Below are 69,784 nucleotides of genomic sequence, written 5' to 3' on the forward strand. Positions count from 1 at the left end.
ATTCATTCGAGATTTTTGGTGTTGTGAAGAGTGAATTTAGGATACTTTGGGATGCCATTATCATATTTTCAACTGAACTAAATTTGCTCCAAGGATAACTCACTCATTACTTAATTTACTCTGCAACGCTGATGTGAAACATATTAATTCCAAGTTCAAACTGCTGGAACAACGGAGTGGTGATAGGAATCCAATTCTAATGTGTTAGGTATTTAGGCAGCATATGATTAAATGGAATTTCACCATTTTTGACACAAATAACACATAATTTGGAGGATTCAGTATATTTCCAAATTAAATGCATCAAGCCTATACATGCCACTAGATAATCCAAAGGATAGCCCATGATTAGCTGAATTAGTAGCTAACAAAGATTCGGACAACAAACTTTCCAAAAAGAAAAGTTGCATCAAGAATTTGTTTGTCCACGGAACTGCCACCACTAGTTGTCATATGTTTTGCAATTAAAGACAAAATGTTAGTTAAACAAAAAAGCATTCTCATAAATAAACAAGTGCTAATCTGAACTATCACTAGCCACAAGGCTTCCATTTATAATATGAATCATCACAGAAAACAATACGAGACAAAGCATAAACAATGAACAGATTCCCATTGTTCTGTCCCCCAAGCCTGTACCCTATTAACTGCATGATCATCACATTTTTTTATCCCTCCAAATCATTAGCCTGACGAAAACATAAACACAATCAACTTCACTCAGTACCATGCTAATTAACCTGCATTACTTGCTCCTTTCTAGTATGATCACTGATCAGAATAAACAAATTAGTAAGCCAAGATTAATCATTAAACTATGACATGAGCTAATATGAACAAATCACTTCTTGCTTTTCTTGGCCTTTCCAACACGTAAAAAAGAACCCAACCCAAAGAGACGAGCACTCCCTTTAGAAATACAAGGAGTTGGTAGGTTCAAAACAGGACTAATCCTAAGATCATTGGCATAAGATCCTCCATAACCCTTACCTGAATGAGACCTTTGCACAGGATACAAATTTAAGGTAGAGGAACTTGAAGATGATAATGGCTTAGCTCTAGTTGAACTCACTCTCTTTGGATGTGGCACTGAGCCAGTTGAGTTGCTCCTTGACAAAGGAGGTGAATTACACATCAAGCTTTTCTTTGCATCACAATTGAGACTTCTGCTTCTATTGAACCCCCAGAAGGAGGTGGAGTGAGTTCTCTTATCACAATAACCACCATTCATATCTAGACCTTCTCTAATGCTCTCTCTCTTCAGTTTGTCAACGCTAGGGGCACTTGGAAGTGGAGGAAGTCTCATATATGGAGCCTCACCACAAAGGGTGTGTTTCCTAGTGGTGTTTCTCTTTTGTTGCATCTGAATGGGAAGTATCACCCCATTAGAGAAAAGCTCATCTGCTGAAGAAGATTCAAACTCAAGGGTTGTGCTAGTGCTGAACTCAAAGTCATGATTTGACTTAACAAGCATTGAGTCTTTGCGTGGTTGTTTCTTTAGTAGCTCAGAGACATCATGGGAAAAAGAGAAACGAGGGCGAACTGTTTCAGAACACATAATCACACTGTTCCCGCCAAGGAAAATTGAAGAAGTGGGAAACAAAAACCAAAGTGGACTTCAAGGTCTAATGATGTGAAAAGAAAAGAATTCAAATGTGAAAAGCAAAACAAGGGAAGAGAGATTTAAGGGTTGAAAATAAGGGGTTGCTTTTGATTTACAAGTCAGAAATACACGGAAACAGAAGGCATCCAGATACAGTGTACAAAAGGAAGAGCGTGTGTGACCATTTTATTTTTAAGGACCAGAGATATTCTGTGAAAATCAGAAGATCAAAGGAGGCACAAGGGATTTTTTTTGTCTATTATTGTTGAGAATAGGAACAAAACACGAAGACAGAGAATAGACTTAAAAAAGAGAAAATGTTGTATGCGACAAATTGGAAATTGTAAAAAAGGATGTGAACTACAAAGTCAGTAAAAGGTTAGAGGTATGTGACTGAATTGTTGGAATAATAATGTTTGGGGTGTTGGCATGTAAAACAGAAAGCCAGCAAAACTTGTTTCATAAGATATAGACTTCGGAAGTTCTCATCTCAACCATTCATGAAGCTCTATATTCTTCTCCACCGTCATATTTATATATAATTTTAAGGTGGAAACAACAATCACCATCTATTATATTGTTAAAAAAAATAAATCACAATTTAGATGGTGAAGCACTGTCAAATAAATATTTATAAATTAGGTTAGCTCCAGGTGTGCAATGATCTCTTGTTCCTTGTATTTGAGGATGATTAATTTCTTGAGGATATCTATAACAGATTTAATGAAATCAAATAATTATAAGCCAGTATATTAATTCAAGTATCATAACTCGCTAGTTAGAGGTTCTTACAGACAACAATTATGGTTCTTACCACTAACTTGTCATCAATAGATACAATAATAAGTATACCATTATTAAAGCGCAGTCAAATTAGAGTTTCTATAGAAATAGAAATTTCAAAAAAAGAAAAGAAAAAGAAGTTTCGTTGCTTCAATATCTTTGAAATTTGAAAGTTAGATCTTCTATAATTGCGTTATTAAAAAATGAAGGTGATGAAATGAAGGAACGTTCTACCTGCCAATTAAATTTAAGTACTCTCTCTTCATTAAGTATTTTTTTTTTATTATTTTATTTCTGTTCACAAAACTTCAACAAGATGAAGTTAGAAAGGAGCAACTCTCCGTTAAACAGACGGAGGCTAATTCAACATCGTGTTGAGGACCAAATTTCTAAAAGCATAATCTAATTAAGTTGCAAGTACAATCGTTATTTATTTATCTAATAATTACACTCTATTTTCCATAGATAAAAACTTATTAAAATATCAATGTTGTACCTATATTCTAAAGAAGTCGTCACGTATTGTAATTTGACGCGAAAACGGTCTTATCCAACTATCTGCTATTACTTGGTCAAATTAATGGATGATACTAACTGAATAATTCTTTACACTGTAATAGGTGGGTTGATGAAGAAATTGTAGCATGACCCATTTTTTGACAAGTTGTGATGTGAGCAAGGAGTAATGAATGAAGGTGATGAGAAAAGTGAGGAACTGTTTGAAGGAGCCCACAAAGCATCAATCAGTTGATAACAGTAAGATTTGTTTGGGGCAGGAAAAGATGTTACCAAAATCATAATCTGCCCCGGAAATGCCGTGCGCTTTGATCGAGACCAATCTCCATTCTATTAATAAATTATGTAATAGAGAGTAGAGACTTGCTTCAGTGGACCCAAACAGAAAGCAAAATGTCATCACTCTACCAAATAAATCACTCACAGATTCATCCAATTATATACCTGCTGCTGCCCCTAAACTTGTCTCCATGTGTCAACAAATTATGGGAAACTTTTTCATATAAAATGATAGTCAAAAACAAATTAAAGTTATCTAATAAATTACATTTTACAAAATTAAGATGAACATTTTGTATTAGAAAGATTAAAGCAGATGACTCTTTCAATATCCAAACCAAATTAAGAATTTAGTTATGGAGATTGGAGAAGTAGGTTTTCAATGAAGAACAATATCTCTTTACTGATGATATTCCCACAATTTGATGAGTAATTTCAAAAATATTTGGTGTACAAAATTAAGGACCAGTTACCATTTATTTATTTTTAATTTAAGGAACAAATTAAAAATATTCAAATAATTTAAAGATGTTGATATATTAAACCTTTAATTTCAAGTTCTTCCACGTGAAATTCAGAAATTGAAGATGAAGATGATAGTAATTTTTTATTTTATACTAATATCTTAAAATTTTATCTTTAGACTGATCTGATTTAATCCAGAAAAAAAAAATGATAATAATGCTTTATGCATAAATAAAAAAATGAAAGGAAATGAATAACAAATTATTTCTTCGTTGTACCATCGTACCAAACTTAATTCATTATCATATCTCGTAAGTTCGTACTACATCAGCAAACTAATGTAACAATCACCGTTTACAGGTTATGATAAAATTTCTCTATTAATTTCAATTGAATGATTGAGTTGAGTAGAACAGAATTCTTTATTTGTCAAGTCACAAATTTAAAATTTAAACCTTTACAAGTATTTTTGTTTAGGATGAGATAATAAGTGGGTTTGAAGAACAGCCAAAAAAATTTATCCTTGTGGTAATATCGTGAAAAAGTAAAAACAAATATTTGATGTCTGTCTTCACTATATATGATTTTTGTTTTTGACTATTCTCAACATGAAGTTATCCAGATACACTACAAGTCTTCTATAAATGGTTTTTAAGTTAAGAGACACTTTCTTAATTAAAAGGTCATTTTCAAAAACACGGTAAAAAATCTCCATTACAAACGAAACGATACAGTAGAAGCACTTGAATAAGCAATTTTTAAGATCTTTATAATAAATAGTTGAATTGAAATGTTGACACATATCACGCTACTTCTTTAATTTAAGAGTAGCTTCACCTACTTCCATGGAAGTGACCAATTTTGTCGCTTCCATCACCGGAAGTTATTGCAATTATCAAACATCTTTGTCCACGTTTTATTATTATATATTCTATTCATCGCAAGAGAATGACCTTTTCAACAAAATATGAACCTAAGTCCAACATTATGTAACGATTCTGATTATTTAAGACTTAATGTCACTTGAAAAATTTAGCAAATGCTCATTTCTAAACTTTTATGAAGCGGTAACTTCTCAGCATTTCTCCGGTGATCATGAAAAAGGAACGTACTAAACATTGTCAACCGATTATGATTTGCTACCAACAAAGAACACATTTATTTGTTATCAATTGTTAATAATGGAATCTCACGTTAAGTGTATGATCTTATTAAGTAATACAAAATAAATTACTATCAATTTAATACTATTTGAACTAATCAAGAACTTTGGAATAGTTATGAATTAAACTTTTTAAAAAGCAGCAAACTAAAGTGACAACTAATCAGAACACAAACAACTTTGAAATTTTTATAGGATTCAGTAAGGCACAAATCCCTTTCCACTATGCAATTTAGTTCACGTTCAATATAAGTTATAACATAAAATTGAAGTTTAAATCAGCAAAAATAAGCTAAGTTTAATTCCTTGGTTCATAATCCTATAACTTTAAGTCATACTTTTTGATCTATTAGATAATTTCCATTTTGATTAAGCACTAGAAGAAATGTTTCATATGAACACGAAATCATGAATATTTATTCCTAAAATCATCATAATCATGGCAATCAATCCCGATTCCAACATTACACCTAATTTTTCAATCGCAATATAAACACAAAAATAAATTCAACAATGGATAATTTTAGAAATATATTAAGCAAATAGATGATAGCGCAATTATCATATAATAAGTTCATGTAGAGTTAAAAAAGTACATAAGAATTCAATTCAATTTCAGCTACCCGAATATAACATGAGGGAATCTAGCTATTCGTGCTTAAACACAAAGAACTAAGAGTTGGAAGTGCATGAATGGTGCATTGAACTAGCTAGATCCTTTCCAAAACCTTCAAACACTTTCAACAATGGTGAAAGTCTCTTATTCTCTTTGCTCTACTCTAGTCCAAATATGTTTTCTTTCTCTAAAAAGTTCATTTATATCATTATGATTCCCATGTTGGAGTCCTAACTTACATGTTAGCGTTTGACGCTTGAGAAGTATGTTTAGTGCTTTGAAATCTTATAACAATGAAATTATATGTTTTCTACTATTTAATGTAGTATAGACACCTCGCGTTTCCAAGGAAATTGATATGCAAAAGTCTAAACACTATATGGTAATATTTAATATCAAGATTTTAAATTACAATTACAATTTTGTTCTGCTCTTTGATATAATAAGAAAATTTGAATAAATATAATTGATGGAATAAAAATTGTAGTCATATTATGATCACAAACACTCCCAAAAATCTTAATATTATAGTTAAATCCCAATCATAAATAATTTTAACAAAATCGTAGCTAACACCCACCAAACTGAGGCAAATTGACATCTTAATTCTTAGGCTTTTACATTCAAGAATCTAGAGCTACTAGTTTGTTGGATCTTGCATAAATATGTGAATGTAGCGATTGAATATTGCATGCTAATGATAAGTGCTTAATGTAAAACTTCAATTCTATGCATGAATTAAATATATAAAAAATCAATAAAAAAATCTTCTTAAAATATGCAATGTCAAAAGTATGCAATAAATTTCCTGGTGCTTAATGTACAACTTGAATTCTATACAGAATTAAGTATATAAAAAATTAATCAAAAACCTTCTTAAACTATATTATATCAAAACTATACAATTAATTTCTAAAAAATATTAAGAAATTTAAACTTTTCTGCATGTTTTTCTCAAAAGTGTTACACGAATATATATTTATTAGAGTTAATTATCCATATACTCTCAGTGTAAAGTTTTTTATACCGACAACTAATCATATCTTTTAAATTATTTTATTTTATTTTTATTTAATTAAATAAGCAAATGACATGATACTATTAAAAGATATAACTATTGTTAGTATAAATTTTTTTTACACTGACAGTGTACAAGTCATTAACTCTATTTATTATAGATTTATCACATGTCTATATATAGAATAGAATTTTGCTTTTCTTCAAGCAAACATTAAAGATCAAAATCAAAAGGCAAAATAAAATTTGTAAATAAGATCTTATCCTACAACATTCACTAAAAAACAAGTCTTTTATTTGAAAACATAGAAGCATAGAGCAAGTCATCATCACTTTCTTTCGTTGTGTTGTTATTGTTACTATATCTATAATTCTTATTAATATTATTGTTATCGATATAGCTATCACTACCTCACCAAAAGTAAGATTAAATCAAATAGTGTTGAGTGAATTGAAAGTTTAGATTTAAAATTTTATCTTCAATTTTGAAAACTTAAAATAAATTGAAAATGATAAACTAAAAACTAGTATTAGCTTTTAAAATTTTAAAATCGGTGACTATATCAATAGGGGGCTCAAGTTTAAAATTATCCATATATTAGATGACAAAAATAATCATTTGATACTGTCGAACAAATGAATGATTAGTAAGACAAAAATATTAAATGCTTTCTTGAATAAGATTTTGAGTCTGAGCCTAAGTATGAAAATTGAAAAAAAAAAATTAATAAAAATTAGTCCCACTTTATATTGTAGATGTTTCCAACTTGAATAACATTATTCCAAGATACCCTCTTAAAAAAAAAAAGTTATCCCTATATATTCGTGTTCTAAAATATATATAACATTTAATATTATGTGGAATTATAAGTTCAACCAAACATGATTTTTCCCCTTTTAACAGTTGTGATCCATTATTGAGCATTGATCTATTTTTTCATCTGATTCGGTTTCACCGTTCCAGGCAACTTATAGGTAATAACTATTATTGCGCTGATATATCTTCTCGAAATCTCTACGAAACAAATTTAGAAAATATTTTCGATTCAATATTTTTTTTATTAAATTTATGCTGTTATACTATATAATGCTATATGTATATAATTTAACGTTACATGTAATTTATAGCATATATTTATCGAATGTTTTTTACATTTTTTTTAATGTAACACTTTTTGTACTCTAATTGCGATCAATTTAATCTATTTATCTTTGCATGAAGCAATTTTTCAGTACTCTTGCCATACTTATTCTGAGAATAATCTTAACTGGAAAGAAAAAAATATACGAGTATAACACAGTAATAGAGTGTAATCTAATAGAAGCTTTTAAGTGTTGCTTGTCTTGTGTGCATTAGATTACACTCTTATATCTGATTCACCCCACAAATTAGAGCTATAAGGTATCTTTAATTGATGCCATTATAATACAGGCTGAACGGTAACAATCATAAATATCTCAGCACAAAATGATCAGGATTTGACCAAGTTTCCTGAATGCAATACAGAACAGAAAAATGACCATGCAGGCAACCATTGGTGAATAGTTCCAATCTTTTTACAAGCACAACCAGACGAGACATGCATTGTGATGCTCCGGCTGGTTTAATGGAAAAACCTATAAATCTTGTATGAAATATGGTAATATGAACAATTGGATGACTGGATTTAGTTTACCCATCAAGAAACAACAAACTCTCATCATCGAAGATCAATGACATCAAATTTTAAATTTGGGTTCATGTAAACATCTGTACATGTATCGTAAATGGGACCACCATCTGGAGGTTGATTATGTGGATGAAAGCCACGTTGCTGGCATTGTCTAATGACCGACATTCCACCAGGGGTTGTCAACCGAAAAATGCCATGGTTTCTGTACATGTAAATCGATACAAGTCATTTCGAAATAGACAATCTTTCGGCACCGAAATTCAGTACCTTTTTTTATGTGTAAAACAAAGATTCTAGCTAGTTTGGTTATAGTGGGGCAAGAATAGTAAACAAGCTGCCGTAGGAGAGGCACAGCCAAGAGGGAAACCCTTATATTAATGTTTTATTTTTATCTTTTTAAATATTTTTCTTAGCAGCTAGAATTTTGAAGAATCATGTTATTAATACAAAGTATCTACTGACTTCACTGATAACTAATCTACATTATAAAACTTGATTGACTATTTTTAATGGAGAAAGACTTCATGAATTATTTGTAATTGCAAAGTACCTACCAAACTCAAAGACAAGTTTTGTCGTACTACTATATGCCCTACTATACTCTATCGTAATGAATATTAGACATTAAAGAGGCGAGAAAAATGAGACCAGTAAAAATGAGAATGTTAAGATGAATGTGGTGACAGAAGAAAAGACAAAACACGAAATTACTATATACATGGAGAGATTGGTGTAACATCAATTAAGAAAAAAATTACAAGAAATTAGTTAAGGTAGTTTGGACACGTACAAAGAAGTCCCCAGGACAGGAGACACCACTGAGAAAAGTAAATTGCATGATTTTTAGTCATATGAAGAAATGAAAAAGGACACCTAGAAGGACAATGGAGAAAGTTGCCAAAAAAAATTTCAAGATAAATAACATCTTTGAAACTTTGGTCTTTAATTGGGCCGAATGGGATTATGTGATCTACGTAATCAACCTCTCCTTGTGGGATAAAACTTTGTTGTTATAGTATATTTTTCTAAGCAACTCTCGTTAGCCGACTTAAAACCCGTCAATATACCTAACATGGGTACTTAGCTAGTATTTTTAAAGGATTGATCTCTCTGAATAAGGATTTTACTGAAAAGGTTAAATTAATTATTTGGTCTCTATAACTGAAATTCATTCAAAAATCAATCCCTGAATGAAAAAAACTTGGTTTTAGTCCCTCTAAAGACGAATAGGGACAAAATCTTCAGGTACTAAAACATGAGAAACATAGTAATGACAAGGACCAATATGTACTAATAAGGGTGTATAGGGACTGAAATTTAAGTATTTTTCATACAGGGGCTACTTCCTAATATGAGTGTCATCTATAGGGACCAAATAATTTGTTTAACCTATTAAAATATTTTAGAACTATCGTGGAATTAGAGTTATATAAACATTTCTCTATGAGATTACATATAAAAAAAAAATTAGGGAGCCTAGGATTTGAAGCCACGTTATGCAGTAATTATGAATAAAATATCAACTTCTTAATTATTTTATGGATATACTTTCTTTGCCATTTTCCCCGTCAAAACACATTTTGAGACACGATGTTACCTTGAACTGTCTGTTGGTGCCATAACTATTGCAACAGCTTCTGGCAGCATAATCTATATAGACAAGCATTTCATAAGATACAAAGAAAAAATATAAAGAAAATGCCAGCACAATAAAATGTACTTAGCTTGATTATTAATTGAAAGCATAACAAATGTGTATGTGAGACAGGCATCCAGTGCACTACAAATAGTTTCATCTTAAACAAAAATGATAAAAGAATAAATTTTAGCAAAATCACCAAATTTCTAAGAGATTGATCACAAAGCAAGGTACAGTAAAAACGGATTTTCAGGTATATGGTAAATTATAAGATGTATATCAAATTATACATTTATACTCTCAACTATATGTTTGATAAATAAAGATCAAAAACTGAATCTAGGACGAGTAGTTGCAAGTCTTCATTTTATAAAATTGTGCAGGAAATTTAATCTGAGTAACACAGATGTTTCCATTCAAAGATCTCTTTTTTCCTATCATTTCCTCATAGAAAATAGCAGAAATATATCTCAAAGACCAAGGCAAACAAAATAAAAATCTCAACTAAAATGGGTGTGTAGATCAATTCACCTGATATGAGTAATGAGTGTGTAGATCAATTGATGACATGAAACAAGATTGTGTAGGATGTGTCTGGCAATGCAGAATTATGTGTTAGTGTTGCAACATGGGAATACTAACAAATTAAAAATACGAAATTTGGATACAATACAAATGAAACTGAGGAACATTAACAACATTCTCCTTTCAACACTCTTTATTAGGCCCACATTTTAATAGTAGAGCTCAGATGGAATTTCACCACAATAAAAAATACAGCATTAAGAAGAGTGTCCAAACATTTTTCAACGAGACTATAGAGTAAGTGACACAAAAAGAAAAATCATTCTTTGGAAGTCAGGAAATAGAAGGAAAAAAAAAATCAAAACCCCAATCTGTTTCCTCCAAACACAAATGAGGCACAAATTAGCAAACTCTGTTTTCTTTTCAAATGTCATATTTTTCACCTTTCTTGGTTGTGGAAGGAAAAAGTGCTTATATACTATTTTGAAGCATTCTCCATCAGCATATCTCTACTTTTATCTAAACCAGCTTGGGAACATAGTGCTCTAAAAGTTTAGGAAAAATGCTCTAGGTGCATTCTCCGTTTGTAGTTCTGTTTAGGGTTTAACATAGAAAGCCTGCTTTCCCAAGTAAATAAATTTAACATAGAAAGCATGGCTGCAAGAGGGCTTTGCACAGTATAATTTTTTATTTTTTTTAAATATAGTGGCCTCCCATGCACTCTCCAAATTATGTGTTATCTCTTCGGTCACGAGTAACATATTGCCATGATGTACATCTCACCCGCCCCAGACTCCAAAATGGTGAGTGCCTTATGCAAATGCTGACCTTTAATTTCTAGTATTAAAATCTCCAGGTTTCCAATATTTTCTGGTATCAGTGCAACATAAATAGAATATCTGGAAATTTGTGGCTACGTGCACTTGCAGCAGGCAAAAGCCAGTAACTAGTCACCTACTTGCAGAAGCAATCTCACCATGCAATGACCAAAAGTTTAAGGTCATTTCTGGGGAACATTTTAATCTACATATTTACGAGTATTGTAATAAAAAACTAGACATTTAATTTCATATGCCAACAATTTGTTCTGTTGCAAAAGAACTAAAAAAACTAATGACATCAGCAATGGAGCAAAGTGCAAACCCTAGCATATACTATTGTAGAATACAGTATATAGATAATTTACTGAAAACATTGTGATAAAGGGTCAATAAGTTCAAGAACAATTTATAACCAGTGCCCACATGCAGAAAACTGAACTCACGTGGATCCACCCAAGGGGGAAAAGAGATTGCTTATCTTGCACTTCAAATATCTCCTCTTCATTTGTAGCTTGACACTGCTCAAGAAGTACAACAAATGTGACAAATTTAGAATAAATAATTGTAAAAGATATTACTCAAGGATTATGATGAATATTTCTTACAGAACTGGATGTTGCCTCCTGCTTTGGGATTATTAGAGCAGTAATATAAAATTTTCTGTTTTTCTGCAGATCAGTTGTATTAGCAAAATAGCAATCAATATCTCATAATTTAAGCTAGGAGATAGATCCAAAGTTAAAACCAACCACACTGGTGAAAATTTTAAGTATGCAGTGTATAAAAATACATTGTGTATAGCAAATTCATGCCCAAACACACATCAACAAAAGACAAAGTCCACAATATTGGGCCCACATTTCTTTTTGGTTACTGGAATCCAGCAGTAGGTTAACTTTGTCTCTAAGATGGTAAATGTACAACTTTTAATACAAGAAGAAAAAATTATGTAGGTGATGTATAAATAAATAAATATATATATATATATATGGGTCCCAACTCCCAAGATAGTCATGGATCTACCCTTGCTTGTTGCTTTAAGTTCAAAAACATGAAAATCACTTACAAGCAAACCTGCAAGGATACCACAAGTCTCTAAATTTTTGTCAGTGTTTGACTTGGCAAGCTTCATAAAACTCTCCATCATAGAAGTTGACTGCAAATAGAATCAAATATCAGGAATAGGGAATACTTCCATACTTTTGTCAACAGTTTTGATTTTGGAAATGGTAAAGTATAGATGTGAAGAAACTATATACTTAAAATGAAAATAGCTATTCCTCCCTATAAATGAACCTAAAAAAAGTGTTGAGAAAGAGAGAAAATGGCATGTGGTGAATTATAAAGAGCATATATTTATATGAAGGGTCATAAATACAAAAATAATTACAAGAATATATAGTTAGTCTAACATAATTGCATAACATATAATCTGCTATTAACATTATTATTATTATTATTATTACTATTACTACATTACTTCTAACACTCCCCCCTTAATCTGGAGCATATAAATCATTTGCACCAAACTTGCTACATATATAACTGACTCAAGGACCTCCCAATGACTTGGTGAAAAGATTCACCCATTAATCATTTGAATTGAAAAAGTTAGTGAATTGATAATGAGCCATGAGTCTATCAAGCCTTCAAATTAGATTATGAGCAAAACACGTAAACCCAAAAACAAAAGGCGTAAAGTGGACAAACTTACTAGTTAGATATTTTTGTTGTAAAGACTAGAAGATTACATCCAATTAATGACATAACAAGCTGTAAGGACAGCATCACCCCCAAAAACAAGGAGAAATACTACCATAAAACCAGCATCCAAATTGTTTTGTCAGATGTCTATTTTTACATTAAGCAACCTCAAACTCATTTTGTTCAGGAGTATAAGCACAAGGTATTTGATGAAGAACGTCATGTGAAGCCATAAAAGATTGAAATTGTTGAGATAGATTTTCACAGGCATTAACACTTTGTACAATGCAAATGGGAACTCCAAATTGAGCCTTAATTTTATGAAAAAAAGAAACAACTCCAAAATGATTTTTCACTAAGAATAACCAAAGAACATTAGGGATAACCATCAATAAAAGTGATAAAATATCTTGATCACTATATCGATATATAAATAGAACCACAAGCATCAAAATGAACTAAAGTAAAAAGATATGTAACACGACATGTGACAGCAACGGTGGTGGCTAGAAACCAGAAAAAAAAAAATTTGAGATTCAACGTGATAGAACCAAAAACTAGAGTGAAGGCAGAATTTTCAAAGGGGATTGGCACCAAGAGGAAATGGATCCACCAGGCAAGCATGGATTAAGGTTACCTCTCTTTTAGGCTCTAGATACCATGTTAAGAAAGAGAGAAAATGAGAGGCATGTGATGAATTCTGTGTGTTTAATTTATGCAGTGCAGCATATATTGATATAAGGGATCATAAATATAAGCACAAATAAAAATATTACAAGAATACAGTTACTCTAAGTAGCATAATTAGATAACATATAACCTACCCTATTTACATTATTACTAGAATGAGAATCACATTAAAGAACAGGAAAACATCAAAATATGTTATTAACTCTTACAATGTGTAGTTGCAGAGGAGACTCAGCACGAACAACACTTTCTGCTGACGGAATCTCTGTCTTACATCCTCCCTCATTAACAAAAGGTGACACAGCCGGAACCAAATCTTGTACTTCCGCAAGTACAGGTGGAGGAGAAGGCTGTCTGGTAACTTCAATTTGAGCAGGGATTTCTGTTGCTTCAAAAGAGATCAGAGAAGGAGCTTCATCAGCATGCTTTGCCTGGCAGTCGTCATTCTGGGTAAGAATTGATTCTAAATCTGATCTATGTTGTTCTGAGATGTTATTATCTTTTTTATTCAGAGATCCATCTTCCAAGGGTTGTTGAAGGCTGTTTGTTCAGACAGAGAATACAAGAGGATGGATTTAGTTAATATTAAAAGTAAATAGATAAACCAGCTCAAGGTGCATTAAGGACAATAGCATCTCTTTTTTTATCCAATGGGTGGGTCAAAGTAGGCTTTGGAGGGGAAGGGGATAAGGGATGGGAAAAGGGTGGATGTTGCATAGCTTGACCAACTGAACAAACTCAAGGGACATCAAGGATGATAACTTGACAAGCCTCAAATTTTATACTATACGTCAAATAAACCCTTTTTGAAATAAATTATATAAATAAAGTATCATTATTTAGAAAGTCCAACAACATAAAAAAGAACTACAGATACATAAAATAGGCCATAACCTTGGAATTTCAACTGGAGACAGATCTATGATGGTTGGATACCTGACCTACATCCACATAGAACATTCAGGATGATCTTTGAACAGAATTGAAAGACAGCTTAAATACTAAGCATACCCCTTTATCACTTGCAGGTGGTCGCCACTGCCCTTTCAGCCCATTGGGACCTAGAATAGAATGCTTGGAGAGAGTTTCCTCCTTTGGACGTGGGAGACTTAGAGATCTAAAGAGAGCAAGCATAATCACAAGGGTAATCAAAAAAAAGTATTCATCTAGCATTATCAACTTTCATAAGCAGAAGTCTATTATGACAATCAAAGTAACCAAACAAATTTTAAAAAAAACAAACATTTGCATAACTTCATGCCTGCAGAGAGAGCAAGTAAAATAATTTATGCAGTACTGATAACCATAAGGAGGCGAATCATACAAGAAGTCGTCCAAATGCTAAATACTTACAGTCTCCTCATATTATCTTCCACAGGCCTCACACTAGAAAACTGCTGGCCCCTTGATCCATGGTAAAAAAACTCTCTAGTGGTTGGTATGACTGCCTGGTCACATATACAATAACATATGGATACAAAAACTTCTTTGGAAGGGGAGGTGGGGAGCATAGAAATAGTTAAAAAGCATTCAAACATAAGAATAAGTGTAATTGTAAGGAATGATTATTATTGATGAGCTACAACCTTCAACACAAATTCTCAGGCAAATTTTACCTTTATTTGATTATAACTAGCCAAATTTTGCTTTTTCATTGGAGGAAAATCCATTAAATTATTTGAATGACATTTTTCCCGCCCATTGTGGAGATATGCTTGCCTGCTGTTGAACTCATTGATCTTCTGCTGCACCTTTGGTTTCAATTGCTCCAGCTCATTCACAGAATTTAACAATTTCTATAGCAAGAACCTTAAAATCAGATTACATCCAAGATTGTGTAACAAGTTATTATTAGATGACGAGATGAAACAAACCTTTCTCAAAGCTTCTTTCTTCCCTTGTGGAGATGATCTATAATCTCGGTGACGAGGTATTGTCTCAGAGACCAAACTAATACCAACCAAGGGGAAAGACCCTCAATTCAGTTTGATGAGCAAAATAAGAAATAGAATATAATATTGTCCACTTATTTTAAAACATTCAGCTGAAGACAGTACAAGCCATTTATGAGTCAACAAATACACAGGCCATTTAGTATTACCTAGAAAATCTTAGGAGCATGATATATAGATCAACAATATTCTTCTCTGCACGAAAGATATCAGCCTGCAACATCAATGTCAGATCATGCAAAGCAATTGCTGAAAAATTATCTTAAAATGAAAACACTACCGCATTAATGTTTCCAAATATAAAAAGACATTATTAAAACAGGATAATAAATTCGGCAGCAGAGAATAAAATATGAAATGTCAGTGCAAGCAATTAGCTGTAGAAGAACAAAATATGTAGAGTCAAAGACTGAATTATCACTGACATGATTCTTTAAAATATAGCATGGAATGATTTTAAGGAAAAACCAAACATAGTAGAATGAAAGTTGGATACTGAAATCCATGCATACAAATTTTTCACATCACTCACACATTTAAGTGCCTAACCTACTATCTGACACTTATACACTCAAAATCATATAAAAGGATAAATATTAATATTTTCAATTTCTCCAACTAACAGAGCTTATCAGCTTAGCTACGCACACATGATGCATCATCGTGCATTCTGGGTAGCTAGTTTTAACCGTGAGAAGATAGGCTTAACTGTATTAGTTCTAGGCTTCTGTTGTAAGTTCCTATCTTTCCTGACCCTAACCTTAAATACATTACGTATTCAACCTCTTGTATCAATCGTCTTTTCATTCAATCAATAACAATGAGTTTCTACTTCTATGAAACCCCCTGCCTCTACTTTGAGCTCTGCGGTTTGTGGCCACATCAAGATGGTGTCACCTTCATCACCTCTCTAAAAATAAATAACAACAAGCACACGATGTTGAGTCTCGTGAATATAACCTAACGTTCTGATAAATTCCAATGTAATAGTTGATTTGATGATATATCATAAAGGACAGTTCAAAATAAGCCATCAAGCAGTGAAAATTGCAATATCCAGCGAACCCTAACTTTGCCTCATCCCCTTTCCGTATACATTCAAAAGCAAAACGAAATGTCACAAAATCTCAAAATTCGTTTGGTGTTCATGGTTATGGAGAAAAGGAGAAAGACCTGTTTGAGGATATTGTCCGCGATCCTGTAGTAGAAGCGGAGAGCAATTCGATTATCGACATCAAGCTTCTGCGTACTCGCAGCGATGTTGATGGTCTCCGAAGAGCACCTCATCTTTTTTTTCTTTTTTATTTTCTTCCGCAGAGCAGGAATATTGGTGCTGATGCTATGCGTTTCCCTGTCGACGCAGCTCCACTCTCGGTTTAGCTTCGCTGAGTCGTCGACGTCAATGGCGGCTTCCGCACTCAGATCAGATCAGAGCATGCCATGTCTGTTTTGGTTTCTCGCGGGGTAAAAATGGTAATTCATAATTATTATTATCTTTTTTCGTCACTTTCGTAATACTGTAGTTAGTTGTTGTTGCATCACCCTCTAATTTTAATCCCAAGTGTTTTTCATTTCTAATGACATTCAAATCAGGAGAATATCCCATTATATTAGACTGAATTATATATTTAATTAAATAACAATTACTACTTATAAATATTTTATTTTTCAGATAGTAGTAATAAAAGCTTCTTATTTTAGGTTTTTAAGCGCTATCATATATTTTTTTATCTAAATATTTTTTTATGTTATTGTGTTTTAAATAATTAATAAACGAGTACTTTAATAAAGTAATAATAACTTACATAACAACCAAACTTATATTTCCTAAAAATGTGTTTTGGTGGTTAGATTTAGTGTGGAATAGAGAGAAAGGAGATGAAATTAAGTTGATTCAAAAAGTAACATTTAATGGAATAGAGAGGAAATATCTATTTTGATTACTTTCTGTGTTATTTGTAAACTACTTTCTCATCATATATGCTTTTGTGAGGTATTGTGCTTTCTTCTATTGTTGTTGATCTCGTGAGTTATTATTGTGTCTCCTCTCTTTCCAACGAGCTTTACAATTCCTCTCACATTTCAACCCATTTTCATTCTCAGCCAACCTTCTAGATAGGGGTCTACAAAAAATTCAAATTGATCTGAACTGATTCATAAATGATCTGATCCGTATTGAAAAATCTGAATCGATATACTTTATAAAACCGGTTCAATTATCCGATCCATTTTTATAAATCAATTCGATTCAGTTTGATTTTCTAAAAAAATCAATCCATATGTGAGTAAAAAATGTATAACTGCATCGCACCGAACCGATTCAATTTCAAAAAAATCGATTCATATTTTAAAAAAATCAAACCAATTCACTTTATAAAAAGTGGATTAGTTAACCAATCTACTTTTATAAAAATGAATCGGTTTAATTCGGTTTGGATTTTTTAAAAAGTCAATCCATGAACATCCCCACTTCTAGAGCTCGAAGTAAGATTTTTGAAATTAATTTGTTGTTAAATGTGTGGTTCACTCATTTGGGTACTCCTCTTTAACTTACTTACCTTCTCAAGTAATTTTAAGTACTTGAAACACTATAATCAACTAATTATGATAAAATCATAATTCATTATAATAGCATGTTATTTGTACATTAGAGATCACTGTGATAAACTATAATCATATCATATAATCTATTCTGCAATATGATTTAACAAAATAATTATATATACTTATATAATTATATATTATATGTCTAAAACATAAACAAGAGATAAAATGGTAATTGTTTAAATTATGTATTTTTATATAAACTCTTAACTATATAAATATATTTTTAAATGTCAATTTCTTTTAATTCTCTCTTAATTTTATCTTATTAAAAAAATAAAAATTTCATTTTATTTCTTACATAATTTTTTACCAAATCATTTTTCCCATTTTCTTTTAATTTCCTATGTATTTCTTCCCCCCTCAGAACATAGCGTAAAAGAAAACTGAATTTAAACATTTGTCTCGGTTATGACGAAAACATATAATGTTATCGATTTGTATTTTTTATTAAAATTAAAATACCACTAAACTTCGAAATTTATTAGCAAAAGATAGAAAAGAGAAACGTTTCGTAGTTGTTGACATTGGCTGCTATGAATCTTGCGTGACTTGAACAGAGCAACATTGAGGTGTCATAAATTTCAAATTTTGATCCAAATCGAACCTCATTCAACTGTCGTGTCATCATCTCCATCAGGAAGATTAACAAAACGAACCCATCGTCTCTTTAATCACTGCATTGTCATTTTGCAGATCCCAAGAAGTTTAAGAATCAACTTCCACTCGTTCTTAAATTTACTTGATGAAACCAAACTGGGAGCTCAACAACTGCTGCAACCACGAGCAGGTGGTGTTTCTGGTCACTGTTGCTGTCTGCACTGTCGTTATACTTGCAGTATGTACTTCTCTGCTCTCCCACTCCGTTTTTCTTTTTCTGCATTGGATCCATAAAGAGGGGAACTTTACTAATGTACTTCTTCTGGGTAAGATCTTTTATTACATTGTACTATCTAGAAGAAGAAGGAAAAAAAATAAAATAAATAAACTTGCAACGTTGCAATGTCATTTTCTAAATGGGTATATACTGGCGGTGTTAACTTGCAAAGTTTAAATTGGTATGTTTAAAGTCAACAAAACCAAACTTCCTAGGAATTTTTTTTTCTTACTTTCCTAATTCTGTAGATTCATTGCTATTGCAATGCCTGAATCTGAATGGTTGGTTGTGTGAATCTATTAATTTGAAGTTGGCTTGAGTTTTATCCATCTATTGGAAGGATTTGTAATCGTATAAAAACTCTTGGCCTGTTAGTGTTATTATAAATGTGGGCTGTTCTGTTTAGTATCTGTGATTTCCCTGTAAATGTTTTGTAATTCCTGCATTTATTGCAGCTATGGAGAACAGTGTTACTCAGACCCTTTAAGCTTGTTACCGTATTTCTTCACGAGGCAAGCCACGCAATTGCTTGCAAACTTGCGTGCGGTCATGTAAGAGCTTAATTTTTGTGCTTTTGTTTATTTGATTAATATTTCTGATGTTGATAAAGTTTTGGAAGAGAACATAATTTTTCTGCTAGTTTATAATTGATTTACTAGATTCTGATTATATATATTGACCAATCTGTCACAATAATATCTCTCCGGTGTCTTTTTCATATTTTTCATTTTTCTTTGCCAGATGTTACCATATGTCATATCTTGACAGTGACCTCTAGTGAACTTGTATTTATTAATCATTACTCTTTCACTTGATTTTGGGATTGGTTATATTCAAATGCATATTAATCATTACTCATGCACTTGATTAAAATTATAGTCTTATTTTTTTTACGTATCTGTTGTGTATTCTCCTCATTTATGGAAGGCGAAATCTGTAAGAATTTTGTGTGAACTGTGAAGGGCTAAACACGTCTGCCTAGTGCCAAAAGTAAATTATTTTTTAAGACTTAGGATCGTGCATTAGTGGCCGACTGGTTTTTGACTTGTTACTCTATGAACATGTTTGGATACAAATTTAGAAAGATTTTTAAGAATTTTTCTTCCAAAAATTACTCTCTATTTTTAATAGAGAAAATTTCAAAAGTCTTTTAAAACTGTATCCAAATAGACTCTATATAATTTTTGTTTTTGTTTTTTTTCCATTTGTAACTTCTCTTTCTATTTTCCTTATTTGCTAATCAAATGAATGTACCATCCACTTTGTGATAATTTTGACTCACATTCCGTAGTGTTCAGTGTTGTTGCGGTACCTAAAATACTAATTATGGATCTTCTATATGGCTAGGTAATCCTCTTTCTGCTTGTAAAGATCAGGAATGTATCTTGTTTTCAATAAAGAATATCTGAGCAATTTCTCCTCTTTATTGACACTTCAGAAGAGAGATGCAAAATTAGAAACTTTTCCAACAAAGATCTATCTGTATAGCCATCTTAGTCAATTTTTTTATGGATCCTATATGTTTGGATATTGCCTAAATAAATGGTCCTTTTTAATTGTCAAACATTAGACGGCCCACATCTATTAGTTAATGGTATTCATTGATCACTTCCTCGACTGGGTCAACCTCATACGCTGAAGCTGTTAGTGCATTCAGGTTGGATGGGACTGAGGACAGAGCACTTGATTTGTTTGTTTAATAATTTCAATTTGTATTTTAATTTTGAGTCTGGATTGAATGCTCATAGATGATATAAGTTTGTACTTAGTTTGGTTATGGTCCTCATACTAGTTTAATTGCAGGTAGAAGGAATCCAGGTTCATGCAGATGAGGGTGGAACAACCCAAACACGTGGAGGCATATACTGGTTTATCTTGCCAGCTGGATGTATTGTCTAAACTACAATTATTGCTTATAAATTTTACTTTTTTTACCTTGACATGTTAATTGCATTTGTAGCTCTCATCATGCTACCGATTGGCATGGAAGAGCATTCAAAATTATCAAATCTATTCTCATGAATGCAATATTTTCTATTCCTATTGCCTGCATCTATCATGTAGCAGTTAATTTGTGTATACTGCTTACAACCTTCATGGAATACTACCATAGTTGCTATTATTTTCTGTAAATGTTTGGGTTTATTTGATCTTATTTGTTTTATCCTTGTATTGGTGATTCAGATCTTGGTTCATCTTTCTGGGGCATGGTATTGATACTCGCATCAACAAATCTTCTTACTGCTAGAATAGCTGCCGGTTGTTTTATTGCTGCTCTACTTATTGTCCTCTTCGTTGCCAAAAATGTAGGTGATGAACACTGCCCATTTTTTTAACCCATAAGCCTTGTTATTGGATGCTACAGTGTCTATTGAGAACATGAAAATTTAGAAACAGGTTGAACAGTTTATAGTATCTTTGTTAGAATGGAGATTGAGACATGATAACATGAAGCATCGTTGTTAAAATTCAGTAATAACTTACATGCTTCCCACCTTGCATCTCTGTGCTAGTGTGTGGGGAACTATGTTATAGGTGGAATATATGTGCATTTTCTGTGATGATATTGATCCATTGATATTCAATTCTTCATGCAGTGGACTCTTCGAGGACTTTGTATTGGTATGTGATGTGCTTTCATGCTTAAGTTCTCTCAGTTATAATGCTTCATGTTTCTCAACATATCATATGTTTGGATGTTGAGGCATCAGGATTCATCATTTTCCTTGGCGTGATATGGATCCTGCAAGAGACAACCAAAGTTCGAATACTACGGTACATTATCTTGTTCTTTGGTAAATACTACACCATTCTCTGTTAAGCATTCTTTGGTCTCTTGTTTATCTTCAGGTGGGAATCCCTGACTAATTCCTAACCCTGGTTAAAGATGATGATGTACTTTGTTCATTTTCATTGAAAATAAATCTTTAACTTCCTTTTTTTTCAAAAATTAAAATGCAGGTGTAATGAATAGCTTGTTTTCAGTGTATGGTATGTCTTTAAAAATATAGAATCAAGTTGATTTGGTGTTACATCTACCTTGTATGAAATAGTAAAATCCCTTTAACATGACAATTCAGATATTTATGATGATCTGATCTCCCGAAGAGTACATTCGAGTGATGCAGAAAAATTTGCAGAAGTGTGCCCTTGTCCTTGTACTGGTGTTGGATGGGGTGTTATTTGGTGAGGACATGTTATTAGAAAGAGTTTACTTTGTTGTTTCTGCCAAAGGACTTTGGTTGTGTTTTTCTACCTTTGTTGAGCCAAAGTAACCTGAAATCACATTTACATTGTGTTGTTTTGTTTGACCAATTCTAATTTCTATTTGCAGGGGTTTGATATCTTTTGTTTTTCTTTGCGGAGCTGTGTATCTGGGTGCTGTGATCTTGTCATAAATCATAAAAGTAGCTTCATTCTTCACCTATATTTGTTAGTTGTTAAGTAACAAATGGCATGCAGTTCATCTTAATCCTTTTTGACTTTTATGTCTAGGTGCAGGAAAGAAGATTCTGCTTCAAGTTCTATGATAACTGAAAAACAATGTCATTCAATTCACCTGGCTTTACTACTTTTGCTGATCAATTCTGAATATTGTCGTATCATTCATTCCTGATCACATTCAGGAGGGAAAAAATAAGATAAAAGTAGTTTCGAGGCTCTCCCCTAGTTGAGTATAAAGGTAACATATTGAAAAGCGTAACATATAAAGTAATATATTAAAAGTTTCACGGTTGACCTTTCATCTAATTACCTCCTTGCATTACAGTTTATTTACAACTTTTTTTTTCCTGGAAAGCATTACAACCTTCTGCGGACGATATCAGGCTGCGTATAGTGCAGATGATATTAGAAAATGAACTTGCAATTATGTTTGGCTTATAAATAACACTATATGAGCATTTTCTAGATTTATTATGTACATCAGTTTACTTCCTTTATATAATATTTTTTTTGGTGAGTAAATAATGATATAAAATATATATAAAAAATAAATGGGGGAGATAATATATGCTTGCTTTTTTTACTAAATTTTAAGAAACTGGAGAAAAGCAGGGAAAGATAAAGCAAAAAGTTACGAAATCAAAAAAACACAGTTGGTGAATAATTTAAATGGGAGAGATAATGAATCGATTTGTTATATATTAAATAATAATTTCCATGCAAAATATTTTTGTAATTAATTATTTGAGATTTAAAAACTAATAGCTGATTTATGTTTATTTATATAATCATAAAAATTACATTATAGAAAAAGTAGTTGATTTTATGATAAGATATTCATAATAAGTTGCAATTTTAATTAGATTTTAGATTATTTCAGTGTATGATTATTTTGAAAACTTAAAACAGACGTAATATTTTTTACAAGTGGTCATTTTTTTGTTAAACGTGATCTTTTAACTTTTTTTTTTCAAAAAAAAAAAGTAATATGATCTAGCACGAAACAATTTGAACAGAAACAAGACAAAGTGGGTACTAAAAACTTACGCTAAAATGTGAAAAAAAAAATAGAGTTAATCATCTGGCCATGTAAAGTTTTTTACACCGACAACCAATCATATCTTTTAAAATTATTTATTTTATTATTATTTTATTAAATAAGTAACTGACATGTCATTATCAAAAGATATAATTAGTTACCATTGTAAAAAATTTTACATTAACAGTGTAAGCAATGTATGGGAGATTAACTCAAAAAAAAAAATAACATCATATAGTAACAATCGATAACATTGTAACCTAACAATCGACATTTTTTTCGCACCATCAAAAGAAAAATAACAATATATATTTTGTAACAATCAATTGGCTTATTTGTAACCTATAACAAATTAGTTTTAATGCTAGATACTTTAGCAATAATTAACGATAAGATTTCTAAATTCAAATTTAAACCCATAACTTATTAACCCATATCAATGCTAGAACAGTTCTAGGCCAATAATTGATTTATAAATCAAACCTCTATTGATAAATCAAACAGTTCTAGGCCAATTATAAAATAACCAAAATCTAACTTCAAACAATTGATGGACATGTAAATACTTACTTCAATAAAAGTATAAAATTAGGCGTAGTTTTCCGTACTGTGAAATCCATGCAACAGAATCACTTCCGGAACAAAACATTTTTTTGAAATTTGCGGATAGAAGAAACTTAAGTTTATAATAATGATGATACTCCTACATTGACAAAACCAGACGTACTTTCAAAATTCAGAAAATGAATTCAAGATTTAAAGTCAATTAGTCAGACAAAATTTTAACCGGCATACACCATATGCAATTCAGCGAAGAAATTCAAAGGTAACAAAATGTAAATCTAAGCCTCTGTGACAGGATACTCAAACACAACATCTTTCCCCGAGAGCTTCCTGTACACTGCAGCAAAAGTCTCCAACTTGTACTCAGTGTTGTTTCTCTCCTTTGGGTCCAAGTAAACCTACAAACCGATAGCAAAGTTACAATTAGGTAGGCACAAATGAAAAATAATAAATAAGTAAACAAATGACAACAAATATCATAGACACATGCTCAACCATATAGCATGGCTAACAAGACTTGGACACTTGACTCTGAATATACAAAGTAACCTCAAAAGTGGCAACAATAGCCCTACCTTCATAATCTTGGATCCATCAATTCTATATCTAATTCGCTTCCCAACAATCTCAGCAGGCAATACAACATCCTCCAACATGGCTTCATGAACAGCAGTAAGAGTACGGCTGCGGGGACGTTGAGCAGCAGAACCTTTCTTTGGTGGCCTCAAAATCCTCCGGGTGGCAACCACAATAACATCCTACAAGTTTAAAAAGATTATAATTGCTAAATAAAAAATAAAACTGGATACAAGATTGGACCAAGAAATTATCAAGTTCAAGAAGCATTCTAAATGAAAAGAAAATATTTTGCACATGATTATAAGCGACAAATCTTCCACAGGCCAAAGGAATACTCAAGACTACTATACAGCACGGTAAGTAAATTGCACTCAATTCTCCAGGATGATGTTAAAACTTACAAAGGTGAATCAATGTTGTATTGTGTAAGCAACTCATTATTATTCATTAGCTTGACGTTACAATGAACAATTGGCAGTGATAAATGTCGAGACAGATGATATAATAAAGGCTTATCAAGTCATAATACGTGCTCTCAAGCAACCATCACATCAAAATGGTAAAGTAAATAACCATTAACACAATATCAAATGTATTCTCAAACTACCAAAATCATGTAACAACATATCAAGATAATTGTCAACAATATGCTAAACTTTACCTACCTTCCCACTAAACTTCTTCTCAAGCTCCCTAACGAGCCTCACATGAATCTTCCGGAAACCTTTCCTTAGTCTGTAAGGGACATGGATAACAACAGCCTTGCGGTTCCCAGAAACATCAACTTGCCTGCAGGTAGTAAAAATCACGAGTCACTGGACAAACAGAACACTAATCAAACTTCTTACACAGGCACAGAAAACCATGAAAAAGGCATACTTACACTGCAGAGTTTATGTATAGATCCTTCAGATCACTTTTAAGCTCCTGATTGGTGTTTTCAAGATCAAACAATGCCTGCAACAGAAAAAGTAAAAACAAAATAATCACACATTGGAAATAAATGTTGATGGATAGAAACATTTGATAATGGTTAAAAAATTACCTGCCCAACTGACTCTTCAAACTCAGTTGGTTCAGAGTCCTTGTCCTTGTGGATTTTCTTCCTTGATGTGAACATCTTCAAAACTGTACACAAACAACAGAACTTAAGCCTGGCTAAACAATATAAAGGATTCCCAACTTACAAAAAAATATTAACATTGTTATACATGTATGACTTTGAATCGCATCACAAAAATTAAAATCATAGTGCAAAATAGAAAAAAGGGTAAACCTCAATTTGAACATTCCCTAAAATATTCCAAATTTTCAAAGGATGCGCATTGCATTGAATTCCCCTAACCCCAAATATAAAACATGAAAACAGCCATCTTCAACAACACCCCCACTGTATGTTAACGCATTTCACTGGTTACCAGAAAACTTACAAAATAAAATGAATTCAAACAAAAAATAAAAGGAGAACTTTTCTTCTATGTCCCAATTATTCCAGCAATTGATTTGCAGAACGCGTAGAAAGGACAAATGGGTATCAAGCACACAACTTACCTCAGAAGAGGCAAGCCCCAATGGATCTGCGGCGAAGCGTAGAAGAAAAGTTAATCTCTGCTGATTCCGCAGTGCAGTGAAAACCCTAGGGTTTCTGATGAAGCATGTATTATAAGGACTTAATGAACGACTGGGATTTTACTTAATGTACACGTGGACGGTTCATATAACAAGTTTTAATATTTCCTTATTTTAAATCTTTTGGGCCTAAAGTCTTAGAATTTTTGGGTTCAATATTCTTATTTGAAATTGTATGGGCTACAATCCAACAGCAACTATAACTTATGGGCTTTTAAGCCCAAAATAATATCATGTTCAAATTTGCGTGCACACTAAAAAAAATAAAAAAAAATAAAAAGACTGGTCTGCACAAAGTCTGCACTTTTTCTAAAAGTTAAAATTTTGTATTAAAATTATGGACCATTTATTTTACATATGAGCTATACAATTGCTCATGTTCATGCGATATCTCGAGAAATGCTTGCTTTTTTGGTAAAAAAAAATATTTTACTTAAAAAAAATAGTGATACACTTTTTTGTTTTATACTTTCTTTAACTTATTTTTATCATTTGTAAAAACTTATATAAGTTTCATTATATTAATTGCGCTAAATAATTTTAGAATTTAATAAAAATAGTTTTCATATGATACATTTTGCATTAGCGAATATTAAAAAGAACTCACACAAATATGTGCTAAGATGATAGCTAAATAAATTCTATTTAGAGATTATAATATTCAAGATCTAATAAAAATATATATTTTCGTGTTGTTATATATATTCATCACGGTAGATAATACGATAGATAATACGTTACGTAAAATAAAACAATACAATATCTAAATTCTTAACTTTTTTTTACGCCAATCTAAATTCTTACTTAAAAAATAAAAATGGACTGTTGATTTAGAGAAAGGCTTATAAATTTATTGTCTATTTATTAAACAATATAAAAATTAATAAATGAAATTAGTCTTTTATTGTATAGAACAACCTCTTGGCTTGGGGATATTTGTTTTTTGTTTAACGTATCATTTTTATTTAACTTTTTTATATTTATTTTTCTTTAAATAAACTCTTAAAAATTTTAAAACATTTTTTTTATAAAAAAATAGCAAAATGGCTTTTAATAAAAATTAGCTTATATAAACTCTATTATCTTCGCATCTTATAGGTCCGGTGGCTTCAAATTAGAAAAATATTTTATTTTATTTAAACTTTAAATTTTGTTATTTTGGAGGTAATGACAAGTGTTGAAGGTGTGAGGTGGTTGGAGGAGACTTCATTTTTAATTTTTGAAAATATGATTATTGTGGGTGCTAGTCAATTCTCACACTCCAATTTAGTCCAACTCGTGTTTTCACATTGCATTGCACCCCACTTTAGCACATGGCTTCACTCTAAACAAACACGTATTTATTAGTGGGAAAAAGACTATCAACTTTGACAAATTACTAAATTAATTTCAAATCATTGAACATGTATTAAGATATATATGGCATGAGATATATATTGATTTATCAATAACCTCTCGAAAAACTTATCACTGCTTTTTTAATATTTTACCAATTTCATAAACTTTTTAATTGTATCATGTCTTTTGTTATCTTCCAAGTGTGTCCAACCATTTGTTAAGAAAAATATATAGATCTTTTAAATAAATTTTAATATTTTACAAAAAAAATATTATATATAATAATATACAAAAATGTCAACTTAACATATACTCTAATATATAATTTTAGTATTGATTTTAAATAAAATATAATAATATATATTATATATAATCATTTTCTAATAATATACTAACATGTATTATATTTTTGTATAAATAAAATTAATTTTTAATGATAAATATTATATTATATTATAACATGTATTATATTTATGTATAAGTAAAAATAATTTTTAACGATAATATTATATTATTATAAAATGTATCACTTCATAACCATTTATCTTATAATGATATTTTAAAAGATTAGTCATTAATTATAACTAAAAAAAATAAATTGTCTTACAATAAATTCTAGACATAGTGTATTAAGATAATTGAAGTGTACCACTCTTCTTTAAAGAGTTATTTTAGAGCTATTGAATTGAAAGTAAAAATATTGGTAATGATAGTATATGTTTGTAGTTTCCTTGGACAACGAAAGCATTCCATTTAATGATTATTCTTATTTTTTAAAAGCAAATTAACTTTCTAGTTATTATTATTATTTTATACTATTTTTTTTTTACTTATTATTATTTCAAATGCAAAAAAGTTTAAAGATACAATAAAAAATTACATAATTTTTATTTAATAAATCATATACATTAATTATATTTCTTAAGTTTTATGTGAAAATTATGGAGGAAGTAGAATTCAAAATCTTAAATCAGTGAAGAGTACTTGAGAGGGTAGTTGTGTTTTGCACCAGCGACCATTGACTTTGCTCAACTTAGGGATTCAATCTCAATCAATACAAATTACAAAGTAGTCATCTGAAGTCTGAACAGATGTACAGAAAACAATCACCATATGGATTAATTAATTTGGTGTAGCTAATCAACAATTCATGATAACAATAATGTCATCAAAGATAGCGTTTGGGTTATTCCAAAAACCAAAACCCTAAAGTCTTATTTTTGTAACTTGCTAAATTGCCAGAATTCATCCATGTTCCACATGCTACATGCAAAGTCGTTGTTTACCCAATTGGCTCCTGCCATTTGACAATCAGCAATTGGGTATTGCACATCCTCAGCCACCCTTGCAGTTGGCGTTTTGAAAGTGTCCATCTCATAGGCATTGTTATTTTCATGATAACCATCATATGTGAAATTTCCAAAGTCATGAAATTGGTTGATGGTGTGTCCAAAATGCTGAGGCACGTTTGGAACATTTGCTGACTCAGAAAAGGAGATGCATGAACCATTGTTGTGATCAGAGTCTGAGTAAGTGGGACCAGCTTCATTCATGCAAAGTCCCTGCCAAGGAGTTTGTGATGGCATGGTCCCAACACTTGAATGAGAAACACCACCTTGAGGCAGAGGAATTGCCTGGTTTTGAATTGACATGGTTGAAGAAGAGGGTGATTCTTTTACTTTCTGAAGCAACCTTGGTATCCAGAAACGCCTAACAAGTTCTTGAAACTCTCTGCTGTCGCTGTTAATTTTCAAATGCCTTGCTTGTTTCTGAATCCGGGTTCTCCAATAGTTCTTGATTTCATTGTCTGTCCTCCCCGGCAAATGTTGTGCAATTTTTGACCACCTAAAGTTATTAAAGTAATGAAAAATCCATAGATGAAATGATAATATTTTTTGGAATAGACAAGCATGTTGATAGTAACGAAGATATGCATCTTTGCTTCTACCATCATTTAATGGTGACAGGTTTTAAAAAACAGTATGTAGCCACAATTTCAGTGTAACTCAAGAATCAAATGCACAAGATAAGCACCTGTTTCCCCACTTTGAGTGGAGTTCAAGTATTAAAAGCTGCTCTTCTGGGCTTAAATTTCCCCGTTTCACATCTGGTTTTAGATAATTTAGCCACCTTAATCTGCAACTTTTACCAGTTCTCTTTAATCCTAACACAGAAAAGTGAAAGGAAATTAATTAGAATAAGCATGAAAGTTGAACTATAACCTACAGGGTGGTCTTTTATTTATGCATGTAACCTATTTGTTGATGTCAAGTTACCTGAACGTTTTGCCAGCAAATTCCATCGCCCTTCCCCATGATTAGAAATGTATTGGGAGAGCAAATTATCCTCTTCAAGAGTCCAAGGCCCTCTCCTAAGTTCATTTTCATCTTCACTAGAACTGCTGACGCTCTTTGAAGTAGACATGGCTATTCTCACCCACTAAAACTATAAAAACTAAGCATATATATGCAGGACCTAAGTGGGGTCAAGGGAGAAACAAGAGTTACAAAGCAAATTGGCCTACGCAAGATGCATAGTATAATATACTGTTACTATACACTGTATGTCTGTATCCCATTTTGGGGGGTGAGTTCAGGTCAAAGTGAAATACTATAGACTTTAATACTTTTCCAAAAGATAGAGCCTACTCATCATGTTATAAATTCCATACGACAGCTTCCATTCACCTTCCATAGTCATTGCTACAGGAAACACTGAAAGGTGGATAGGTTCATTGCTTCGCATCTTACCTTTATTTCTTGACAAAACGGCAGTTTATAAATTTGCAGTCAGCAGTAGTCACGCTAGGCACAATACTATGAAATTTACATCACAAGATTTTGCCTAAGAGCTACACTCATTTGTTCTCAGTCAAAGAAAGAACAGATTGAAATGAATTGTATTCCTAAATAATCACAGATATTGTTAATTCCATACAGGCATCAATAGAAGTCTTCACAATTCTTTGGAATGATGGAAAATGAAAGTTATGTCATATTCTTTCGGTTATTTAATGATAGTGTAGGAAGGTGCTGCTGCAGTGATTTCAACATTTACCCTTGAATTGTTTTGGACTCTACCTTCTTACTATTCTTTGTCAGTGGTTTTATGTATTCTTAAGAATCAACAATCAATCAAAGTGGACGAAAGCTAAGCTGTTAATTTTGGTATTATTGTGTTACAAAATGATATGGTTATGAGTAACTTTTATCCAAAATATGTCTCTGGTTTTCCACAAATAAAAGAAGTGAAATAGAAACTTTTTTTCTCTTATGGATATAACTTTTTTGTGTCTCACTGAATTTATTTAACAACGATAAATTTCTACCCTATTTAGGGTGGTAAGAAAAGAGAAATAAAAACAAAGAAGAAAAGTAATAGATATAATAAGTGATGTGATGGAAAAAGAAAAAGATATATAAGAAGAAAATGAAGTAGAGAAAAAAGAAAAAAACAGAAAATTTATCTTTCCTAAGTCGAGAAGAAGTAGTAGATAATTTTATCCAGTCTCTATCCTCTCAGATTCTGCCCATCTGCTCAAACAAACACAGAACTGCCAAGAGGCCAACGTGATTAACATTCTCTGTCATCCAAAATTGGTTCTTTTGAAAATCGATATTCTCAATGTGAGGAACAGTTCAATGCAGCCCTTATCTCAGAAACATAACTGTCATGAGTAATGAGATTAAGGCAAAGAAAAATGGATGAAGTAAATGTTTATTATTGGTCATAAGTCACGACAGGGACAGAAACGTGCTTGACTGAACATAAGAAAATATATTATATATTAATAAACTTACTCAAAACGTGTGGTAATTGGTGTTGGCATAATAAGGGGCGGCATGGAAAGCCTGCTAGGAATCTTATAACAGGACCACTTTTTATTTTCATTAGTTGTCACTTGTCGCATGATGTCGGCCTTAGCCCCGGAATATCTTTCTAGATAAATCACAAATCTTACCGCCATTTTATCTAACACATTTCTTCTAATACATTTTTCATTCAAAATCACTTTAGTAGATTATAAAGAGAGGGACATTACAAGGGATTTTAAGCATAAAAAATTTACGATTTTCAACAAATACTAAAGAGTGTCGCTAAATTTCGCTTGGTCCAAAAATTCTTATTTGTGTTCTGGAAAACAAGACGAATAATACATTTGAAAATAGAAAAGTCTGCTACGATTTTTCACTGCTGCTATGTTTGACTTAACTCACATGCATTAACTTTCTGCATTTTCTGTTGTTGATTATTGAGTTGAAGACAACCACAGAATGCGGTATGAAAGGTGGGATCATTACATTTTCTCAATCAAGTGGCCAATTATAATTAAAAGCTGAGGGCTGATGAGAGCTTACACCAAAAACTTGGTCAAGAAAACTGTAGGATGAGAGTTGATGTTAAATTGTCTCGTTCCATTCAAATTCAATGGGATAAGTTTGTCAATGATGGTTTCATTTTATATTTGGAAAATAACCAAATCTTTTCAGCATGTATATGTGCTGAATTTCATCTTGATTTGTTTGATTGCATTAAATTAATCACTTACCACGTAAACGATTCCTCAAGAGTCATAGTTCAATATTCTAAGGATGTTTGGCCCAAAGTCTGACGATTTGAATTGGAGCCACTGTCATGTGTAAAGACACCAAACTGTTCCAAGAAATTGTTTAGAACAACTTATATACTTTACTTGATGAGATAAACACTTACGTAATTGTTTGGAAAAATTTGCTTATGATATGTTGTAAGTTATTTTTCAACTTATTTCAATAGTTTTTCATTGATAGCCTGTGAAAACAACTTGCAATTTGTATACAAATAGTTTAAATAAATTTATTCTTTCTTTGCTAACAACTAATACATGTGTTTATATGATAAGAATTTAATTAATTTGTTATGAATAATGTTAAAAAAATCATCTCATTTTGGAGCGGAGAGATAGAGATAAAAAATAAAGAGAGTTGCTACAGTACTCTCAAAGATCGAGGGATTTCAATACATTTTTCTGTGTAAACTCATAAAAGATTTAAAAAAAATAATTTAATTATAAAATGAATAATCCAAATTATATTTATAGAATAAAAAAATAAGATAAAATTATAGAGATTAAAATTATAAGATTTCAATAATATTATAAAATATTAAAAAAAGAAAAAATTAATAAATAATAGAAATAAAAAATTATTAAAATTACAATATAAAAATTCAAAAATTTAAGATAAAAAAACAAAAAATATACTTAAAAAATTATTAAAATTAAAATATAGAAATTCAAAAATTTTAAGTGAAAAAATAAAAATATACTTAAAAAATTATTAAAATTAAATTATTTAAATATATAATAATATGATTACAAATAAATTAGAATATATAAAATAAAAATAAAATGACTAAATAATTTAAAAATTGAAAGAATGAAATATCATAAATATTATTTAAATAAATTATTAAAAATATAAAATATAAAAAACTGTACCGGTACTCTCTCAAATAAGATAGATATCATAGAATTTCTCAAAAATAAACACTCGATAAGCGGCTAAAAGCAATATAAAACAATAGTGCTTAAGTTGGATTATTTAAGAAATTTAGGTGTTAACTATATGCTACACTTGATTTTGAATTTTAAAATTAAATTTATAACACTCAATTGAAGCATGTGGGCAGGGTTGAAAGGGCAACAAGTAAGGAAGCAAATAATAATACATGGCATTTTCATTTGATGAATCTTTTTAACAATGTTAACGTTTTGTTTTCGATTAGATTTGTAATAGTTATGGATGTAGAAGAGACAATAGACAAGACAAGTTGAGTAACAAAGTTGTACAAGTAGTCGTTCGCTAGAAATCCAAGCCAATGAATGGGGTGGAGAAGAAGAATGACACTTCACAAGACCACCGCCACATGAATCACAACACCAACTATTTTCTCTCCTATTTCTTATCTTAGATCCAATTATTTCATAAAACTAAATGTAATCAACTCTACATAAATATTAATCTATACTCTACTTTTTTTACAATAATTTTATATTCATTTATTTTTATAACCATATTTAAATCACTTTTTCTTTCATTATTTTTATTTATTTTTTATTTTTTATTTCAAAGATGTTCATTTTTTAAATCTCTTTTATTAAATAATTACTCGTTATTTTTTTATTTTAAATAAAAAGACACGTAACTCTTTTTCTCTTAATTAAATACAAGGCTTAACTCATTTTGTTGAGTGTGAATTATTATAAACTTTTTAGTATTAAGGTAGATCCTCATTAATTAAAATACTAATTAAAATAATTAATAATAAAAATATTAATCAAAATAATAGATAAAAATAATCAACAATAAGTAATGACAATGACAATAGTAATAATAATAACAATAATTATTTAAAATGTTTTTCTTTTAAATATTATTCGATTATTTATAGTAAAACTCATTTACTTGATTTTAAAGATTATTTTATAAAACTAATATATTTATTTATATAGATATTTTAATAATATTTTTAGAACAATGTTCATCTCTTTCAAAATAATGTTTTTTAAAATAATTGTATCTATTGAATGAAGAAGTAGATAAATAGTGAAGTAAAAATGAAATATCAATTCATTATTCGAATTGGTATGATATTGATAAAAATATCTATCAATTTTATTGAAAATTAATCTCTTTCAAAATTTTAGATTATATTAAGATTATTTTTAAAAAAATATATATATTTTTTATTAAATTCAAAACTCAAAATTTAGGAATTTTGAAGATTCGCGATCAACCCCAATTGATGGAGAAGATAGGAGGAGTGAATGAATGTTCTTCTCCTTAGCTCTCCTTATGCACGGATCTTCTTCAAGGAAATAGAAACCAACGTGATGAACACTAGATGGAGGAGATTCTCGGATAGGAAGAAGGCTTAAGCCTTGGATGGAAGCATCCAAGCTTAAGGTGCAAGGGAAAGCTCACTTCAAAGAGGAGGAAATCCTAGAAGGGTTCCTAATGTGAAGCTTTCTCTCATGGTGACTCTTGAACGAAATTTGGCTGAATAAGCTCTCAAATTTCATTATTCTCAAAAGTGAATACAAAGAGTGGAAGAATCACTTAAGTAGGGTTCCAAGTGTGCAACTTTGGGCGCCTAAATCCAAGGCTACATGTGGCGCCCAAAATTTGAATTCAAATTTTGGCTCCCATGTGCTAGTCCGAAAATTTAGGTGCCTAGATGCATTTAGGTTTGATTTGAGAGTTATTTAGGGTTAATTTGAGTGGCACATGTTCAGCCACCCATGGTGCTAAACATGTGACTCAAATGTAACTTAAATGACTTCCAAATTAAACCTAGTTTAACCTAATTTACCTATTTAAGTAATTCTTGTATATTCCTAATCTAATGACCTAAATACAATGGTCAAACAAATACAATGGAAAGGAAAAATTACAAGAATGAAAATGAGCCCAATATTGGGTACCAAAAGCCCAAAGGCCCATGAAGCCCAAAACTAGGCCCAACAAGCCTAAAACCTAAAATGCTACTCTATGTGGTCCAAAATACAAGACCAAAATATATGATACCTATACTAACATGATGTATACAAAACACATGAAAATAGCTATAACAAAATATGGCCCATGAAAAGTTCAACTTGGGCCTTCCCAGGCCCATCGGACCCATTGGGCCTTGACTGGCCCACACCTTCATGTCTAACCAACTCCTCTTGGCTCCTTCAATATGTCACCTCTTGCCTTCCTAGGCATGATTCCATCACCAATCATACCAGCACTGGTTAGTAATCCAGAAGCCTTATAATACTCGTTCCAGATCAATTTTTGATTTTTCTCAAGTGTAATTTAAAATGATTTTAGAATTAAGTGTGCTTGTAGATGCGTGTTGGTTCGGTACTTCGGTTACATACAGGCCTTGGTTTTACCCTCAGTTGTTTTTTTTTTCTTCTTATGGATTTAAATTGGATCTTTAAAGGATACTGAAAGATGTGGATTGGCCCAATAAAAAGTTGGGATGGATCAAATGTATATTACATGTCACAAGGGCACTTATAAATTTCTCCTTGAAAATATTTCCTTGTGTTCAGCTCCCCCAATGATTTGAAGGATGCATTTAGACATGAATACCTAAATCAGTGGGCGCTATATCAAATGATATTTGGTCCAAAAGTTCCTAGATTCATGTCCTTTCTTTTATCATTTTCGATTTTATTCAAGTAAAGCGTGCATGATTCTATAACAACTTTTTATCATAAAGTTATTTCCTAGCATTAAAGAAAAACAACAACAAATGAACTGTTCCTCTTGTGTACATGGATAGGCTTTAGAAGTCACGTTTGTACCTAAGACTCTTCGATAATTTGTTTTAATTAACTTATAACTTATTTTTTTTAATCTATAACCTTATTTATTAAGACAAATTTAGGTAGACAATTTTTATATGTGATGAATTATGTACCATAACTTATAGTCTTTAGATTAATCTATGAATCACATTTTTACAATATATCTTCCACATTATTACCTTCTTGGTAACACTTTTTCGTTGACCATCATATATGGTTGAGCACCCCTTGTTTAGTGCAATAAATCACATTTAGTCTATGATCCACATTATTAATCTATGAATCACATTTAGTCTTCGTCCTCCACCTCCTCGTGCGACACTCCGATGGTTGTGATATGGCAGATTCTGATGGCGACAGAATCAGTGGAGAGGTTGAGTTCATCTGGAAAAAAAAAATATGATATGGGAGATTCACCATAATAGTGTGGGTGTCAAATTAATTTTAGGGTTAAAAATTCTGGAACACTATACACCACTTGAGAGAATGACACTCACTCTATTTATTATAATGTATCAAACGTAAAATATTTTTCTTTTGATGAATTTGAGGTATCTTGCCCGAAAAATAAGAACCAATTATTTGAGATGTTGAGATTTATATAAAGAATTATTTTTTTATGATAATTTTTTTCCATATATATATAATATAATGTAGATGTGACTATTGGATGTTAATGAAAATATATATAATTGGTAAAGGAATTTATTTTATTGGTTTAGTATGATTAAGAAAGAAAAAGGTATTTTTTTTTAACTATTTTCACAAATTAGTCTCTCCATTATTACTAGAGTTATATATTATTCGTACAACAGTTTTATATAAGCTTTTTTATTTTTTATGCTTAATGCTACTTTTTCTGTCTATCTTTATTTATCATAACACTTATTTTATCTAACACCTTTTTTTTCTTCTTCTCATCTCTATTGTAATTGTAAAATGAATTGTGGAAATTTGTTTGTACAAAAATATTTTTTCTTATTAGCATGCACAATTTCTTCTCCTAATAAAATATATTTATACAAGGGGTGATGAGATTTTTTTACCTGAAGGAGAAGATTGAGAAAGTACATAGGGTTCTCTCAATACCAAAGGCCAAAGGTCAATAGCAGTTATGCGTTAGGTAAATCCAACCTAACTATTAGCCATCCACAGGCCATCTTTGTATATGGTATCCTCATCCAAACGCCATCTTGTTTGCCTGTAGTACCTTATATTTACTAAGGATTAAATGCATGTGCATGGGCAATTTCATCGCACGTTTATAACATGCAAGATATAATACATACATATAGAATTCTCTCTTTTTTTATAAAATTGATTTTTACATTAAGTTTTTTTAATTTAATGGTTAAATCATTTTTAATGTAAAAACTGTTAAGTTATTTAAGGAAATCAACTAAAACTTATTATTGGAATAAATTTTGGTAGATTTATTTTATTCAATAACTTATATTTTATATTAAATTTAAATGATTCAACCATTAAATTAAAAATTCTTAATAAATAAATCAATCTAGAAAATTTTAAAAATTTTGAAAACTATATAATACTTCTTATATAAATTCAAATTATAACGTATAAAATATTTTTATGAGTATCGATCTCTCAATTTAAATTAATGAAATAAAGTATTAAATAATTTTAATTTTTTTTAAAACTTAATCTATACATTATAAACTTTTAATTTAATACTTAAATTATTAAAATTTAATATAAAATATTATTTATTAAATAGATCATAAGTCTAACAAATACTTAAAAACCTATTCTTAGTATACAATTTTAAATACTCTTAAAAGAAGTAAATTTGTCACTCAATATATATACACACACAATTAGGCAACTGTGGTAACCAAAAGTTCCCTTGTAATCTCGTAAGGTCTAACATTCAAAGTTGTCAAATTAGGCAGTGCCTGCTATATGGCTTTGAAAAGGGGTAGTAAGCCTTTAGAAATGTAAAGTTTGTCTTTGTATACGAATCCTCAATGCATACAAATGTTCCAACCATGTCCACTTTTGTAAGGGCTACAACCACAGTTGGGTACATAGGGCAACCACTATTTCTATTTGCCCATATGCTTTCTTAGACATTGGAGACCTACGAATATATCCCTTAATGATAATTGAATGAAGTGCCATACGCCAAAGTTACACTCCACGTGTCAGAATAAGGCCTGTTCTATTCTAAAGTTTGGTTCATTCACTTCTCAAATGTCAGTCCAAATCAGAAGGCAAGTCACCAAACAAAAGAAAAATGAAGTGCGCCATTTAAACAGTGGTAATTGAAAGGTTTGAATAGCTAGCTTAATAAAACTTGCTTGTCAAGAAATCATGCCGAGCCTTTTCCCACTACGTGCATGCTCAATTTTAAAATTACGCTAACACAACAACTTTTAAAGGGCACAGGGAGTGAGGTTCTCAGAATCAAACATAAAGCACCACGATGATATCAGACAAACATGTTAGAAAATCCACTTTGAGCAAAAGGCTTGGTTGCAAACATGTATCATTAGACTATGTTCTAAATTCTATGGCTACAATTACCATATACTTATATATTACTGTCGTAATGATGCAGGCAGGTACAAAGTAATTCAACAGGTAAAAATTATCAGAATGGGAAAAAAATTAGTATAGCAATCAATTTATAAATTAGGGTTGAGAGAAAAGTAGTTTATATATAACGTTGTATGATTCAGATAGCTGACCTCGCTTAATGAGAAAAGGCTTTTGTTGTTGTTGGTTGAGAAAAATGTTATAGTGAAAAGTGAAAACTAATAAATAAGCCCTTACTAATTCCCCAAATGTTCATTGAAATACTTACAGAAATAAGAGAATAAATCTTGCAGCACTAGCTAAAAGCTAGAAGATTAAGTTCCACTCTAGAATACAAACTAAAAGAGTCACAATGTTCATATATCGGAAGTTTGAACCTAAACTATGTGCTTCTCCTGCAAACAACTACCTTTTTTCCCACTACAGTTAAAGCTTTGATAAAAGATCTCAAAGATAGGGATCCCAATCATGGTTTTTTCTTTTTTGTCATTAAATTAAAAGTTCCAAAAAATAGATCGTGCGTTCACCCATATTACAGTGCTTGTCTCACAAAGCATGGGCCCATATTGTAATTGGACATTTCTCGTGTACATGGGGCCAACCAAGGGAACACAACTACAGAACCTTGAGCTGCCACGTGGGTTAGTTACACTGTTCCTATTGGTTAATGTAGCTGCAATCCTACATTATAAATAGTAGTTTCAGCCACACTATTCAGATACCAGTTAAAGCCTCTCAAAAAACTCTCTTCTTAAAAATCACATGGCTGAATTCAATGCAGATTTCCAAAGCTTTAGAACCTCGTTTCCTTTCTTAGATGTTGATAACATGGAAATGCACAACTTGATGCCATTTGACAGCTTCTTGGGCTCCCCAGAACCTGAATTTCCAGGAAACTTGCATGACAATTTTCCAGGTCTTGTGCAATGTGCCAACAATCACAATGCAGTTCCAGTTTTAGTTCCTATTAGTTCAATTAAAAATGAAATACATCAAGGTAGAAAGAGGAAAGGAACTGATATGTGTGAACCAAGTTCTGCAAATTCAACTTCTGTTGTTACTGAGAGTGGAAGCAAGACAAGAAATGTAAATTTTCTTCTACTACTTCAATTTTTTTATTTTTAACTATCTTATTGGTGCGAAGTAACCCTTCGACTTTATTGATGACTATCTTTCATGAGAGAATCACACTAATCACTTTTAGTGGAATTTCCCACCATATTTTTTGTATCTATAAATCTCGAACTCAAGTTCTGGTCCACTAGTTACTTTTATCATATTCTTCAGGCCTAATTTTTGACTTGTATTCAAGATAGAGATTCATGCTTTATTTGTTCTGGTGCATGTTTACAGGGTTCTAGAAGAGGCAAGAGAGTTAAAAGGAATGCAATAGAAGACAAGAAACCAAATGAAGTAGTTCATGTTAGAGCCAAACGAGGTCAAGCCACTGATAGTCACAGTTTAGCAGAAAGGGTATACTATATTTTCTAAATCTCCTTCACATTAAGAAAGCAATTTTCAAAACCCAAGAACAAAAAAAGTAAATCGTCAGCTATAAAATAGGCGCAATGAATTTAGAAAACTTTTGTGCTGGTTAAGATGAATGTGGACTTGAACATATTTTTCATTTAATGTTATTCAGGTTAGAAGAGGAAAAATCAATGAAAAACTTAGGTGCTTGCAGAACATTGTCCCAGGATGTTACAAGGTAAAGATTTGCTTTTTTATTCATTTATTCATACCAAGTTAGTATGTGTCTAACTTTAAAAAATAATCTCCGACTTTTTTTCCTTCACATTAATGGTGACTTGCAGACCATGGGTATGGCAATAATGTTGGACGAGATAATAAACTATGTCCAGTCCTTGCAGCATCAAGTGGAGGTAAGTGATAAAACAAAAAGTAGCATTCAGTTATTGGTGGCAAAGCAAAATATAGTTAAAACAAAACCTTAATGTTTGATTTTACTTGCAGTTCCTCTCTATGAAGCTTACTACAGCAAGTACCTATTATGACTTCAATTCAGAATCAGATGCTTTAGAAACAATGCAGGTAGTAACTATTCCCAAACATTTCTCGGCCTTATGTTAAAAAAATGTGCTCGTTTTAGTGTTGTTCATTTTGTGTTGTGTGGTGATTAATATTCTCCTTTCATAGCATATACATGTGCAAACAATTGGGACTTGTGATGGATAACATTTATATATATATATATATATATATATATATATATATATATATATATTTATATAAAATAATACTGGTGAATATAGGTTAGACATGGTGATGAATGAATAGTTTATTATGAAAAGTGGTATAATTATTTATATTTATTTATTGTGGCAGAGAGCAAGGGCATCCGAGGCGAAGTGTTTTAACGAGAATGCGTTGCAACAACCGTGGCCCCTGTGACTTAGGTTTTGGATATGTTTGATTTAACTCATCATCAAGAACCAAGCTTGCTCCATTGCCCTTATTACTTTCTTTTTACAATTTTAGTATAAGCACAACTAGACATTGTCGTTTGTACAATCCCATCCAACACTTGAAGAAATCAAAGTCATTAATTAAAGCCTACATTTCATTTATTTTACTGGTGTCACTGCATGTTGACTATTTTTTTTTTTTTTAAAGTTTGATAAAGAAAAACAAGATAAAGTGATATTTAATTATATATGTACAATTTGAATATATTATTTACCATGTTATTATAGGAGAAGAAAATAATATAAATTAAAAGAGTGAGTTTTCTTACATCGTAAGTGGTAAACTTAAAACTATAATCATAGCATCAATAACAGAATTCATAAGAAAAAAGAAAAACAATATAAAAGGTTAGTGTGGTAAATGGCAATGACCTAAATAAAGTTAGAGTTTTAGGACGAGCAAGTATCAGGTATGAAAGATTTTGTTTAACCTTTTTGCAACAGGCAATAATAAGTGCTAACAAAATTCCAACCAAAAAAGCTAAATATGTCATTCAGTGAATTTTACAATAAGATCTTTCATTGACTATTTTCTAAATACATAATCACTAAATTTTAAACTCCAAAATGTCATTCTAAGGGCTCAGCCATTTTCCGAATATAACAAGGACATTTTTCTTCAGAATAAAATTGTTCATTATTTTCACTCGCTCTTAACTATATACAAGCCTTTTAAAAATAAAAAACAATATTATATTTTATTTTCTCATCTCCTTATTATAAAATATAATCTTGAATACATTTTTTATACTTTTTTTTATTTTATAAAATATCTTATAGTTTCTAAAATGTATTAAATTATTTTTTCTTTATTTACTATTTTTAAAGATTGTGAGAACATGTGTTTTTCTCTATCATTTCTTAAAATTTCTTCAATTAAAATTTATTTTTTTTACTGATATTGATGTATTAGCTTTAATTTAAAGTAATATTTTTACCTTTTATGAAAATCTAATAATAAATAAGAAAGATAAAATTAATGAATTATGAATTTATTTTATAAATTTAACAAAATTAACTAACATAATTATTTATATTTATCCGTATGATTCAGTTAGAAATATCTTATAATAAAAATGAAAAAAGGAATAATAACTTTATAAAAAAAAAATAGTTGATCTTTCTGGATATTGCATTAAGACTCCCTCATAATTGAAGGTGTTAATCATTAATGAAAAAAAAATATAAATTAAAGGTGATACTCTTCTTCAACAGTATGAAATAATAGTGTGGAAGATGTTTGTGCAAGGCATTTTGATGCTAAAATTATTTAAAATTAATTTCAATAGAGTAATGATAGAGGAAATATATTGTTCTTTTCAAGAGGCATTGAATTTGAGATTATATAATGATATCCGTGTAATGTCGGTTGAATTATTTGTTTGTAAGTAGATTATGTCTCTCAATTATATAAAATTGATTTATAAAATGAAAATTATTTTTTTTATAAAATCAATTTGCGTCAATTTTTTTCCAACTTCTCTTTCGTCCCTCTATCTCTAGCTTTTTTTTTTTTTGACCGAAGAGGCATGATGAACAAAAGGATCTAAATTGATGTAATGCTAGTTGTCTTTCACTGTGACTCCAACCACTTGAAGCGAATCTCTTGTGTACAAATAGCATTTAATTAAAATATTTTAAAAATTAACTTGAGTTGTGATATTTTAGAAGAACATGCATCAACAACAACATAAAAACCTAAATTGAATTTTAAAATTTAAAGAAGTAGTTCTAGCGGTCGTTATCCTCAAATTTCCTTAAACACGTCTTTCATTTAGTTCGTCAAAACAATAAAACTTCCTTAAACCCTAGCCAACTTATCATGTTGAGTTGATGGATTCCACAGTCATCTACAAATGATTGAATCTTCTTACGTATGACAACATTAATTAAATTTCAAGTGAATAAAAGCTTTCTTAAGCATGGCAACATTAATTAAATTTTCGTATCATAAAAAAGAGGTATGGGGATGAATCTGGTTCGATTCGATTTAAAATACGAAAATATAAAAACCAAAATGTAAATTTCTATATTAACAATTATTAATTTTTCAACTTTTTTATTATTATTTACATTTCGTCAGTGGGGAATTTGAACATTGAGTTGAATTTGAATATACATTTGGCTTGTATATAGCCTTTCCTTCTCTATCTCTTTTCTTGTTGAGATTGAAAAATCTTACATAAACCCCACATTATTATTCCAATGATCTTGCTAGAAATCTTGGCAAAAATTTCACATACAAATCTATTCACGTGATTGCGTTTGTTCCACCAAGTTCCACACATGGAGCCTGACTCATTGGTTGCCGTCATGGATCAACTAAGAGGTCCATATCTTGTAGGCCATACCCCCAACAATAATGATCTCAAGTTAGTTTTAAGAACCCCCTTTGATAAGAATAAGAAATTTATTAACAACCAACGTATACTTTTTTCTTTTATATATCTCCCTTTCTTTTCTATTACCTTATTTATCATATTTTATTCTTTTCTCTTTCTCTTTTTCTTTTCTGTATATATCTCTCATTCTTTTTCTTTTGTTTATACTGTTAGAATTCAAGTGCGAAGCGAAGTCCCACATTAGTTAGAGTTGGACATGTCGAGTAATATATAAGTGAGAAAGACCCACCTACCTAATGCCTTAAGGTTTTAGGATATGTTGTGGTGTCAAGCTCACTTGTATGACTTACTCACTACCCATTGTGTGAAATGTTCCCCCGATGTTAAAAGACTCCCCAACATTTGGTATCCAGAGCGCAGGTTCGAAGGGTCGACTGCCATAGAAATTTATGGCTACTTCACTCACTTCGATCCCCACCAATCTTCCAATTCTCACGACGAAGAATTATGATAATTGGAAAATTCAAATAAGAGTGATCTTGAGGTTTCAAGGGGTATGGAACCTTGTTGAAGAAGGTTGCAAGTTGGCTGGTGCAGGTGGAACAGAAGTTCAAAAGGCTGCAGATAAGGAGATCGAAAGGAAAGATTGCAAGGCCCTGTACATCTTGCATCAAAGCGTCGATGCAGCAAATTTTGAAAAAATCTCGAAAGCAGAGACATCCAAGGAGGCCTGGGAGATTCTTGAAAGGGTTCACGGTGGTGCAACGAAGACCAAGAAGGTGAGGCTTCAAACGCTGCGACGTCAATACGAGCTTCTATCAATGGAAAGCAATGAGACAGTGGTTGACTACATCACTCGTGTTCAAACGATGGTGAACACGATGAAGGGCCTTGGAGAAAAGATGGCTGAGCTACAGGTGATTGAGAAGGTGCTACGCACACTACCCATGAAGTTTGATCACATAGTAGTGGAAATAGAAGAGTCAAAGAACCTTGAAGACATGAGTCTTGATGAGCTTCAAGGCTCTTTGGAGTCACACGAACTAAGGTTGATCGAAAGGGGAGAGGAGCGAAAGAATGAGCAAGCTCTCCAGGCACAGACTAACATAAATCCGACGTTCAAGAAGAAAACCAAGAACAAAGGAAAATGAAGGCAAGAAGTGAATAGTGAGGACGCGAACGAGGTTCAAGACAACAAGCATAAAGCTGCACCTCAGAAAGGGAAAGGACGTAATCCTGACATAAAAAAGGTAAAGTGTTACAATTGTAATAAGATGGGTCATATTGCCAAATATTGCAGGCACTATAATCCAAGAAGAGACGAAGCCCAAATGGCTCATGAGGAGGACAACGACTTAGAACAAGTTCTGTTAATGGCAACCACTGTCCAAGCAGAAGGCCTAGAAGATAACAGCTGGTATCTTGACACGGGATGCTCAACACACATGAAGGGAAGGAAGGACTGGTTCGCAAGCCTCGACGAATCAATTAAAAGCAAGGTGAAGTTCGCAGATGCTCGCGTTCTAACAGCAAAAGGGGTTGGAAAGATCATGGTAAAGAAGAAGAATGGCGACCAAGTTCTCATTACAGATGTCTTATTCGTCCCTAGAATGAAGAGCAATCTGTTAAGCCTAGGCCAATTACTGGAGAAAGGATACACCTCTAGATTGGAAAATAAGATGCTCAGGGTGTACGATAAGCAAAATCACTTGATACTGAAGTCACCCCTTACGAAGAACCGGACCTTCAAAGTAGAGATTGATGTAGTAGATCAAGAATGTCTTGCAGTTGCGGTAAAGAAGGAGGAATGGCTTTGGCATTACCGTCTTGGACACCTCAACTTCAGAGATTTACAGAACCTGAAATCCAAAGACATGGTGCGAGGCTTACCCCATATATCTCCACCCAATGAAGTGTGTAGTGATTGCATGTTGTCTAAACAGCCGAGGAGCTCCTTTCAACAACATGTTTCATCCAAAACTAAAGAAAGGCTACAAGTCGTCTACTCAGATGTTTGCGGTCCTATTCAAATTGAGTCCCTTGGAGGTAATAGATATTTCATCTCTTTCATAGACGACTTCTCCAGAAAGCTATGGGTATTTTTGATCAAAAGAAAAAGTGAAGTGTTAGAAGTGTTTCAAAAATTCAAAGCCATGGTGGAACGAAGTAGTGGCCAGTTGATCAAAGTATTGAGGACCGACGGTGGAGGTGAATATACGTCCAGAGAATTTGAGAGGTTTTGTGAAAAGGAAGGAATCGAGCATCAAGTTACGCCTCCATACACACCGCAACACAATGGAACTGTTGAAAGAAAGAACCGAACCATCATGAACATGGTACGTAGCATGTTAAAAGCGAAACAATTGCCTAAGTATTTGTGGGGGGAGGCTGTTTCAACCGCTGCTTACATTCTAAACAGATGCCCTTCGAAGAGGCTGGAGAGAGTTACTCCAGAAGAGGTTTGGTCGAACAACAAGCCAGACGTGAGCCACCTAAGAGTGTTTGGATCAATAGGTTACAAACACGTACCTGAACAATTGAGAAGAAAGCTAGACGACAAAGGTGAGAAGATGATACTGCTGGGATATCATCCAACAGGTGGATACAAGCTGTTCAATCCCATTAGCAAGCAAATTGTGGTGAGTAGGGACGTGATGTTTGATGAGTCAAAGGGATGGGACTCAGAGTCAAACAAGGATGAACAATATAGTCAGGTAATCATTGAGTCCATGGACGCCGAAACTAATGAAGATCAAAATGAAGAATCGGGAGGAGCATGTACGTCCAATGCTCTTAGAAGATCTCAAAGAGATACTCATATTCCAGGGAGACTCAAAGGTTTTGAAATGATTTCTGATGCCGATGTAAATGAAGACGGAGATATTGTTCACTTTGCTCTATTCTCTGAAACTGAACCAGTCACCTTTGAAGAAGCCATTTTGAACAGCAAATGGGTTGATGTGATGAAGGATGAGCTTCGATCCATTGAGAAGAACCAAGTGTGGGAACTAGTGACTCTTCCAAAGGCCAAGAGACCAATCAGTCTAAGGTGGGTCTTTAAGACCAAAACCGATCCCACAAGAAAGGTAGTGAAGCATAAACGAGGTTAGTGGTACGTGGCTTTCTTCAAAAACCTGACATCGACTATAAGGAAGTGTTTGCACCAGTGGCTCGGATTGAAACGATAAGAACCGTGGTCGCCATTGCCAATTCAAAAGGATGGGTCATGTATCAGTTGGACGTAAAATCCGCCTTTTTGAATGAACCTCTAAACGAAGAAGTTTATGTGTCACAGCCTCCTGGGTTCGAAATTAGAGAACAAGAAGCTAAGGTATACAAACTGAAGAGAGCTCTCTATGGACTCAAGCAAGCACCGAGAGCATGGAATCGAAGGATTGACGCATACATGTTGCAGCTTGGATTCATCAAATGCACCTGTGAATTTGGAGTATATGTTCGCCAAAAACAACACTTGGTCATAGTGTGTTTGTACGTGGATGATCTTCTAATTACAGGAAATCATATTGGAGATGTTGAGGTCATTAAGAGAGAATTGATGCATGAGTTTGAAACGACAGACCTATGAAAGTTGTCGTACTTCTTAGGATTTGAATTCGTAAAGGTAAAAGAAGGATTGGTGATGCATCAGAGGCGGTATGCAATGGAAGTGTTGAAAAGATTCAATATGCTGAACTGCAATCCAGCGTCTACTCCATCTGAGACCGGTTTGATTTTGGAGAAGGAAGGGACCGAAGAACCTGTTGATGAAACTGTGTATAAGAAAATTGTGGGATCTTTACGGTACCTTTGTCACACACGTCCAGACATAGAATTTTCTGTCGGAGTTGTGTCACGATTTATGCAGAATCCCAGGGCACCTCATCTTCTTGCTGCTAAACGGATCCTCAGGTACGTCAAAGGAACCATGTCAAGTGGTATCTTGTTCCCACAGAACAACACCACGACTGACGAAATTGAGGTTGCTGGGTTCACGGATGCAGACTGGGGGGCAGACAAGGATGATCGTAGGAGTACAACTGGTTTTGTATTCTTTGTTGAAGGAGGGCCTATCTCGTGGAGCTCGAAGAAGGAATCTGTGGTGGCTTTGTCCACTTGCGAAGCGGAGTATATAGTTGCTGCCATGTGTGCATGTCAGGCTGCATGGTTAGACAAACTGCTAATTGAGTTGAAGCAGAAGCGTGATGAAGGAGTGAAGTTGTTCATCGACAACAAGTCAGCGATAAGCCTGTCAAAGAACTCGGTAACTCACGGAAGAAGTAAGCATATTGAAACCAAGTTCCATTACTTGAGAGACAAAGTGAATGAAGGGAAGTTGGAGCTTGTGTACTGCAACACTCAGGATCAAGTGGCAGACGTATTCACCAAAGCTACGAAGGGAGAAAGGTTTCGAGTTTTAAGAGATAAGTTGAAAGTTCGTGATGTTGAGAAAATCTGAATTAAGAGGGAGTGTTGAAATGTAATTCAGAACCATATAAATAGACCCAAGACGTAATAAAGTCATATATACATGCAAACGTAATTTTTCCTCTCTCTGCACATTCACGTAATTACGTATTCTCTCTCTTTCTTGTTTGTACGTTCCAACATTTGGTATCAGAGCCGATGGTTCGACCAAGTGACTGGTGATCGGCTCAAACGAGTATTGGCTAGATCCAAGAGTGGGATCCTAAATGGAATTGGCAGGAGATCCAAGAGTAGGATCATCTCTTGTATTGAAAGTCTCCCTAGAGATGTGGAGGACGTGTGTCGTTGAAGTGCAACGATAGTGCAAGTAAGGCCACCATTGAATACTCGTGGACGAAAGAAAAAAGCTTTCGCTTGAGGAGGAGCGTGACCATGTGGAAGGGATTCACACTTGAGGGGGAGTGTTGGAATTCAAGTGTGAAGCGAAGTCTCACATTGGTTAGAGTAGGACATGTTGAGTAATATATAAGTGAGAAAGACCCACCTACCTAATGCCTTAAGGTTTTAGGATATGTTGTGGTGTCAAGCTCACTTGTATGACTTACTCACTACCCATTGTGTGAAATGTTCCCCCGATGTTAAAAGACTCCCCAACATCCCGATTTTGAGGTGTATGAATATCATTCTTTAAGTGGAGAAATGCTAGTAAAATTTTGCCCAACACCCGGTTTTTAATGCTACTACAAGCCGAAACTTATTAGAAGTTAAATATTTTGTATTTTTTTAAAATAAATTTTAGTTAGTATATAATATAGATAGAATATTAAAAAGAGTGTTGTTAGTATTCATTGAGTAATTAATATTTGATTCGTTCTCACAGTATTGATGAGGGTGTCACTTTAGCTAATTTTAATTAGACTTAAATATGTTTTTAATCTCTTAAATTTAGAGTAATTTTTTTTAGTTTCTTAATTATAAAATTATTGTTTTTAGTCTCTATAATTTTTAAAAATCTTGTTTTAATCCATCAAGTCATTAATAATATGCATGAAAGTGATAAATTAAGACAGTTATGCACTATTAATTAGATTTAATGTAATGTCTTCACTAAGACACCGATAGGTAAATTTTATTCGATAATATTTGACAAATTCCTAAATAAAATTTGACTATAAGAGCTGAACAAATATTTTTTTAAAATTAGAGGGATTAAAAATATTAATTTTAAATTTAAAAAATTAAAACCTTTTAAATATATACGACAACCACAAGCCAAATCCAAGTGTAGAAAGGACTCACGGAATCCACTTAAACTAATAAATTGGCAAAATCTTGTGCATGTTGCCAAATTCACTGAGTTAATGATTGAGAGGGGGAAATATTCATAAGATTGTTGTCGTTGTTTAATGAAAAGTGGAAGGGGTTGGATGCAATGCATCCATGTAATTAGGAGAAGAAGACAGTTTGAATGGGCCACAGCAAGATGAAAAGAGGATGGGGAACGTGGGCTTGTAACTTCTGGAAAATGATAAGACTTGAACCTTTTAAAGCCACTTTTGCTTCTCCACAACAACCCAATTTTTCTTGTATGACCACTTTTGACCCAGGTCTTCCTTTGTCAACTAGCATGCATGAATAAGGAGGAATAAAGACTTTAATGGTCCCATGATAGATGGCTATATCATACCTTCCCAATATTGATTTTAGATTTGGGGACATTATTTTAAGAGGAAGTACTTGAAGGGAGGGCTAGTAGTTAACCAGGGCAAGTTCAAGGACTCAACCACTATAGGATCACTATCAAGCTTTTGAAAATGTAAGTGGAATTTCAATTTTATAGACCACATTTATCTATTGTTAGGGACAATTCAATTTGAGTTGTATTGAAACAAATAAATTTGTATCAGTTGATTCACGTATTCTTTAATAAATATAATTGAAACTTGTTGATAGATATGAATATTATAAATGTTATAGATATATATTGAATAAATTAATTTTAATATTAATTTTAAATTTGGAGACATTATTTAGGAGGAAGTAGTTGAGGAGGACTAATAATTAACTAGGGCAAGTTCATGGACTCAAGCACTTAGTGATCACTATCAAGCTTTTGGAATGTAAGTGGAACTTGAAGGGTATGAGTATTATAGATATAAAGCGACCAAATTAGGCAAAATGAAAGCAGGGTTATACGTGCATGTATGGTATTGGAATATGGAAGATTCAAAAATCAAAAGAAAGGTGGTGACTCAAGAATTGAGACACTCACCCCATTTTGTCAATATCTTCTTCAAAGCTACATGTTAACCTCCCACTATTGCATTTATTTTGAAGCAATGTTAAGACGGCACTCCCTTCAGCTTCATTATCTGAATTTTATAATCACCCATATTCAGTTCATGTTCATAATTTCTTTCTCAACCTTGCTCACATCAACCCCCACTTTACACACCTCTAATTTTTACTCACAAAAATAATTATATAATATTTAATCATAAATTATTATTTATTATAAATTTGTTAACTTTTATAATAATAATTTTAAAGATTATGAGAAAAACAATTTTTGAGTAATTGAGCGTGTAAATTTTTTTAAGATAAAAGTGCATAATTATTAAATTCATAGATAAAACTTCTATTATTTGTATGAACTTTTACTATTTGCTTTGGCTACTTTTTCTTTTCCTTTGAAAAACATCTGCTGACACTTATTGCTTTTACTTTACTTTTACCCCCCATCAAACTAAACAATATATTGTGAATCCCTTTCCAGATTTGTTATTTTTCCTCCATGTCATTTTATTGATAATTTGTAATTCAAGCATTTGATGCTGTCACCAAGTTCAAATTTAGGTTAGGAGTATTTCAACACTTTCCTACTAGTGATTGGGTGGAGAGAGGTTAGGGTACTTAGAAGCATAAAAACCTAGGTTTAATCCTCACTGTGATCATTTTTGTAATTTTTCCTATTTTTACTAAAAAAAAAAGTTCAAATCCAGGTGTTAGCAAAATAGGTTGATCTCGCTCCGTCAAAATAGGAAAATCCTAGAAGGAAAAAAAAATTAAAAGGCCAATTTATACAAATCTAAAGAATAAAAATAAAATAAAATACTAAATCAAAGAATAAATAAAAAATAAATAAAAGTGAATGAGTGATAAAGACATGAATTGGAGTAAGAATAAGAATTAAATGATGGCGAAAATCGGATTAAAGTCTTTGCTAACTAATAATCATGAAAATAATAAGGTTATTAAATTGCATTTTTTGATTTTTTTATAATATTAAATTTATAAATCTGGCCTCTCAATTTTTATTTTTATAATTTTAATCTTTAATTTTATAAAATTCATAATTTAATTTTTTTTATTGTTATAATATTAGTAATTAAATAACACAACAATAAATATTTAATAATATTTAGACTTTTTTTTAATTTATAATTTTATCTCATAAAAGTGATGAGATAAAACTAATATATTTACGCAAACGTAAAAAAATATTACAATCCCACACAAAATTATAGGAAAATAAAAGGTGGGAAAAAAGAAAAAAGAAAGTCAAGCTTTTGTCATTGATTTTACAATATAAAATAACAAAATTGCAATCTCTTAGATGATTAATGAACTAATGAAGTCTTGAATGTGATTTTAATTTTATTTTATATCAATGTCTTAGACTTCACTTTAAACTAATCTGATTTTGTTGAAAAATAAGAAAAATATTGAATGTGACTATAATGTATTAATTAGATATAAAGATTATAATATTTCACGAGATATTAATATGGTATTCTTTATAACATTTTTTTACTATTTACTGAAAACTATTGAGACTAAAAACATATATGTCTCACAGTCTCACTCCTTTCACCAACCCATTCATTCATTTTCTTTGGGCCCGAAATCCATAGGAATTTTGAGGTATAATGCCAACAATAATTCTTTTAAAAGCTTCAATGAGGATTGGAAAAGAAAGTCATACTTGTAAAAGGCCCACGCGCTAGCTCCTTGCAAATAGTGGGTTTCGTGAGTGGAGATGGGCTTGCATTCACTGCTACAGCTCATTTATCTCAAGTATTTTTAATCATTTATAAAATATTTTATATTAAATTTAATTTTAAAAAAATAAAAATGATTAACTAAAAAGCTCACGAATAAATCTGTTTCGATTTAAATAATAGTCCCGAATTTAAATGTTGAGTATTTTTTTTAAAATAATATAGAGAGAAAAAAGAAACAGAAAAACAACAAAATTAACTATGATATCAAAAACTGTACTCCCGCAGTCTCAGCAAACGACTCCTGATTTTATACAGTCTAAATAAAAAATGTAAATATATCATTTTAATTTTTACGGTTTCATTATTTTTTTTTCCCACTTCTTTCACCTGATTTCTTTAGTTTAGGAGAGATTTTATTTGTTTATTTGTTGCGGATTCTACAAAATATTTATTCTTCTCACTCTTCCCAAACAATTAAATAACTTAATTTTCTCTCACTCTTCTTTATTAATTTACATTTAATTTTCACTTTACAAAATCATCTTAAACAAAAATACATTAACACGTTAACAAACAACAAACGATAAATCTGTTATTAATTTTTATCAAAATTGTTGATTATCTCAAATACGTGAACACCTTTTAGCAAAGTTCTATCACACACTTAATCAAAATGTGAACAAGCTTCAAAAAGAAATATATGTTGACACGTCACACCATGATCATCTCTATCAATGAACTATTTTATTATCCAAAGAATATCAAATATATATATTTGAAACACCCTCAAGTGAAAATAACTATTTTTTTTCTTAAGTGTTTTTGTTAAAGAAGGTTATTCAACCATGTAGTAAATCACTCCTCTTCCTTTTTCTGATACTGAGAAGTGGTAACAGAAGACAAAAAGTAACTTAGGAAACGTAGTAGTCAGTGGTTACCATGATTAAGAAGATTGGAGAAGGTACATTATTGTACTTCCAAACGGTTGCACAAAAAATCACACTCTTCCGATTTTCAGGTCCTTTCTGAGACCACTAATGACTAAACGCCATCAACCGAGGTTGTTGTCAAATTATGCAACCCACACATCTTTCGAAGCTTCATTCTACTGTACGGATTTTCTCCTTTCATTTCACATTCCAACTTCCATTATTTCAGATATATTTTTCTACCAATACATTACACTGGATTTAACTTTTTTTTTTACACCCTTATTAGCTGTCAGTTTTAATTTAATCATTGTAAAGTTGATAAATTTATCCATCATAACTATTTGTGATTAAAACAGTTTATAATTAAATGATCATTTAATTTTTACACATGACTATTAATTATTATATAATTTTTTAAATTAAATTAAATTGTTAATTAAAAAAATGAGTTAGTTTTTAAGTTGTTTTGTTGCATAAAAGTGAAAAGAAAGAAAATAAATATGAATATGTAAACCAATACAAATATCCCAAATAAAAAAGATGTACATCTTGTTATCTTTCTTTCCAAATTTCAACTTTTCTAAAAGGAAAATAGCGAGTCTTGCTAATCTTTTTTATCTTTCTTTTCTTCGTTGTTTGTTTCTATATGAAGGAAGAAAAACTTTTTTGATAAACCATTTATATTTTCTTTCATTCCATGCAAGGTGATCTTTAAAATGTTGATAAAAATTACTTCTTAAAAAGTATAAAGTTCAAACAAATAAAAAAAAGTAAAAAAAAAATACTTATTTTATTTTAAAAATAGATAAATTAAAGAAACATTCCCAAATTAGAGCTGTAACATTTTTGAAGTATTTTAAAAACAATTAAATGCGTAAACCAAACACTGGCAAGTGTTATTTTCATGTGTGATGTGACCCTACATTACTTTTTATACATTATTAAACAAAACACGGCACTTTGCAGATATCGCCAGGTGATCAAGATGATTCGCATGTTTAGACCTAAAAATAAAATAAAATCCATTACTATATAAGTGCGTTTGTGTCACTTTAATTAATTAAAAAATAGTTTCTGCGTGGACTGGCAGTCTCTTATCTGAAAAAAGGATGAATCTCAATTTTAAAATTTAAAGAGCTTTTAATTATAATTTATTGATACTGAGGTAGATGAAATTTTGTTATGAGAAAAGATTGGAGCCGAATAGAATGATGAAGCACAAAAGTTGGTTGGACCTTGGACGTGTTGTTTTAATTTTTAACCACAGAAATTGGGTCGTTTTGATGAGATACCATTTGCAATTATGATAGCGACCAACCTTGCAAGAGGTGAAGATATTTTTGCTTTCATTTCCACTTCCCTCTTCTACATACTTGTAAGCTTCCTCACTCAAATTATTCCACTCTCCATTTTCCAGGAATATGCATTTCTTGCTCTCTTGTCTTTACTTTTTTTTATTCCATTTTCCTGTATCCTCATGCCAAACACAGGGTTTTCTTATGACTTCCATGCTTAGGTAGTAAAATCAGCTTACTAGATCAGGAAAACACAAACTTGGGTTTTATTTCCATCACTGAAATGAGTAGTAGCAGTGGTAAGAAAAGGTTCATTCCTAGTAATCTGGAACAGGCTGCAGTGGAGTTGTTAAACCATCTTGTGAAGGTGAAGGAGAAGAAGGGGTGGGTTTCACTCTTCATTCCACTCATTTTGATTGCTTGGGCTATTCACACATGCCTCGTCTCTTTCTCCAATTGGCTTCTCCTTGCACTTGCTCTATGGGCATCTCTACAAGTAACCAATCCTTCTCTCTCTCCCTTCCTCCTTTTCAATTATTGTTTTGCATCTCTTGCTTGATTGCTGATCCTACCAAGGTTTTAGAAGACCGTGTTTTTGGAGTGATCATGACTGCAATTGCAGCTGCATTTGTTTGCCTTCCCGCAAAATTACGGCTTGCAACATAACAAATTTGAAACTTTGGATCCTACAAACTATAATATTCTTTTAAACTTTGTGTATTTTTCTCAATGTAAGGAAATTGGATGGACTTTTGCTTTTCTCCTTCTGTTCAAACTAGTTCTATTTCTCCCTTGCAGCACTGTGTCACATAAACTATCCCCTTCAAGTTGCTAAACCAAGCCTTTTAAATTTAATTTAAAATTATATCAAGTCAATAAGTTAGTAAGAACTAAGAAAGCCAGTATATAGCAGCAGTTAACATTACATTACTGTGTAAGCATAACCATGTACCGTGCATTGCTTGGGGCTTTGTTGAATTTGAATTTTGAAGAGTCATTGAAGCAATTAGTCTAATTCCGTGGGTTTCTTGAGAAAGAATATTCCTTGCACACAACAACCCCATGTAACCATGTTGATCTTTGCTGTGTTGGTACTTGCTAGTAATCACACGACTCCTTTTTAATTTGCAGTATGGGAATTACCAGCGCAAACTGCTTGAGGAGGACTTGAATAAGAAATGGAACCGGATCCTACTCAACACCTCGGTACCTTATTCATTCCAAATTTTCAATTCTCCCTTTTACATTCTCAATGACTAAGAGCCTGTTTCGACAGAGTTTAGAATGGGTCTTAAGTGCTTTTTCTATCAAAAATAAAAAGTATTTTTCAGTAAAGAAATTCTTAAAAATCCTTGTAAGCTTATACCCAAACATGCTCTAAGAGCTTTAAGAAGCTTACTTCAACGTTGTGTACTTGTAGCCCGTGACACCATTGGAACACTGTGAGTGGTTTAATCTTCTGTTGACACAAATTTGGTCCAACTACTTTAACCCAAAGCTCTCACGAAGGTTATCAGCCATAGTAGAGGTGAAGTTTCCCTCTCTTCTCAATTACTACATTGATGTCATTTTACACTTTTTATTCAACATTCAAATTTTGCAATTAGCATTCCCATGTTTAGGTGGGTTTGTTGGACTGCATATATTTTCTTCCAACCATTTCTTGATTTGATCATTTAGATAATTATATGCTTCGTTTAGATTTTGTGGCATATGAGTAAATTGCTTTTTAATATTCTTAAGATCCACAATTCTGCATATATAATTCTATTTTATTGGAGTTTGCACCTGTAATTCTGCATAGGGAATATTGTATTGGAGATCTACAATGCTACTATTGTATTGGAATTAATTTATTAACTTTTGTGTCTCAGAAACGATTAAAGCTCCGGAAACCAAGATTTATAGTAAGTAACAATCATTTTCATCTATGGAAAAGTTTCAACTTGGAAGATGTGTACTGAACTAAAATAATCCTTTCTGCAGGAAAAAGTTGAGGTGCAAGAGTTTTCACTTGGATCATGCCCTCCAAGTTTGGGTCTTCAAGGGATGCGATGGTCAACCTCTGGTGGTCAGGTTTTAGTTTGCATCATATTTCAGATATCACTTCTATACAGCTTTTTGTATATAAAAAAATTAAATAGATTCTTCTCAAAATCTTTTTCTCGTTCACGCGAGTTTACTCCTTGCATCACCACCACTACTTTCACTACGATCTTTGTTACTCATGGTATTTTTGCTGTCTTCTCGTTGCACCGCTTCTGTTGTGTGATATCTACTTTACCAACAACAGTAGGGGCCAATGGCATTTTCTCATATCTATCATTTGGAAAACGATGCTGAACAATATGTACAAGTAAAAGATTAAGTCATCATAGTTCTGGGATTCCGAGCCTAGATTTCATGTTTAACTTCGAACCTCCCTTATAACACGTCAGATTGTCTGAGAAGTTGATACTATAATTCTTTGAAAAATGCAACAGAGCAAAATGCCACATAAGTCACTATACCATATGTTGAATTCCTATTTTTATTACACTTGCTTTGCGAAGTTGTATTTGTTCTCCTCCTCCTTGTCCTCTTTCTTTGTTAATTTAAGGTATAGTTTATGTGATTCATGCTGTTCTATGACTATGAAATATTGATGTATTTTCACTTATCTTAGATTTTAACGCAGCATTCTGTTGGTATTTGATTTTGACAGCGAGTCCTGAAAATGGGTTTTGATTGGGACACGAGTGAAATGAGCATTTTGATGCTTGCTAAGCTTTCCGTTGGAACTGCCAGAATTGTGATTAACAGTCTTCATATCAAGGGTGATGTATGTAAAATAACGTCCTTTGTATTTATGCTATATAAAATGAAGTAGCAGATATGAAAATAAATTAAGTGGCTAGAATTGGTCATTTTTCTTTCCATAATCTAATTTTTTTTTACATTTTTTGGCAGCTTATGGTGACACCAATTCTAGATGGAAAAGCACTTCTGTATTCATTTTTATCGACACCTGAGGTGAGAATAGGAATTGCATTTGGAAGCGGAGCAAGCCAATCAGCCACTGAGTTGCCTGGCGTTTCTCCATGGCTGGTGTGTTTCATAGATTCTAATTTGTCAAAAGTTTTAGGAAAAGCTTATGTTCGTCATTTCTAGAGCAATTTGAAACAAGTGAATTAGGAACTGTAGTCTATGAAAATCTCATGGTTTGCCTCATGCTAATTGTCTTTTGAAAATTCTGTGAGAATATAAGTCTTTTTGAGTTTGTTTGGATACAAAATAACTTTTAACAAATAACAACTTCTTCATTAGAAAAGTTCCTTTATTTTCAACAGAGAAGCTTTCAGAAGCTCTTAAACTTATATCCAAACAGACCACTTTTATAATTTTATCTCTAAATTTTCACCAGTGTTGCCTGATGTTTCATGATGATTGAATTTGTAATACCTTTACCTTTTATGCAGGTTAAACTTTTTACTGATACCTTAGTTAAAACCATGGTGGAACCTAGGCGTCGTTGTTTCAGTTTGCCTGTGGTTAATTTGAGGAAAACTGCTGTTGGAGGCATTATATATGTGTCAGTGATTTCAGCAAACAAACTTTCTAGGAGTTACTTCAAGAGTAGCCCATCTTTGAGGCAACAAAATAGCACAATCAATGGATGTTCAGAAAATAACCTGGATGACAAGGACCTGCAGACGTTTGTAGAGGTAGAAGTGGAGGAATTGACAAGGAGGACGGGTCTGAGCCATGGTTCAACTCCAATGTGGGATACAACATTTAATATGGTTTTACATGATAATACAGGAATTGTTCGCTTCAATCTTTATGAGTGTCCCTCTAGTGGTGTCAAGTGTGACCATCTAGCAAGTTGTGAAATCAAGGTACTGTCATATATGTTCTCCTTTTTGACATCACACTGACTGTCAATAAATATATATATTTTTTAACTAGCCCTTTATTTTAATCTCTTTGTGGTAACTGCTTATCTTCTACTATTCTATGCTAACTTTGTTTTGGCTTTAAGATGAGGCATGTTGAAGATGATTCTACAATAATGTGGGCAATAGGACCTGATTCTAGTATAATAGCAAAGCATGCAAAGTTTTGTGGAGATGAAGTTGAAATTGTTGTTCCGTTTGAGGGGACCAACACAGCAGAGGTACAATACTTATGACCCATGAAATAATTAGTTCCTTTTCTTCTGTCATACTCTCTTTGCTTTATGACAGAGCAATTTGTTTTTCTTACACTATTAGCGTTTGGTTTTCATCTAATCAGAGCTTACAATGCCATTCTTCTTTCCTAATAAAAGTATAAGTGCTGTATAAGTACTAAGAAACAAAATTGTTTTATCTTTTCTGAATGACAATAAAACTATTTGAATAGTTATCTTAACTCTTAAAATCGATTTTTTAGTTAAAGGTGAAGATTGTAGTAAAAGAGTGGCAGTTTTCTGATGGTTCGCATAGCTTGAACAACCTCCGTGCTAATTCTCAGCAATCACTTATTGGATCATCAAGTCTTCTGTCAAAAACTGGAAGGAAACTTAAGATAACTGTTGTAGAAGCAAAGGATCTCGTTGCAAAAGACAAAGCTGGAAAAATTGATCCATACGTTAAATTGCAATACGGAAAGGTTAGTGACACTGGTTTTCTATTGAATACTTCGTCATTATATAAACCGTGGTCAATGTAAGTTCATATATCTAATTCTGTTGTTGATAATCTTTTCAGGTTATCAAGAGAACACAGGTTGCTCCTCCTCCTTCTCCTCCAAATCCTGTCTGGAATCAATCATTTGAATTTGATGAGAGTGGTGGTGATGAATACCTAAATGTAAAATGCTTCAGTGAAGAAATTTTTGGTGATGAAAATATTGGTAGTGCAAATGTAAATTTGGAAGGACTTGAGGATGGGTCAATCAAGGATGTATGGATCCCTCTTGAAGGAGTGAGTTCTGGTGAATTAAGACTTAAAATTGAAGTAGTTAGAGGGGACGACCAAGAAGGATCAAGGGTATGCTTCGTCAACTGGAAATTAGTGATTCTTTTAAACATATTAAAAATAAAAAGATTTACTAAGCTAATACCTGGTCTAGAAAAAATGTACACAAAATTATGTGATCACATGCACTAATCCTTTGATATACACAGGGTTCAGTCAGTGGTTGGATAGAACTTGTTGTGATTGAAGCAAGGGATCTTATTGCTGCTGATCTTCGAGGGACAAGTGATCCTTACGTGAGGGTAAACTATGGAAACCAGAAGAAAAGGACAAAGGTTAGAATTAGAGTACTCCGCATCGTTTCTTTTGCATTAATTCTGGCACAGTAATGGTTTTAAATTGTCATGATTTCTTGTGTCTTTCATGTTTTCCTCGGCATTTGCACGTTGTTAATATTTCACTCTAGGAAAACTTGATTGCTCACTAGGTTTCATGTTTTCCTCGGCATTTGCACGTTGTTAATATTTCACTCTAGGAAAACTTGATTACTCACTAGGTGTGTATGGGCATTCTGGTAGGTTATACACAAAACTCTCAACCCTCGTTGGAACCAGACCTTAGAGTTCCTTGACAATGGAAACCCCTTGATACTACATGTTAAGGACCACAATGCTTTACTACCCACATCAAGTATAGGTGAATGTGTCGTGGAATATCAAAGGTTGCCTCCAAACCAGATGTCTGACAAGTGGATACCTCTCCAAGGAGTGAAAAGTGGTGAGATCCACATCCAAATTACAAGAAAAGTTCCAGAGGTGCAAACAAGACGTATTCTAGATTCTGAATCTTCTTCGTTAAGTAAATCACACCAAATTCCTACCCAGGTGAGAGAATCCTGCATGTCAAAAAAATGCTTATTTTGTATTCAACATGTGAAAGGCAATGCATATTGAATATTGATATCATTTTCACAATTCTTTATCCATATTCAATTAGTAGAAATTGTTGGAAGGTCCACATTATCTGTCCCAATTTTTAGAGTGCAGATTATATATCTATTTGACAACTTCACTTAAATGACAATTAGTTTTAAAATGAAATTTAACATAATATCAAAGCCTTTTAGTCCATCTTGGTAAATCGACTTTTTTGGTAGGCCCGTTTGTTTGGCAAACATTATATATATATATATATATATATATTAATTAGACAACTTTATTTAATGTCAATTGGTTTTAAGATAGAATCTAACATAAATGTGTGTTTGATTTTCATTTCTTTCAATCTTTTCCATCTATGATATCCTACATATTTGCTTTATTGAAGGACTTTGAGCTGGATTAAGAATTTTTGTTGGTTGTTCTATATGATATTGCTTAGGGGAATGAATTTATGTTCATTTGAATTGAAAAAATCTATTCATTCAATTGTTGTGTGGATTGTGGTTATTCTCATTTTCATTTTACAGTTATGCTAACAAACTGTTAAAATTGAACACTTTATCAGATGAGAGAGATGGTGAAGAAGTTTAGATCATTAATAGAGGATGGAAATCTTGAAGGACTGTCTACAACTTTGAGTGAGTTAGAAAGTCTAGAGGATACACAGGAAGGGTATATACAACAGTTGGAGACCGAGCAAATGCTGCTTCTGAGCAAAATAAATGAACTGGGTCAGGAGATCATCAATTCTTCTTCCGTCAGTAGTAGTCCTTATCAAAGTGGAAATTGAGTATTGACCCTTGTCAGCATCATCTACCTAACGTTATTAGTATTTGATACTTTGATTTTCCCATGCAAAAATATTGCTTATGGGAATCACCAGGAACAGAATTTGTACATGCTTATCCAATTATTATTGTGTAGTTGCCCCGAACAGCGCAACGGTACATGTTTAATTGATCAATAAATTGCAATAGTTTTTTTTATATGTCTCTTTAGGTTGCTTAAATTAGAAAACATAAATTGTGAATTCATGAGTTCCATTTCTTGTAATACATTTCAGTTCACCCCTTCTTATTCTCTTATATCATCTCCCTTTTGGTGGGGAAAAAAATAGAGGAAAGTAAAGGGATTTTTATATTTTTGTTTATTTAATTAAAAAAAATTAAAAGGAAGGGGATGAAAAGTTATCCAATTATAAATTGTTTTATTAAAATATCTTGGTATAGTTCCACTGAGTGTGCGAATGGTGTTCATGTATCTATCTATCTCTATTTTGAGGATTCGGATTAGGTGCAATTACGTGCAGTTTAATAAATTTCTATTACACAATTTATCTAACGATTTACATTCTGTCACATCATTTCTTTTATATTAAAAGTAAAATTTCACATTTTGTATTCAATCAAAGATGGAAACGTTTCGGTAGATTCTCTTATGTAAACTCACAAAAAAATCTATAAAAAAAACTAATTTAATTATAAAATAAATAATTCAAATTATATTTATAAAATAAAAAATAAGAAAAAATTATAAAGATTAAAATTATAAGATTCTAATAATACTATAAAACATTAAAAAGAAAAGAATTAATAAATAATAGAAATAAAAAATTATTATAATATAAAAATTCAAAAATTTAAGATAAATGACAAAAATATACTTAAAAAATTATTAAAATCAAACTATTTAAATATATAATAACATTATTACAAAGAAAATTAAAACATATAAAATAAAAATAAAATTTCTATCACACAATTTATCCAACCTTTCACATTCAGTCGCATCATTTCTTTTATATTAAAAGTAAAATGAAAAATTCTATGGTACTCATATTATTTGAGAGAGTACCGATACAGTTGTAATTATAATTTTATTTTATATTTTATATTTTTAATAATTTATTTAAATAATATTAATGATATTTTATTCTTTTATTTTTAAAATTATTTAATCATTTTATTTTTAATTTATATGTTTTAATTTTATTTGTAATAACATTACTATATATTTAAATAGTTTAATTTTAATAATATTTTAAGTATATTTTTGTCTTTTCACTTTAAATTGTTGAATTTCTATATTGTAGTTTTAATAGTTTTTTTTATATTATTTATTAATTATTTTATTTTTTAATATTTAGGCTTTAGGATTTATTTATATAATATTTATGATATTTTATTCTTTCATTTTTTAAATTATTTAGTCATTTTATTTTTATTTTATATATTTTAATTTTCTTTGTAATAATATTATTATATATTTAAATAGTTTGATTTTAATTATTTTTTAAGTATATTTTTGTCTTTTTACCTTAAATTTTTAAATTTCTATATTATAATAATTTTTATTTCTATTATTTATTAATTTTTTTCTTTTTTAATGTTTTATAATATTATTAAAATCTTATAATTTTAATCTCTATAATTTTGTCTTACTTTTAATTTTATAAATATAATTTGAATTATTTATTTTATAATTAAATTAATTTTTTTAGAATTTTTATGAGTTTATAGAAGAGAATGTACTAAAATTTGTCTATCTTTGATTTGTGAAATTTTATTTTTAATATAAAAAAAATAATGTGACAAAATGTGAATAATTGAATAAATTATGTAATAAAAATTTATTAAACTGTACACAAGTGCACTAAAACGTATCTGCACCTAATCCAATCCCTATTTTGATTCCCTGGAATCCATAAGGAAAAGAGAAAATGAAAGAAGGGAGGAAGCAACAGTGAACTGAAAATGCGATTGAGCATCACAAGTGCCTTACAGTCATCACTCCCACTCGCGTCACCCTCTTCTCTCAGAATCCGCATTCGCATTCGCATTCGCATTCGCGCTCTCACCTCCTCTTCTCTCCCAACCACCCACGACCACCAAGACTTGTTCCACCCTCTCCCTCTTCCCACTCCCCGCCACGTCGACAGAGCCCCCAACGCCATCGAGAAAATCGCCCTCCGCTTGCGCAACTTAGGGTTAGCCTCCGCCGATCACTCTGATGCCAACGACGATTTCCTGAACCGCGAATGGCTTCGCCCCGACCACGCGCTTTTGCCCTGGGACAAGGAACAACAGGAGCAAGAGGAACGTCAGCCAAAGAAGAAGAAGAAGGTTAATGCGGCCACAGTGGCGGAGGAGGAGGACCTGCGTCGGTTGCGAACGCTTGGAATGCGCCTTAAGGAGAAGGTCAATGTCCCCAAAGCTGGACTCACACCGTCCGTGCTCCACAAAATTCACCATCGCTGGAGAAACTGCGAGTTGGTGAGGCTCAAGTTTCACGAGCTTCTTGCTCAGAACATGAAGCTGGCTCATCAAATTGTCGAGGTTCGTTATCAGTATAGTGTGTGCTTAGTTAACATTTGCAAATTTTATTTTGATTAAAATTGATATCCAAGTATTTTTTTTATTATTTTTATTCCAAAAACAAGTTAGTAGTAAAATTCAAATATTCCATATAAAAAACATGGTGATTTGTGCACACCTTTTTTTCTCATAAAATATTTTGTCTAACACAAGATCAATTTTAGACGCAGATTCAATCCTCCAATATTGAACCGAATGTGAACATTTACCTATAATCATGTTTACTGATATTTTAATATAAATCTAAACACGCACATAGTGTTGATGTTGGTAATGATATAATCGTGTTTTGTCTTGAGTGTTGAAGAAGTTGTCTGGACTGAGTTGTTGTAGCATTCTGCAGCATAGAACGGGAGGGTTGGTTATATGGAGGTCGGGAAGTGTTATGTGGGTGTACCGTGGGAGGAATTACCAAGGGCTGGCGCAACTGAGTATAAAGGAAGGTGGTGATCAAATTTCTGTGCCGGCAGATGGTGATGCCACATCATCATTGCTGGAAAAGAGTGCGGTAGTTATGTGGAAGGGGGAGAACATGACGCCAGAGGAAGTGGAGTTCAACAGGATGCTTGATGACTTTGGTCCTCGTTATGTTGAATGGTGGGGTACTGGAATACTTCCTGTTGATGCCGATTTGTTTCCCCCAACAGTTCCTGGTTACAAGACACCTCTTAGGCTTCTTCCTGCTGGAATGCGTCCACGGTTGACCAATGATGAACTGACAAATATGCGGAAGCTTGCTAAATCTCTTCCTTGTCACTTTGCCTTGGGTAATATTTATCTACTGCTCTATTTTGTCAAATTGGTTTTCCTTTCACTGATTTGAACCTTGTGCTTGTCTTTATGAAGGGAGAAATCGAAATCTTCAAGGCCTGGCATCTGCTATTCTTAGACTTTGGGAGAAAAGTTTAGTTGCGAAGATTGGTGTCAAGCGAGGCATTGTGAATACAAACAATGAACTAATGGCTCTGGAGCTGAAGGTTTGTGCCCTGTAATTTCCTGTTTGGTTCTAGTTGTTTGTGCAATCGAGCATGTGTAAGGTTGAATGCTTATGGACGAAGTACTGACTTTTGAGTTAAAAATTCATAATAGGCTGCAGAGCTGTTAAAATCAAAAAGGGTGAATGATTGAATGGATTATTAGAATTAATAGTGCATTTAACATATCAGAGGCCCCCTTAAGTCTTCAACACAATTGCGGTGCACAGAAAATTTTGTTTTTGTTATAATTTAAGTACCCTTTGAAGTTGTTGGCTATAGTTTAAGTAAATTTATAATTTGTTTATGATTGTAGTTAGTTTTCCTTTCATCAAGTTTTTCTGCTAGAAAATAAAAATATAAAGAGTAATAGAAAAGAATTGATATACTTCATGAACCAATATGTTTTCTCCAATTGTGCTCAAAACATCATTCACTTGGTAGTGTTGGTCTATTTTTATGTTATCGTACAAATGAAATATTATATTGAAGATACCAATCCAATTTCTTGCATTGAATCTATGTGTTGTAAATGCCAAGTTTTATTTGCATAGTCAAATAGTGCATTCTTTTGTTGTCAACTCTTTAATTTCCAAGAAGAGAGAAAAACAGTAGTTGTGTTGATTTGAATACCAGGAAACTGGTTTGTTTTTCTTTCATGGTGCAGAAATTAACAGGAGGTACCTTACTGCTAAGGAATAAGTATTACATTGTAATATATCGCGGGAAGGACTTTGTTCCAACCAGTGTGGCCGCAGTTATTGCTGAAAGACAGGAATTGACAAAACAGGTGCAGGATGTCGAGGAGAAAGCCCGGTGCAAAGCTCTTGATGTAGCTCCATTAGGGGAAGGTGAATTGACAGCACAAGCAGGATCATTGGCTGAGTTCTATGAGGCTCAGGCATGCTGGGGAAGGGATATATCTGCAGAAGAACGGGAGAGGATGATGCAAGAGGTTGCCAAAGCTAATAATGCTAAGCTTGTCAAAAAAATTGAACGCAAACTAGCTGTTGTAAGTATCTACTTGTTTTGTGAAGGTTATATGCTTGGGAAAGTAATTGGGTTGTATTGAGAGTACCTTTCTTGTTGCCTGTTGGAATCAATCCGGAATAGCTTGCTTCATACTTTCACTGGGAAGAGGCTTGTTATGTGTGCATAATTAGTCTGCAAATTGCTGTTAGATTGTTGCTGTGTCGTGATAAGTGGAACTGTTGAGAATTGAGAGGTCATTATCTTCTTGGGCTCTGATCTCAATGCAAGATCTTGACTTGGTAGAGTTATATACTGTGACCTTTTTTCAGGTTTCCAAACAATTAGGATGTTATGTTTTAGTCTTTTAGGGGCTATTGTTTAGTGGTGAAAGCTTTGATATTGCTAGGAACTTTCAATAACTTGAGCAGAAAAAAGCATTTAACAACCCTGTGATCTGTAAAGTTTGGCTTGACATCAAGTGCCTTTTGAATCTTAGAAATATGGCAACTTCATTGTGTATATTAATCCTTAGTAAAACTCAGCATCTGATATATTAATGGAGCTATGCCAAGACCAGAGGCAATAAAAAGGGCCCAAATAAGCATTGATAGGACTTAGGAGGTAGGCCTCGGGTTGGAATTTAACTTATCATTTTCCTTAGTTGGTACCGGGGTACCTGCTTGTCTGCTTGCAGTTTTATAAAGTTAAATTTGGATTTTTAACTTATCTGAATTTTAAAGCCTGAATCAGCTGACTATGTCTTATGTCAACTCTACATGCTTATACAGCAAATTAGCCGGATAAAAGAAGATATTTATAACTCTTGTATTTTTTAGTTTTAATTTGCTTTATTTATATTTAAAAGAAAATTCTAAATGCATGAACAGGCCCAGACCAAAAGGCTTAGAGCAGAACAGCTATTAGCTAAACTAGAAGCCTCATTGGTTCTAGCTGGTCCTGATCATGACAAGGAAACAATCACAGATGAAGAACGCATTATGTTCCATTCAGTTGGTTTAAGAATGAAGGCATACTTGCCACTTGGTGGGTGATGTTCAGCTGTATAAGTTTGTATATTGCAATGATGCAGTTCTAACAACTTTTTATGATAATCTGCAGGTATACGTGGTGTTTTTGATGGTGTCATTGAGAATATGCATTTGCATTGGAAACATCGAGAACTTGTTAAATTAATAACAAAACAAAAGACCCTTGCTTTTGTTGAAGACACGGCTAGGCTACTTGAATACGAGAGTGGTGGAATACTTGTAGCAATAGATAAAGTTCCTAAAGGATTTTCTCTTATTTACTATCGTGGAAAGAATTATAGGCGACCTATGACTCTGAGGCCTAGAAACCTTCTAACAAAGGCAAGGGCATTGCAGCGTTCAATAGCCATGCAACGGCATGAGGTTCCAATTTTTTATATGAAAACTACAAATCTATTTTTCTTTTTGTGTATATGTGGTGTCACATTTGATATTGTATGACTCGTGCAGGCTCTGAGTCAGCATATAACTGAACTGGGGAAAAAAATAGAAGAAATGAAAAAAGAACTTGTAAGTATTGACTTATCATAATTTCTATAGTTGTATTTACCTAAAATGGTTAGTTGGTCGCATATCCAGTAAATTGAAGAGAGTGGGACAAGGACAACTCGGCCCCTCCGTGTCTCATTTTGCATGTTATGTTCTGGATTACAGAATCTTCGGTCAATCATATTGATTTAAACCTTTCAGCCTTCTTTGCTTAGACCGACTGACTGACATTATGTCAACTGTCGAGTGTTATTTTCTTGAGCTTGTGTAAATTTTCAATTACAGACATCTTATTTTACGGTCAGCGAAGCTCTAACCCTACATTTATGGGAATAGTTTTGTGATTCTTTTTCTTTTTTAAATTAAAAGCAGTATTGAATCCAGTATATTATTATCCACATCTTTCTAACCCTGTCTCTATTTGTTAAAATTTTCTCTAGTTTGTGTGTACATTCATAATTACAAAGTTGTCCATTCATGCATCGCAAACTGTGTCATATTTTAAGCTTTTTAAGTAGTTCAAATGTGATGCAGTACTGCCTCTTTTGTAGTTATTCAACATGTGGATTTGACCTTTGCTGAAATCATCAACTAACACCATTTTTTTTGAATGGTTAATATTTTTATTTATTATATGCTCTGTCTTGCCTTTTTCCTATTGTTAGCATTTAAATATTTCTAGAATTTCAGTGTGCTCATGTATATGTGATTATTATATTTACCGTTGACATAGTGACCCATCAGCATCAGGTTTAAGGTCTGTATAACAATTCATCTTAATTTAAATTATCCATAGGGTTTGTCTCAAAATTTGGGGCCTGAAGATCGAGGGAATGTAGAGGACCATAACGAAATAGACCATATATCAGAATTCACCCACGTAAGATACCCCTTGTCTCTCCTTGATCTATTATGGAAAAGTTATCAAATAATTTGTAATTTTCATTTTAATATGAAAATTAATAACACCTGCATATAATATTTCCTCGTAATTGTAATTAAGTTTCTTATGAAAGATTTAGATACTGTGGGATCTTATATGCAAAATCCCTAGTGTGAGATTCTTATAACGTCAATTTTTATTATCATACAAAAAAGAGGGTAAGGATGAGAAGGATTGACGAAAACAAACTAAAATAATAAAAAAATGGGTTTTAATCACAGTGATAATTAATCATCTACTGGCGGTTGTTTTGCAGAGTGAAGTTGAATACTCTTATGGAGATGACAATGATAGTGATTTCAGTGACAAGGAATACAGCGATTCTAATGACGAGGATTGTGAATTTTAAAACTTTAAAAATGAGATTCCTACAAAGACAGGTTGACATTTTGCAATAAAGTTCCTGGATGACATCCACCATTGCCTGCAGCCAGCTAGGTATCAACTTTATTATTGATCACTTGTAGGTTCATAACTTGTTTTCATATACTGAATTTTTTAAAAGAATTATCTTCTCAAATTTTCTTAATCAGATGAGGTATTTTTTTCTTTTATAAAGCCAACAGCATTATAAGAAGTTGAACCCTTGAGTGTGTTCTATTTATCAGTAATTTTCCCTACATCTGGGGTTATCAAGAGGCAAGTTTACTGATAGCAGTTTGAACGGATCTTCTGCTTGCGCATAGGAGTTGAAACTCAGGAGTCTTATTTGTTAAAAGTTCTGGAATTTGAGATATGCCTACAATACCTTTCTGATGTTAGTTTTCTTCCTCCCCCAATATATAACCAGGGGTCCAAATGAGCTTATTATATTTTTGTAAATTATTCAGGTTCATCTTATTAAATGTAATATCGATCTGTGTATTTTCTCTTAGTTCCATGTGATTTGTAACTCGACACATATAAAATGTATATCCAAACATACATTACATATACCACCAAAGGCTAATAGCTGTCTTACAACACGTAGACCTAATTTTGCTATCATTTCTTCAGGAACATATTAATTTGCTGATCAGTGTAAATGGTTAAATCCGAAAGATATAATAATGCTTATAAAAATTACCGTGGAAATATATGAAACATGCATTAGACTCGGTATTAATAGTTTCGTTAAATGACATCGTGGATTAATATAACAAACAAAAAATACATATATATTAGAAACTTGATGATAATTTTCCTTCATGAACTAATATAAGATATTATTATTATGATGTTTAATTTATGTGTCTAATAATTCAGGTTTTAGGAAATTTTTTATGTTTTGAATTTTCAAGATATTGTTTGGATAAAGATAAAAATATTCTTATCATTATATTTTATAATATTATCAGTTTGATTTTAAGATTAGAATATTTTATATTTAAATTTTGTATTACAATTTTATTCTATATATAGAGAGCTAGCTCATCAATAAAATTATATCATACTATCTCTCCACAAAAAAAAAAACACAAAACAATCCGACAGATGTTGAAGGGAAGGTCCGTAGGCCAAGAACAAGACTAGCCGATGAGCAGAGTCAAAATGTTACAATCATAGGAAAGGATAAATAAACATTTCATTTTATTATTATGAAAAGGGAAAGGATAGCCATATATCATTGGATATGTGACCCAACATATATCGTGACCTGATCCACGAGTTCTAATTCCATGCAAATTTTACGTCTCAAATCAATATCTCGCTTGAACTTTCTTCAAAAGTGTCTTATGTGGTCTTGTTTAAATGTGAAAGCATCTTGCTTAAGTATTCTTCATAAGCCTCCTCTCTTTCGCTTGAACTTTCTTCAAAAAGTGTCTTTTGTGGTCTCGTTTAAATGTGAAAGCATCTTGCTTAAGTATTCTTCATAAGCCTCGTCAGTCTTTCTCAAGCTTGAATATATACTGCTAGAGCGTTTTTCAAAAGTCCCAATTTCGAACTTGTTTAAGCGACCAAGTGTGGGATATTCTCTAGAACTGGCTCCTCCTGAAAAAAAAACTCTTATAAATTGAAATTAACTAAATAAAATTAAGTAAAACTAACAAAAATTACGAAAACTCCTAAAACCTCTCTCGAGCGTAAAATTTTTCAAAATGATTATTCTACACAACGTTCAAAACCATAAGGAATTAAGAATAATTTTTGAATTTATGTTTAGGAAAATCAATCATGTACAACAATTATGAGACACCTATGCCCCTTCCTCAATGC

At 32.0% G+C, this 69,784-nt stretch overlaps 9 protein-coding genes across 22 annotated transcripts in view; 4 read left to right on the plus strand and 5 right to left on the minus strand.

Annotated features, from left to right (window-relative positions):
* Nucleotides 1-478: 478 nt before the first annotated feature.
* Nucleotides 479-2,109, minus strand: LOC109804193 (uncharacterized). The gene has a single exon (XM_020365985.3). The coding sequence runs from the start codon at nucleotides 1,556-1,558 to the stop codon at nucleotides 842-844; it is 717 nt and encodes a 238-aa protein (XP_020221574.1). The 5' UTR covers nucleotides 1,559-2,109; the 3' UTR covers nucleotides 479-841.
* A 5,721-nt stretch (nucleotides 2,110-7,830) lies between these two features.
* AMSH1 (associated molecule with the SH3 domain of STAM 1) lies at nucleotides 7,831-16,923 on the minus strand. Its single transcript, XM_020364999.3, has 14 exons — nucleotides 16,619-16,923; nucleotides 15,595-15,659; nucleotides 15,368-15,443; nucleotides 15,110-15,289; nucleotides 14,847-14,941; nucleotides 14,505-14,610; nucleotides 14,388-14,434; nucleotides 13,703-14,033; nucleotides 12,166-12,255; nucleotides 11,705-11,767; nucleotides 11,543-11,617; nucleotides 10,285-10,347; nucleotides 9,712-9,764; nucleotides 7,831-8,316 (listed from the first exon to the last, which is right to left on the minus strand). The coding sequence occupies exons 1-14, from the start codon at nucleotides 16,730-16,732 to the stop codon at nucleotides 8,142-8,144; spliced, it is 1,533 nt and encodes a 510-aa protein (XP_020220588.1). The 5' UTR covers nucleotides 16,733-16,923; the 3' UTR covers nucleotides 7,831-8,141.
* A 1,595-nt stretch (nucleotides 16,924-18,518) lies between these two features.
* LOC109804255 (uncharacterized) lies at nucleotides 18,519-22,835 on the plus strand. 8 transcript variants are annotated; one of them, XM_020366049.3, is made up of 11 exons: nucleotides 18,519-18,621; nucleotides 18,746-18,887; nucleotides 19,382-19,477; nucleotides 20,730-20,814; nucleotides 21,111-21,232; nucleotides 21,524-21,548; nucleotides 21,638-21,721; nucleotides 21,888-21,917; nucleotides 22,007-22,112; nucleotides 22,261-22,333; nucleotides 22,422-22,835. In XM_020366049.3, the coding sequence occupies exons 2-10, from the start codon at nucleotides 18,795-18,797 to the stop codon at nucleotides 22,322-22,324; spliced, it is 705 nt and encodes a 234-aa protein (XP_020221638.1). In that variant the 5' UTR covers nucleotides 18,519-18,621; nucleotides 18,746-18,794; the 3' UTR covers nucleotides 22,325-22,333; nucleotides 22,422-22,835. The 8 variants fall into 8 exon arrangements, 7 of the variants coding, with proteins under 7 accessions (XP_020221638.1, XP_082925136.1, XP_082925134.1 ...); XR_014431787.1 differs by having other exon boundaries at nucleotides 18,537-18,887; nucleotides 22,422-22,608; nucleotides 22,696-22,835; XM_029272348.2 differs by having other exon boundaries at nucleotides 18,536-18,887; nucleotides 22,428-22,835.
* A 1,282-nt stretch (nucleotides 22,836-24,117) lies between these two features.
* Nucleotides 24,118-26,258, minus strand: LOC109803922 (Ribosomal protein S7e family protein). The gene is made up of 6 exons (XM_020365603.3): nucleotides 26,104-26,258; nucleotides 25,598-25,680; nucleotides 25,436-25,509; nucleotides 25,218-25,341; nucleotides 24,549-24,731; nucleotides 24,118-24,371 (listed from the first exon to the last, which is right to left on the minus strand). Exons 2-6 carry the CDS (start codon nucleotides 25,670-25,672, stop codon nucleotides 24,252-24,254), a joined length of 576 nt encoding a protein of 191 aa, XP_020221192.1. The 5' UTR covers nucleotides 25,673-25,680; nucleotides 26,104-26,258; the 3' UTR covers nucleotides 24,118-24,251.
* A 2,279-nt stretch (nucleotides 26,259-28,537) lies between these two features.
* LOC109803653 (uncharacterized) lies at nucleotides 28,538-31,159 on the minus strand. The gene is made up of 3 exons (XM_020365326.3): nucleotides 29,796-31,159; nucleotides 29,554-29,683; nucleotides 28,538-29,364 (listed from the first exon to the last, which is right to left on the minus strand). The coding sequence occupies exons 1-3, from the start codon at nucleotides 29,941-29,943 to the stop codon at nucleotides 28,734-28,736; spliced, it is 909 nt and encodes a 302-aa protein (XP_020220915.1). The 5' UTR covers nucleotides 29,944-31,159; the 3' UTR covers nucleotides 28,538-28,733.
* Nucleotides 31,160-38,891: 7,732 nt separating this feature from the next.
* On the plus strand, nucleotides 38,892-41,010 carry BEE3 (BR enhanced expression 3). The gene is made up of 6 exons (XM_020364637.3): nucleotides 38,892-39,508; nucleotides 39,776-39,895; nucleotides 40,065-40,130; nucleotides 40,237-40,305; nucleotides 40,397-40,474; nucleotides 40,769-41,010. The coding sequence occupies exons 1-6, from the start codon at nucleotides 39,185-39,187 to the stop codon at nucleotides 40,832-40,834; spliced, it is 723 nt and encodes a 240-aa protein (XP_020220226.1). The 5' UTR covers nucleotides 38,892-39,184; the 3' UTR covers nucleotides 40,835-41,010.
* A 12,740-nt stretch (nucleotides 41,011-53,750) lies between these two features.
* Nucleotides 53,751-60,773, plus strand: LOC109803570 (uncharacterized). 4 transcript variants are annotated; one of them, XM_020365196.3, is made up of 15 exons: nucleotides 53,751-53,939; nucleotides 54,128-54,402; nucleotides 55,038-55,112; nucleotides 55,327-55,434; nucleotides 55,781-55,813; nucleotides 55,893-55,982; nucleotides 56,611-56,727; nucleotides 56,856-56,993; nucleotides 57,365-57,784; nucleotides 57,928-58,062; nucleotides 58,320-58,538; nucleotides 58,637-58,918; nucleotides 59,056-59,181; nucleotides 59,425-59,730; nucleotides 60,353-60,773. In XM_020365196.3, the coding sequence occupies exons 1-15, from the start codon at nucleotides 53,915-53,917 to the stop codon at nucleotides 60,575-60,577; spliced, it is 2,574 nt and encodes an 857-aa protein (XP_020220785.1). In that variant the 5' UTR covers nucleotides 53,751-53,914; the 3' UTR covers nucleotides 60,578-60,773. The 4 variants fall into 4 exon arrangements, with proteins under 4 accessions (XP_020220785.1, XP_020220786.1, XP_020220788.1 ...); XM_020365197.3 differs by having other exon boundaries at nucleotides 53,752-53,986; nucleotides 54,241-54,402; XM_020365199.3 differs by having other exon boundaries at nucleotides 53,763-53,986.
* Nucleotides 60,774-62,461: 1,688 nt separating this feature from the next.
* Nucleotides 62,462-68,523, plus strand: LOC109804017 (CRM-domain containing factor CFM3, chloroplastic/mitochondrial). 4 transcript variants are annotated; one of them, XM_083069013.1, is made up of 10 exons: nucleotides 62,462-63,122; nucleotides 63,469-63,928; nucleotides 64,008-64,138; nucleotides 64,803-65,147; nucleotides 65,995-66,151; nucleotides 66,227-66,519; nucleotides 66,607-66,666; nucleotides 67,442-67,525; nucleotides 67,845-68,026; nucleotides 68,122-68,523. In XM_083069013.1, the coding sequence occupies exons 1-9, from the start codon at nucleotides 62,541-62,543 to the stop codon at nucleotides 67,935-67,937; spliced, it is 2,205 nt and encodes a 734-aa protein (XP_082925139.1). In that variant the 5' UTR covers nucleotides 62,462-62,540; the 3' UTR covers nucleotides 67,938-68,026; nucleotides 68,122-68,523. The 4 variants fall into 4 exon arrangements, with proteins under 4 accessions (XP_082925139.1, XP_082925138.1, XP_082925137.1 ...); XM_083069012.1 differs by having other exon boundaries at nucleotides 68,148-68,523; XM_083069011.1 differs by having other exon boundaries at nucleotides 68,197-68,523.
* Nucleotides 68,524-69,134: 611 nt separating this feature from the next.
* Nucleotides 69,135-69,784, minus strand: part of LOC109803158 (F-box/LRR-repeat protein At3g26922) — a 2,782-nt gene continuing 2,132 nt past the window's right edge. Inside the window, exon 3 of the mRNA XM_020364610.3 lies at nucleotides 69,135-69,559. Coding sequence (XP_020220199.3) covers nucleotides 69,381-69,559 — 179 coding nt within the window. The 3' untranslated portion in view covers nucleotides 69,135-69,380. The remainder of the gene's footprint in view (nucleotides 69,560-69,784) is intronic.

The sequence above is a fragment of the Cajanus cajan genome, chromosome 2 (genome assembly GCF_000230855.2).
Source record: "Cajanus cajan strain Asha chromosome 2, NIPB_CcT2T_4, whole genome shotgun sequence".
NCBI classification, from domain to species: domain Eukaryota; kingdom Viridiplantae; phylum Streptophyta; class Magnoliopsida; order Fabales; family Fabaceae; genus Cajanus; species Cajanus cajan.

Bases quoted from the DNA above. Each gene is read 5' to 3' on its own strand.
- LOC109804193 (XM_020365985.3), bottom strand. From the start codon at position 1,558: ATGTGTTCTGAAACAGTTCGCCCTCGTTTCTCTTTTTCCCATGATGTC.
- LOC109804017 (XM_083069013.1), top strand. From the start codon at position 62,541: ATGCGATTGAGCATCACAAGTGCCTTACAGTCATCACTCCCACTCGCG. The intron at 63,123-63,468 runs GTTCGTTATCAG...TGAGTGTTGAAG, and splicing joins TGGCTCATCAAATTGTCGAG to AAGTTGTCTGGACTGAGTTG. The intron at 63,929-64,007 runs GTAATATTTATC...GTCTTTATGAAG, and splicing joins TCCTTGTCACTTTGCCTTGG to GGAGAAATCGAAATCTTCAA.
- LOC109803653 (XM_020365326.3), bottom strand. From the start codon at position 29,943: ATGTCTACTTCAAAGAGCGTCAGCAGTTCTAGTGAAGATGAAAATGAA. The intron at 29,684-29,795 runs GTAACTTGACAT...TTTCTGTGTTAG, and splicing joins TTTGCTGGCAAAACGTTCAG to GATTAAAGAGAACTGGTAAA. The intron at 29,365-29,553 runs GTGCTTATCTTG...TAATAACTTTAG, and splicing joins CACTCAAAGTGGGGAAACAG to GTGGTCAAAAATTGCACAAC.
- LOC109803922 (XM_020365603.3), bottom strand. From the start codon at position 25,672: ATGTTCACATCAAGGAAGAAAATCCACAAGGACAAGGACTCTGAACCA. The intron at 25,342-25,435 runs GTAAGTATGCCT...TACTACCTGCAG, and splicing joins CTATACATAAACTCTGCAGT to GCAAGTTGATGTTTCTGGGA. The intron at 24,372-24,548 runs GTAGGGCTATTG...ATCGGTTTGTAG, and splicing joins ATGGATCCAAGATTATGAAG to GTTTACTTGGACCCAAAGGA.
- BEE3 (XM_020364637.3), top strand. From the start codon at position 39,185: ATGGCTGAATTCAATGCAGATTTCCAAAGCTTTAGAACCTCGTTTCCT. The intron at 39,509-39,775 runs GTAAATTTTCTT...GCATGTTTACAG, and splicing joins GTGGAAGCAAGACAAGAAAT to GGTTCTAGAAGAGGCAAGAG. The intron at 40,131-40,236 runs GTAAAGATTTGC...GGTGACTTGCAG, and splicing joins TTGTCCCAGGATGTTACAAG to ACCATGGGTATGGCAATAAT.
- LOC109804255 (XM_020366049.3), top strand. From the start codon at position 18,795: ATGAAACCAAACTGGGAGCTCAACAACTGCTGCAACCACGAGCAGGTG. The intron at 21,233-21,523 runs GTAGGTGATGAA...TTCTTCATGCAG, and splicing joins TCCTCTTCGTTGCCAAAAAT to TGGACTCTTCGAGGACTTTG. The intron at 21,549-21,637 runs GTATGTGATGTG...TTGAGGCATCAG, and splicing joins TCTTCGAGGACTTTGTATTG to GATTCATCATTTTCCTTGGC.
- LOC109803570 (XM_020365196.3), top strand. From the start codon at position 53,915: ATGATAGCGACCAACCTTGCAAGAG. The intron at 55,435-55,780 runs GTGAAGTTTCCC...TTTGTGTCTCAG, and splicing joins GGTTATCAGCCATAGTAGAG to AAACGATTAAAGCTCCGGAA. The intron at 58,063-58,319 runs GTACAATACTTA...TCGATTTTTTAG, and splicing joins AGGGGACCAACACAGCAGAG to TTAAAGGTGAAGATTGTAGT.
- AMSH1 (XM_020364999.3), bottom strand. From the start codon at position 16,732: ATGAGGTGCTCTTCGGAGACCATCAACATCGCTGCGAGTACGCAGAAG. The intron at 14,942-15,109 runs GTAAAATTTGCC...ATATGTGACCAG, and splicing joins CTAGTTATAATCAAATAAAG to GCAGTCATACCAACCACTAG. The intron at 11,618-11,704 runs GTAAGAAATATT...CTTCTTGAGCAG, and splicing joins AGGAGGCAACATCCAGTTCT to TGTCAAGCTACAAATGAAGA.